The sequence below is a fragment of the Miscanthus floridulus genome, chromosome 11, assembly GCF_019320115.1.
Source record: "Miscanthus floridulus cultivar M001 chromosome 11, ASM1932011v1, whole genome shotgun sequence".
NCBI classification, from domain to species: domain Eukaryota; kingdom Viridiplantae; phylum Streptophyta; class Magnoliopsida; order Poales; family Poaceae; genus Miscanthus; species Miscanthus floridulus.
In genome coordinates this window covers 99,177,983-99,246,989 of record NC_089590.1, presented here as the reverse complement: position 1 = coordinate 99,246,989, position 69,007 = coordinate 99,177,983, and the positions used below count along the sequence as shown (strand labels likewise).

The 69,007-nt window shown below is 45.7% G+C and overlaps 8 protein-coding genes across 25 annotated transcripts; 3 read left to right on the top strand and 5 right to left on the bottom strand.

Moving 5' to 3' along the window:
• Window positions 1-8,046: 8,046 nt before the first annotated feature.
• LOC136494181 (NDR1/HIN1-like protein 1) lies at window positions 8,047-9,097 on the bottom strand. Its single transcript, XM_066490340.1, has one exon. The coding sequence runs from the start codon at window positions 8,906-8,908 to the stop codon at window positions 8,243-8,245; it is 666 nt and encodes a 221-aa protein (XP_066346437.1). The 5' UTR covers window positions 8,909-9,097; the 3' UTR covers window positions 8,047-8,242.
• A 7,500-nt stretch (window positions 9,098-16,597) lies between these two features.
• Window positions 16,598-18,219, bottom strand: LOC136492811 (arabinogalactan O-methyltransferase 2-like). Its single transcript, XM_066488843.1, has one exon. It carries the CDS (start codon window positions 18,035-18,037, stop codon window positions 17,123-17,125), a length of 915 nt encoding a protein of 304 aa, XP_066344940.1. The 5' UTR covers window positions 18,038-18,219; the 3' UTR covers window positions 16,598-17,122.
• On the top strand, window positions 18,189-23,780 carry LOC136492809 (uncharacterized). Of its 3 annotated transcripts, XM_066488841.1 has the most exons (6): window positions 18,454-19,226; window positions 19,951-20,016; window positions 20,739-20,827; window positions 20,939-22,506; window positions 23,108-23,323; window positions 23,391-23,780. In XM_066488841.1, the coding sequence occupies exons 4-6, from the start codon at window positions 21,155-21,157 to the stop codon at window positions 23,596-23,598; spliced, it is 1,776 nt and encodes a 591-aa protein (XP_066344938.1). In that variant the 5' UTR covers window positions 18,454-19,226; window positions 19,951-20,016; window positions 20,739-20,827; window positions 20,939-21,154; the 3' UTR covers window positions 23,599-23,780. The 3 variants fall into 3 exon arrangements, with proteins under 3 accessions (XP_066344939.1, XP_066344938.1, XP_066344937.1); XM_066488842.1 differs by lacking the exons at window positions 18,454-19,226; window positions 19,951-20,016 and adding an exon at window positions 18,189-18,256; XM_066488840.1 differs by lacking the exon at window positions 19,951-20,016.
• A 3,608-nt stretch (window positions 23,781-27,388) lies between these two features.
• On the bottom strand, window positions 27,389-33,210 carry LOC136492813 (exocyst complex component EXO70A1-like). Its single transcript, XM_066488845.1, has 12 exons — window positions 32,681-33,210; window positions 32,481-32,576; window positions 31,524-31,729; window positions 31,203-31,433; window positions 30,892-31,030; window positions 30,602-30,814; window positions 29,691-29,896; window positions 29,113-29,313; window positions 28,931-29,030; window positions 28,372-28,481; window positions 28,131-28,277; window positions 27,389-27,983 (listed from the first exon to the last, which is right to left on the bottom strand). The coding sequence occupies exons 1-12, from the start codon at window positions 32,819-32,821 to the stop codon at window positions 27,875-27,877; spliced, it is 1,899 nt and encodes a 632-aa protein (XP_066344942.1). The 5' UTR covers window positions 32,822-33,210; the 3' UTR covers window positions 27,389-27,874.
• A 3,313-nt stretch (window positions 33,211-36,523) lies between these two features.
• Window positions 36,524-37,844, bottom strand: LOC136492814 (uncharacterized). The gene has a single exon (XM_066488847.1). It carries the CDS (start codon window positions 37,719-37,721, stop codon window positions 36,831-36,833), a length of 891 nt encoding a protein of 296 aa, XP_066344944.1. The 5' UTR covers window positions 37,722-37,844; the 3' UTR covers window positions 36,524-36,830.
• Window positions 37,845-41,177: 3,333 nt separating this feature from the next.
• On the top strand, window positions 41,178-44,690 carry LOC136492815 (nudix hydrolase 26, chloroplastic-like). The gene is made up of 6 exons (XM_066488848.1): window positions 41,178-41,450; window positions 41,582-41,632; window positions 41,738-41,830; window positions 42,035-42,129; window positions 44,305-44,419; window positions 44,493-44,690. Exons 1-6 carry the CDS (start codon window positions 41,202-41,204, stop codon window positions 44,577-44,579), a joined length of 690 nt encoding a protein of 229 aa, XP_066344945.1. The 5' UTR covers window positions 41,178-41,201; the 3' UTR covers window positions 44,580-44,690.
• A 1,977-nt stretch (window positions 44,691-46,667) lies between these two features.
• Window positions 46,668-50,788, bottom strand: LOC136492812 (receptor protein kinase TMK1-like). The gene is made up of 2 exons (XM_066488844.1): window positions 48,135-50,788; window positions 46,668-47,629 (listed from the first exon to the last, which is right to left on the bottom strand). The coding sequence occupies exons 1-2, from the start codon at window positions 50,497-50,499 to the stop codon at window positions 47,100-47,102; spliced, it is 2,895 nt and encodes a 964-aa protein (XP_066344941.1). The 5' UTR covers window positions 50,500-50,788; the 3' UTR covers window positions 46,668-47,099.
• A 5,680-nt stretch (window positions 50,789-56,468) lies between these two features.
• LOC136492807 (uncharacterized) lies at window positions 56,469-65,676 on the top strand. 16 transcript variants are annotated; one of them, XR_010768184.1, is made up of 16 exons: window positions 56,469-56,720; window positions 56,811-56,942; window positions 57,110-57,172; window positions 57,454-57,506; window positions 57,624-57,700; window positions 58,519-59,616; window positions 61,993-62,076; window positions 62,149-62,768; window positions 62,869-63,036; window positions 63,114-63,227; window positions 63,310-63,923; window positions 64,014-64,334; window positions 64,414-64,676; window positions 64,783-64,969; window positions 65,049-65,175; window positions 65,251-65,603. XR_010768184.1 is itself a non-coding variant. In XM_066488825.1 (16 exons), the coding sequence occupies exons 8-11, from the start codon at window positions 62,717-62,719 to the stop codon at window positions 64,319-64,321; spliced, it is 642 nt and encodes a 213-aa protein (XP_066344922.1). In that variant the 5' UTR covers window positions 56,469-56,720; window positions 56,811-56,942; window positions 57,110-57,172; window positions 57,454-57,506; window positions 57,624-57,700; window positions 58,519-59,616; window positions 61,993-62,076; window positions 62,149-62,716; the 3' UTR covers window positions 64,322-64,334; window positions 64,414-64,676; window positions 64,783-64,969; window positions 65,049-65,175; window positions 65,251-65,519; window positions 65,619-65,676. The 16 variants fall into 16 exon arrangements, 15 of the variants coding, with proteins under 15 accessions (XP_066344922.1, XP_066344923.1, XP_066344924.1 ...); XM_066488825.1 differs by lacking the exon at window positions 63,310-63,923 and adding an exon at window positions 65,619-65,676 and having other exon boundaries at window positions 65,251-65,519; XM_066488826.1 differs by lacking the exon at window positions 63,310-63,923 and having other exon boundaries at window positions 58,519-59,348; window positions 59,470-59,616.
• The last annotated feature ends 3,331 nt before the right edge of the window (window positions 65,677-69,007 follow it).

Here is a 69,007-nt window from a genome sequence, read left to right as displayed (position 1 = left end):
AACTCCAGACCTCATCATCTGACAGGTCCTCCGGTGACACACGGTCCAGGTCCGACCGGCCACCGTACATCCACATCGGCCACGACCGCTCCGCCAAAGGCACAACCCGACGGTGGAAGAGGGTGTGGAACACCCACACCCCATCAAGGTTGAGCCTTATGAGCTTCCACAGCTCCTCCTCGATGGCCTCCACCTTGTGCTTCTCCGAGCGAGCGCAACCCCACGACCAACTTTTCTGCTTCATCGGCCTCCCACCGGTTAATGCCGAAAATGGCACCTCTGTCGGATTCCGGATGTAAAACCACTCCCCATGCCAACCCCGGTTGGAGTCACATGGGGAGTACACGAGGTACACACCTCCCGCGCTCGGCTTCTTCTGTAGAGCGAACCCTCCCACTGATGCGGTCTCGGCCGAATTCCCCACCGTCATAGCTCTCCTGGAGAAGAAGAGCCAGAAGAGATCCACGTGCAGCTCCATCCTAAGGAAAGCCTCACAGATAGTCACGAAACTAGCAATGTGCAGCACCTCCGTCGGATTGAGGTGTTGTAGTTCCAGACCCCACTCGTTGAGGAGCCCGCGTAGGAACCAGTGCGCGGGGTATCCTAATCAATGCTCGTGGAAGGTAAGGAAAGAAACCACCTCGTTGGGATGAGGTTGCGGGAACTCCTCCTTCCTAGGGACCCTCCAGTGTGCCACCTCCTATGGCGGCAGAAACCCTTTCGTGATGAACGCCTCCAGCACCGACGCCCTCACGGTGGACGACCTCTAGTCCGACATTTCGGTGAGTTCCTCTCTATCGATGAAATATGGTCGATAGTTCACCGAGGGGGGGTGCCTGTGGTGGTAGATTATCGGTAGATGGTGCGTGTAATCAGGAACTAGATGGTTACAGAGGCACAAGATACAAGATTTATATAGGTTCGGCCACCGTGTTGGCGTAATACCTATACCCTGTGTCTCATTATTCTGTATTGATTGAGGTGATCTATTGTAGATGTTTTTTGAGGGGGACCCCTGCCTCTCCTTATATAGTCTGGAGAAGGAGGGTTACAAGTAAAGTATTCTATTTGGTACTATTACAATATCTAGTACAACTTGTAATCTTGCCGTTCACGCCTCAATCTTATGGGCCGGGTCACCTCTAATGGTGCAGCCCATGTCTTGTCTTGAGGATACCGGGGGCCATACCCCCACAGCTAGTCCTTGAGTGCCTTGTATCCTTCGAGTAGCGTCATCTTGAGCTTGCCAGAAGGATGTAAGGGGCTCAAGATAAAATTTGAAAAATATTTCCCTCGAAGTGTGCCCACTTTGACTCTGAGTCAAAAAGAGACACCATCGTCCTTGTAGAATCAGAGGTGTTTGAACCATCAGAGTGAGCACATTCACCGCAAGGTGAAGTGTGCCCACTTAGTCCCCGAGCCTGGTAGTAGGTGACATCGGCACGTGGTGCCAGGGTCTAAAAAGAACTCCCAGTTAAGTTGAGAATCCAATCGTCGTACAGGCGATACAAGATTCATCGACAGGTGCATCGTACCGATATAGTCCTCGAGCTTGCTGGAAGGCGAGGTATGAGCCTTGTAGCAAGGTATAAATGAGAAAAAATATCCTAACTGTATGTGAGTCGCCAGTCGCATGTAGTTGAGACGCAAAGTCCCCAAGCTGTGGTCAAAGAGTGGTCGAGGCAGTCCCCGAGCACAGGTCGAGGGGCGAGCGGCAGAGTCCACGAGTTGTGGTCGGAGAGTTGTCTAGGCAGTCCCCAAGCACAGGTTGAGGGGCGAGTGGCGAAGTCCCCGAGCTATGGTTGAAGAGTGGTCGAGGCAGTCCCCGATCATAGGTCAAGGGGCGAGCGGCGAAGTCCCTGAGCGTAGCTCGAGATCCCTGCAATATAAATACATAGAATGGTAGTACATGATGTATAAAATAATAAATTATGGAGAAAAATCAGTGGTGAACAAATAGCGTATGACGCTCAATAGTCATTTGCAAATAAGCATGATGTGATAAAGCAGTTGGTGCTTTGTAAACATCAGTGTTAATGTGAAGTTTCTATTTATACTTAATATAAACTATCTGACCAGTTAGTATGTAGCTGAGCCTCCAGCCCTAGCTAGCCCGTTAACCATAACACGGGGCGCGGAGCCCGTGCACGTATAGGATGAACAAAGCGTCGCTAAGGAGCCGCTGCCGACCACCCATAACGCAGAGGGCAGACGCTCATGCGCGTGTAGGGAGGAGCTAGAGATAGGGCCTTTTCTAGAAACATCAAGCATCAACATGACTGGTCGAGGATTTGCATTAAGTATAGTTGTATGTTATATTTAAGATTGTATACATGGACAAATGTTATTTGAAGAATAATCATGACGAGGACGTTTGTGGAGAAACGTCGTAATAAAAATTATATTAAATATAAATATTAGAAGTGTACTTATCTTTGGATAGAAATCTGATCAGTGGCGATGAAGTTGTCCGGTCCTTGAGCTTTTCGACCTGCTGTCATGACTGTGGTCGCGATTGTTGTAGCGCCGTTCTTCACAGCGATCATCATTGCGACGTGGTCTGGTGGTCGATGTGGTCGGAGCTTGGCGGAGCCACTCGGGACGTGGTTGGCATGGTCTATGGTCGACGTGGTCGGAGCTCGGTGGAGCTGCTTGGGACGTGGTCGACGCGGTCATGGTCAACGTGGTCGGAGCTCGGCGGAGCTGCTCTGGACGTGGTCGACGTGGTCGGAGCTCGGCGTGGCTCGCTCCGCGGCTCGGTGTGGCTTGCTTGATGGCTCGTTGTGGCTCGCCAACAACTCGGACAGCTTGTTCGATGGCTTGGAATCTCATCTCGACGATGATGTCACCATCGGAGATCTTGTGGTCATGATATGAGATGCTCCCGGCTTGGCCGTGGCGGTTGGTGCATGATGTTGAAGGTTTCAACTGGAGTCGGTGCAGCTGTGTAGGTTACGTGTTCGTTAGACTCGGAACTCTTGCTTGCTTGTTGCTACTTGATCAGGGCCGAGTAGCCGCTTGTGTGGTCATGTACGTAGATGCAAGTACGTGAAGCTTGCATGTGATGCATATATACATGCAAGTTGATCATAGACATCCTGGTTTGGCCTTCTTTGATTGGTTGCATGTCCGCCATGAGTCAGATTGGATCATGTCTACAAGCTAGCTAGGCATCACGGTGGGATCTGATCTTTGGCCTTCTTTGATTGGTTGCATGTCCGCCATGAGTCAGATTGGATCATGTCTACAAGTTTATTGGTACGCCGCCGTCGAGGCTGATCAAGATCATCATGCCGTGACACGTTGCTGAAGGATGCCAGCCACGAGAAGCCGAGTCACCGCGGTTGATGTTGACGAAGAAAATTCCCATCTGGTTCGCCTGGGATCAGCACGCACAACCCCTAAAAGGGGACCCCTACCTGACGCGCCACTGTCGACGAAATATGGTCGGCAGTCCACCGAGGGGGTGCCCGTGGTGGTAGATTATCGGTAGATGGTGCGTATAATCAGGAACCAGATGGTTACAGAGGCACAAGACATAAGATTTATACAGGTTCGGTCGCCGTGTTGGCGTAATACCTATGCCCTGTGTCTCATTATTCTGTATTGATTGAGGTGATCCATTGTAGATGTTTTTTGAGGGGGACCCCTGTCTCTCCTTATATAGTCTGGAGGAGGAGGGTTACAAGTAAAGTATCCTATTTGGTACTATTACAATATCTAGTACAACTTGTAATCTTGTCGTGCACGCCTCGATCTTATGGGCTGGGCCACCTCTGATGGTGCGGCCCATGTCTTGTCTTGAGGATACCGGGGGCCATACCCCCCACACTCTCTTCTCCCTTGCTCTCTCCCCTTCCTAGAAACCTCCACGGTCTCAGGAATGCTCACAGCAAAAAGGAAGAGAGAAGGCGGCGGTAGATGAAGAACAAGCAAAAGAACAGAACAAAAACCCTCTCCCCTCTCCTACTTAAGGAAAAGGGAGCAGCGGTTATGGAAGGACACGCCGATCGGGGAAGCCAAAACGACGGGGTGAGAATTTCTTTCTTTCATTTAATGCAGATAGGACGTGCCCTGACCGATGAGACATGCTTTGCCTGACGGAACGGCTCCTGATCAGAAGGGATGTGGCCTAGCCATGGCCCACCACTACCACATGATCAACCACTACCACATGACAGGCATAGGAACCAAAGCGCCACCGCACACGGGTGGCTCCCCGCTTCCCCAGGCCAGACCTAAAGGAACCTGAATGACAGGTAAGTATAGACACCGGATGACAGGTAAGGAAGCGAAGGGGTGCCCCATGTAGGCCACATCGACTCCGTCACGGACAACAAGCACAGGTCCCGGTCGGATATTTCTGACTGAAGCTCTCCGAACCCCATAAATCAGGTCGTCAAGGTCCTAGTCGGACTTTTCCGACTGAGGCTCTCCGAGCCCCATCACTCCAATCATCAAGGTAAACACTATCAAACCCCCTCTATTTCATTGCAATCATTTCATACATCCATACGCATATTTCATTCCATACGCTCGTGCCTCCCAGACGATTTGGGCCTAGAATCGCCCGAGGCTTGGGAACTAAGCATCCCACGTGTAGCGAAATGCACCAGAACGCTCCATGTTGCGTCATGAAGCGGTGGTTGCCTCATTCAACATGAGCAAACAACACAGCCAGGGGAGAAAACCGTAGATGAGCACCGTGCGGCCTTTGCTCGGTCTAGCAAACCGGGTCATCTCAACCTTCTCGTTTGATTCTGAACCTCTCATCAAGCCCATAGAATCTCCATCGAGGGGAGGCCATTAGGCCACCCGGGTTGGTCTTTGGAATGACCTAGGCATCTGCCGGGCTATAGGTAAAGGAGTAGTGGAATGCCACAAGAGGGCTATGCCGACCCCATCATGAACGACGGACCCGGATTCCGCTCGATCACACCCGTTAGCGAGCTCACCGAGCTAGTCTTCGAGCCCGAGCGATCGGGACAAGCGATGAAACTCAGCCCCTCCGGTTGTGAGGAACCGGATGGGGTAATGCAAAACAACTCACATCGACCCCCACAAAGGCCCAATAAGGCTCGGGGGCTCAAATGCCAAAAACCTTGGGACCGCGACTCCGAACTCGCGTCGACAGGATCTATGACATCCGGCTACGGCCTGGGACTGCGACTCCGAACTCACGTAACAACTTCACTTCCGACCGCGCTACAAAAAATCCGAGGACCGCGACTCCGAACTCGCGTAATAGCTTCACTTCTGAAAAAAAACCCTAGGACCACGACCCTGAACTCGTGTCGACAGGATCTATGACATCTTGCTACAGCTTGGGATCGGGACACCGAACTCGCGTAACAACTTCACTTTCGACCGCGCTACAAAAAAAATCCAGGGACCGTGACTCCGAAGTCGCATAACAGCTTCACTTCCGACAAAAACCCTAGGACCGTGACCCCGAACTCGCGTCGACAGGATCTACGACATCCGGCTATGGCCTAGGACCGTGACTCCAAACTCGCATAACGGCTTCACTTCTGCTGCACTCCAAGAAACCAAGGCCAGGGATGACAACTCCAAACTCGTGAAAAAACTAACTGAACTAACTACCTCGGCTGCCCAGGCCGCACCAACATCAGGACCCACGGGCTCCGTCTCATCCGTCTCCGGAACTAACCATTTCAAAACCACGACGCGCACCAACACCAGGGTATGCCCAAACTAACTTCCTCGCCCGATCCATGGCACACATCAACACTGGGATCAGTAAGTTCTGTTTTAATCCGATCTTCGCGCCTAAAAATGCCTCGACTACACAACATCACCTTGGTTGATAAAATTCCATCTCAGACTAAAAACATGCACACACGCCCGCTAAAAATAAAACCCCCCAGACGGTTCCGCCCGAATCGCCCGGGGGCTACACCCGCGGGTGCGCTCGCGCGCACCTGTCCACAAGACAAAAATCCTCTGGACGATTCTACCCGAATCGTCTGGGGGCTTGGGGGCTCCTTTTGGGTCTATAAACCCGGGGTCCCTCGGGGACCGACTTCTGCGCCAAGGCTCGGCCCAAAAGTCTAAAAACAACAGGGCAAGGGGGTGATCCAGCAACCGACTAGAAGGCCTGGCCCAAGAAGAGCAACGCCCGCTCATCGGCTACTTTGGCCCACCTATTCGACCGGATCGCTTGATTCGGGCTCGAGCCGGCCTCCGATCGGAAGGCCTACCCCTAGCCCTACTTCAGACTCCGACCCCGCGACCGAGGCTCGTGAGGACCCTGCTCACCGCTCTTCTCCGATCGGCGCACTCAGAGCCTACTGGAGCCATCCGACCGAGGGCGCCCCATTCGCTAGGAACCAGAAGATGTGCAGAGAAAGGCAAGGCAAGGCTCACAAGTCAAAACCACTGTACCAGGGAACATACCCTGCACAAAACAGTACTCTGCAGCCACCAGGACACAAACAATATTGTAGGTGCCGATATCTCCCCCTACAGTATTGTAGGGGCCGCTAAAACTCCCATACAGTAAGCCCCCCGCGTGTCTCTGGACATCGATCGCGGTATGGGCACTAGGATTGCCGTACCGGGTGAACATAGCGCGACTCCTCATATGCCACTAGGCATCAAATAATATTTGCAGGTACCGGCGTCCATCCTTCCTGAAGAAGACAACATGACCTCCCTGCGCATCTGACATTCTACAGCAACATCAACAGTGTTGGGGGCGCCTACCATTATCCAATCTTCATCAGCGTGGGTAGCAAGGCTTAAAGACAGCCATCACCTTCATCTATAAAAGGGGATGCGCTCCCTCCAACAAGGGGACCGATTCAAGGAGGCCAGAGTTCCTTAGATCGACATCGACACCTCACAACCGCAGAACCACCAAGTTTCGACCGCAAGCACACGCTCAAACACCTAGCTCGTAGCGAAGTTCCTGTCACTCTCGGCCCTTCCGGTCGGAGCCGACCGGACCTCTTGTACACCCCATCTTTCTTCCTCTCGTTTGTAACCCCACTGCAAACTTCGAGCACCTGGGCTCAGGAATAAAGTCACCGACCGACCCTGACTGGACGTAGGGCACGTTGCCCGAACCAGTATAAATCATGTGTCATTGTGTGCTAGGCCACTTCCGATCACAACGTACAACAAAACTATAAATATTCACTAGTTGGTCACTTTCTGCACCGACAGATGTATTATTAGGTATAGATATAGCTAGGTTAAAAAAAATATAGATATTGCTTTGTCATTTGGTAATGTACATGCGGTTGGGTGGGAATGAAGGACGATTGTGAAAACGAGAATATGGTTGGAAATAAATTTGTATTTAAATATTAAATATACATAGATATAGGTAGATATTAGTTATCGATATAGTTTGTGTCATCTAGAGATGGAGGATTTTTTTTTTTTTTGAAGAAAAGTGTGCTAGTGGCTACTGCTAAGTGCAACTCGTCACAATCACCAACGGATTGATGACGCCCTGCCTGGTTTGGAGCGTTGTCATCTTCTCTTATCTTAGGGCTTAATGAGCGAGGGGCGCGACACGCCAACAGTTGAGTTGATGATGTGCAGGAATTCTTGGCAAGAGGGCCAAGGGATACAACGTACACGGCGCGCGCGCGGCGGCGTCAGCATCGCCATCGCCATGTGCGAGTGACGTGCCCGGGTTCCCCGGCCAGGCTATGCCAGTTTATTGGCCAATCCAACCAAACAGCTCATCCTCGATCACTCGCCACAAGAGAAAGCTCTTCGTTATCAGTCTGCAGGCATCGATCCTTGGTTTTCAACCAAACAAGCTGGGTTCCAAGACAAAGGTCCAACATTTCCGCCACAAGCGACGACGACGACGACGACGACGACGACGACGACGACTAGTTTGCTTCTGCTGCTGCTTCAATCCACGAATTGATCGAAAGGCTAACATCAACTAACCAACTAACCATGGATCGATGAAAAGTCACAAAGGCTAATGCGTGAATGATGAACACCGATGAAAAGAGATCAAACTAGGCCGAGACAAGACAATTTTATATATGTGTGTGTAGATATACGAACAATTCACATTATTGATGGAGCATCACGTTTGCCCCATAGATATGATAGTACAGTATGATATGATGCATCTTTTCCTCCATCTCTCTGCTCCCTTCTTCAATCCAAAGACTCCAACCAACCCACCAATCAGAATCCGATCCATCACTACCTAATCAGCCTGATGCCTAGTTAAAACACCATCTATAGACTAGACGTCGACGGCGCAGGCGGCGACCTGCTGGAATCGGAAGTAGCCGGTGCCGCCGCCGGTGTTGGCGCCGTAGCTGCCCTTGCCCTCGTTGACGGTGAGCAGCGCGGGGCAGTTGACGCGGAGGTGGTAGTGCCCGGAGATCCACGTGCCGACCTTCCACCGGACCCACCCGTCGACGCGGACGTCGATGAGCACGTAGCCCGCCGTCTCGTCCTGCGCGAGCGCGACGGCGAGCTGCGGCGGGAGCTGGACGCTGTCGAGGGAGCGGAGGAACGGGGACCACACGGACGCGTCGTTGGGCCCCTGGTACTGCACGGGGAGGCCCGTGGGCACCGTGATGGCCACGCCCTTGTACTCGGCGTACGCGTCCGCCTGGTCGTAGTACACGCCGACGCGGTCGTTGGGGTTCCGCGCCGCCACGGTCGCCTGCATGGTGGTGAAGAGGTACGTGGACGCCGGCGGCGTCACGTTGAGGCACAGCACCGACAGGTCCTGCAGGTAGAACTTGGGTTTGTGGGGACGCAGCACCAGCCAGACGACGAGGATGATGAAGAGGACGAGGAGGATGAGCGCGACGAGCGCCGCGCAGCACTTGCGGTACAGACGCTTACGCTCGCACTCGCACTCGCAACCCTTGTGCCCGCCGCAGCCCTTCACCGCCATGGATCGGATGGCGCCTTTCTTGCTTCTGCTTCTGTGGATGTGGACCGATCGCTCGACCTCGACTAGCTGGCGTTTAATTGCAGCTGGCCGGTGGCTGTGATCGATGAGGAGGAAGAAAAGGAGAGAGCGAGGAGGGAGGTGAAAGGAAAGAGGAGGTGGAGGTCGGGGCAGTGGGTGGAGTCCTGGAGTATATATGCTGCAACTGCAACAAACTCACGCAGGAGCAGGAGGGGATTGGTAGAAGGGGGATCGGGGGGCAGTGACTACCGACTACTGACTGGAGAGATTGGCCGGACTGATGGAGTGACAGACAGACAGACAGACGGGTAGGGAGGCACAAGAACTGCTGCCACTACCGGCACTCGATCAGCTCAACAACTGATTCCCTGCTAGCTAGCTGCAACGTGCCTCAACTGAAATGAACTGCTGCCAAATGCTGTGTCTGCGCGTGTTCACTGCAGTTCTCTGTTGGTGTTGGGTTTTGTTGATGCCAGTTTGGCACTGTATCCTCCGTCCCTAAACATTAGTCGCCATGATTTACGTGTCGATAACTTTGACTCGATTTATAGAAAATACGTACAATATTTCTATATCTAAATAAATTTATTAAAAAACTAGATTCAAATATCTATCAATGATACTAATTATGTATCATAAATATTAATATTTTTAATACATATTTAGTCAGAGTTGTTTCTCAGAAAACGAAAACGATAGACATTTAGGGACGGAGGGAGTAGGCAGTAGAAGTAGTACTGTATAACTATTGCTTGATGGTTTGGTATAGAAATGCAGAGCAGAGGTCAGAGGAGGTGGTTAAGTAACGATCATGCCATCATGGAGCTAGTGAAATGAAGTGATCGAGGATCCAAAAGCAGCAATGATGGGGGGCAAGTTTAAGGCTCAAGATTTGGTTCTTCCCTTATAAAAAAAAGATATATAAAGGTAAAGATGAGAGAAAGAAAGAGGAGCAACGAACGTTAAGTAGTTGCCTTGCCGCAACTACGCGCCTAACATTATTATTTTGGTGGTGGTGGTGGTCGTCGTTGGTCGTCGTCGTCGTCGTCGTCGTCGTCGTCGTCGTCAACCTTAGCAGCTAGCACTCCCCTGTCCTACGCCCAAGTAAACGGTGGTGATTGGACACGTCTTGTGCAGGTATGTGTGGACGCCGTGCACGACGGAATGGAAGCTTCGCCTCTGCCCCTCCAGCGTGCACGTTGCTGCTGCTGCCTGCTGCTTCGAGTTAGGGGCCAAAAACAAGGGCAGGGCAGGGCAGGGCCAGCTAACTTTGACTGGGGCACTAGCACTAGCACTAGCTAGGACGAGCATGGTTGTTGGCAGATGGCGGCGTGTCCAGACGCACGACTCACACAAGCAAGGCGAGCTGCCATGTTTGGGACGTCTCCTGAGTCCTGGGCCCGCCCCTAAGCAAGGGTGCTCCCTCCCAGCTCAAACGTATCATCAATCGCCTAGCTAGCTACTACTGAAACTTATTGGTTGCAGCACAACCATACAAATCCACGCGCCAAATTCATATGCATAGGCCAATGTTCCGGAAGCATAATTCGACCGACCATGGGATGCAATGTATGTACAGCTCTGAAATGGCGGTCGAGAGCACATGCCATTGGAACTTGCAGGGTTTCAGACTCACCTAGTCACCTGGATGTGCTCAAGCCTGTGCCTGTGAGCAACTTGCGATTCAGCAGATCGTGCCTTGTGGTTTGCGTGCTCTTTAGCGACCAACAAGCAGCTGCTAGCCTTCTCCTACATACACGAGTCAAACCTGCCGCCCGGCCTTTCCATATTCATAAATAATACGCGTAGTAGGGAGGGAACTGACAGAGAGTCCGTCATCTGGATTCTGAAAGAATTAACAACAGAACGGGATGAACAAATGCTCAGCACCACCTCCTTTCTTCATCATAATAACCATAGTTAAATAGTATGGTTTCGAATGACATTCCAAGTACGTACGTCACAAAAGCTCCATGGACAAACTCATCCTGACACCACGCTGTGCTTGATGCCTTGGTGTAATACTAAAGTTATGCTCTCTGCGAGTAATCTAGTTCCATGCCTATCAGCTGTCATTAGTGAAGGATCCATGCCCAACTAAACAATGGTCTAATGGGATAAGCACGATGTAAAGCAACATTCCGATTTATCCGTTCCCAGTTCGCCACCCATTTGTTTAATATCCAAGCAATTGCAACGGCATCACACAAACACACCTCTAATTAATTTCACAGTCCGGCAGATATCCTCCTGCCCGAGGGAAATAAAAACCAACACCACAAGAAGATCAAAAAGGTATGTATTCAGGTTTTATTTAACATCATGTGAATGAAAAATTATTAAATATGAAACGACCAGCCGTATTCTATCTGCTGGGGCAATCCTGCATATAAAACACCCTAGTCTTCACATCTCTTTGGCGCACTCCATCAACGGTCATATTGCAATGCAGTGACTATCAACTAACGAAAAGCCATCATTCTTCATCTAAAAAGAAAATGACCCTTGTCTACCGGTCACCGTCAGATATCAATTTATCAATGACCCCAGTACTGCTTGCTCTGCTGTCATCTGTCAATTCCAGATCCAGAAATGAGAAATGAACAGGTGAATGCAAACTATACGATACTCCTTACAGGCCAACACACAGGGAGGATTGAGCTTGGAATGGATCAGAGAAGTGGTTGCCCAACTCAATAATACTGAGGATGAGCCACTGCTGAACATAGTAAGCAATAATTTCCCTAATTCCTAGGATCCAACTGATGCGACAAGAGAAATCAACTTCAGCTGACGGGACATGAGAGATTAGCTCATGCAGCACGTCAAGAGGGAATTAAGGATCAGAATCCAAGGATTTAGAAGAATACACTACAAAATAGTAAAGCTCGTCCTTTGGTAGTAAAGCAGGAAAAAAAAAACAAAGCACTGAAAAGATATCTGACATGCCACCAAAGAATATTTTCTTAGCAGAAAAGGAAGTATATCAGAAAGACCCTGTAACCAAAGTTGTTATCATCTTTTTGAGTCCACATATGGGCATATGGCCTATCATCCACAATGTTATCACTGAAGGTAACAAGTCAAATTTTATGACTGAGTTTTTGTAAATTAAGCTCTATGATCTTCACAAATATTTTATGATGATAGGACAAGGAGCATGAGTTTGTAAGAATTTTTTAAAAAAAAAAAATATTGTTTTTTTAAATAGCATGAGGAGTAAAGAAAAACTAATGGCATAATCTTGCAAGGACAAGAATCAAAGAACAAGAATATGGTACATACTAGAATCGCGATTGGAATATTTTCCTTCATAACTGGTCCTTGACAACAAAGTCCAACTTGTCTACACCAAAGTAAAGAAAGACTAAAATTATTTGCAAAACCAAAAAGGAAAATGAAAGCATGTATACTGGTAACCAGTGCAGACAGGTTTAAGTAACATAAGTGGACGAGAAAGTTTGGAAGCTAGTGCTTCAATTCCTGAAATTACTCGCACATGTAAGAAAAAACATCTGACTTTGTGTCATTTCAAAAAAAAACATCTGGCTTTGTGAGCTCAATGTAAATTTGAGAAAAAAGAATTCAGTTAGCAGGTATGTTAGAACAAATAAAATATCAATCTCAATAATAGTTGCAGACTTTTACAGGTCATGTAGCAAAGTGAAATAGAATTACAGTCAGAGGATCTCCCGTCTCCGTAACACTAGAAACATAACTAACATCCAACTATATATAACATATAATTAACAAAAAAAAACAATTAACTTACAGTTAGTCACGATGCTTGGTAGAATCCCGATTCAATCAGTGATTTCTTTGCAAATAGATTACCAAGTGCCTCCTCAAGTGCATCTGGAGTGTACTTTATGTATTTCGATGAGTTATGGCTGCTGCCAGCAAGAGGCCTAGATGATGAAAGGTAGAGTCAACAATACCAACAATATTATTAGAAATAGAAAGAGTTTCACAATGAACTCAACAACATGTACAAGGAATCAGAAAACTTCTGTTGATGTAATATTTTTCTTCAAAATGTATACGTACTTTTAGTTTTTAGATAAATAGGTTTTCCATAGATTTTTTTGGGTAAATTGTTTAATCTGGCATCATCTAAGCTTAGTTGACACACCACTAATATGGCCTTTGGTACACGGTGAATAAAAATAGCAGCAAGTGATTACACTGAGCTTGATCATGTGACAAGCATGTTCAAATTTAAAATGTTGTTTGCTTCTTGTTATTTTTAAACCCATTAGTACAGATTTGAAGCTCTGCTGATAGCACAAATTAAGGTACTCATATCATTCTTCCACTCGTTTTTAGGAGAGAACCAGGGAACAACCAAGAAAATTCAGATACACATGTAAAGTCAACAAGTTTCAAGCTATTTGTTAATGTTCCTTTTTGCAGGTTTTGCATGGACTCCATCATCTCTGGAAGACTTCAGTTGTTTTTGGCTGGAAGGCAAGGGGCCGCTGCCTAGCCATTTGTTAATGTTCCTTTTTGCAGGTTTTGCATGGGCTCTATGGACTACAAGAAACAAGATGGCTATTGAGAAAATTTTCCCTAAGGCTCCTTCTGATGTTTTATACGTTGCTATATCCTTAATGCAGAAATGGAGTCATCTGCTCAAGGAGAAGGACAAGGAGTGCGTTGATCACATTCTGAAGAGTGTCCTGAAGAGCGTCCTGTCTTGGATGAAGGACTTTCGCCCGAGTGCTATTCTGTTATCTGATGTTTCAGAAATTTAAATCTGTATCTCAGGATTAGTTGATGTTTGATACTTGTTGCTGGTAACCCCAGCGTATTTTGTATGGCTACCATTTGCTTCATAAAAGCAGAGTTAATTCTCTCTCTTTTTTTAAAAAAAAGTATCAAGCTATGTAAGTGCTTGAGGCAGGGAGCAGCAGCAATCGAAAATAAAAAATGTGTAGCAAGAAAGCATAAATGTCTAACCTACAACCAACTTGAGTTTGCAGTCAGATCTTGGAATGAATATAATTTGTCTGAAATTACCTGTTCTCAGGAAAATGAACGTATCAAGTTTAAAGCACTCTATTTTCATGTATGCCATTTTAGTTTGGTTCAGCTTCTCGTGGCTTCAAATTTACAGTTCGCTTCAAATTTAGTTTGGTTCAGCTTTTGGTGTGGAGCTCTCTTCCCCTCTGTTTATACAACTAAAAAAAGGGACTTATTTACTGAACCTGAACTGTGTTGCTGAAATTTTTGTTACCCTCTTGTAATTTTGGCATGCACATTTGTATTGTCAGTTATGGAATGAAAGTGTGTACATAGGGTGTGGGCAACTAACTCTTAGTTTTATAGATTCAAAAAAATACTCTTAGTGTGCAGTTATTACTGGATTTGTCTGAATGACATCTCTAAGGAAGCATACTCCATGTATGGTTAGAGATATTTGGAGATGGAAACAAACCCTACAGATAATCTAGAGATAGAACAATTTCATTTAGGTTGTTACCGAGACTGAGTTTCAGCTAATTCGTGTGGGTCTTAAATATGCCAAATCAGACACACACGAGCTTGAACTGTTGTAGGAAACTTCTTTTTACTTCTATTAATTGCTGTTGGTTAGTGTTTAATCGGTGTCTGCATGAAAACATAATCATAAACCGAAGCAAGGAGGTACCTAGGCTCTGCAGTAGAAACAGCACTGTCCGCAAACCCATCACCATTAGCATCCGTGGTATCTTTGTCAGTGAAAAGTCTCTTCGTTGTTCTTTTGACAGGTGATGCACAAGTCCTAGAGGTAAACAGCCATATGCATACACATAAGGATATCATGTAACTTATCTTTGTTTTTTAATGAGTACAGATTACCATTGCCATCCATTCATCTTTTAGATATACTTGATCTCTATATTTATTTGATGTTTCGAAATCTTAAAGCTAGCCTCCATAGTAAACAACCTAGAGGCACACACATTTGTTAGGTAGCATCAGCTGACTGTAAACTCAGTACAAAGAACCCTATACATAATTTTGGTAAAAAAATTGTGGATCCTACAACTTATCACCAATATACTGAATCTTACAGCTAGCTTATAGGTGTCTACAGGCAGGCAAGGGACGACATGTACAATCAACACCAGGTCGCTATGCAGCAATCTCGATTTATCTTGTGGATCATAGAAGTCCCAAAACCTAAAGGCACGCACACGAAAAACGGGCTAAACCTCCGATCGAGAAAAAAAAAAAGGGGCACGCACACATGGTCTCACTACACTTTCCAGGCATAAGACCAGGAATCAGCCTGTCTCCCATCTGCAGGCACAGATTGAGAGGTAGAATTAGTACAAAATTAAGATCATGGTAAGGTTCAGGTACGAGATTAAGATCAAATGAAAAGAGTGAAACCTTAGTTCAAAGTTCAAACACATCATACACATCATGTGTATTAATACGCTCAATGCAAAATAAGAAACGCAGGTGGCCAGCCAACATTCTCAAAAGCATGTATATACAGGAAGGCCCAAAATCTAACGCATTGCAAGAGTCTTAAGCTTATGCCACATAAGCGGCATCAAGGACCTCTCGGTACACAACATTTCGAGTCTGCGAACCACATGAACCATCAGTATTCTCAATTAGAATTCTTATGCCACCTCTGGAAGTCGACCGTGAGACAGCCACATAGAGCTGGCCATGTGTAAAAACTGGAATTCTTAGGACCTCAGAATGAAATAGAGGGGTCCAAAAAATAGAGCGTCAATCAACAAAAGCAACAGAAAGTAAGTCACACAAGCATCAAAGCCTTACAACATTCTGAACCTCCTGAGGACATGGCTACCAAGTAGAGACACTGGACTTACAGCCAAAATGTGCTACGGATGCATACTGGAGAAGTGGCTACAGTTAAAAGTTCAGAGTTCCACAGAATGACACCAGAGCCTGCAGCCTCATGAATAGAATGATCCAGTAAGCCTAAGCCAAGAACAATTCACTTTTTATGCAAATTAAAGAAAAGAGAGACAATGGACGAAAGAGAAATTGCTATAGACTATATTTCAGACCCACATAAAGCATCGCACAAGAAAGGGATCTCACTAAGATCAAGAATTATTAGTAGACCAGCACAAGATGCTTGCAAAGGACATAAACAGAGTAACAGTAGTACTATTTTCAAAATCACTGACAACACCTTGAATTCATGAAGACTACAAAACAAACAAACAACTGTGGACTGCAACACAAACTTTTTAGAATCTAAACGCCAGCAACATATCTCGTGTCCAGACCCTTAAACAGAAAAAAAAATCAAGAAAGAACAAATGCCCCTATGGATAAGAACATCTGCAAACACAAGTACACTGCAACATCCCTAAACATGGCCTCTGAAGCATAGCAGGACAAGACAACGATGTGATAGCAATGATACAATTAGAGCACTATCATGTGGTCAATGGGAATAGTTTTTGTGAGATTTTAACAGAAAAAATGTGGTCACTTTCATTTTTCACCAGCTCAATTCTGGCCATGCGTCCACATTATAGGTTTTAGAAAATCAAGTTCTCATGAACAAAGCATTAAAAACTACAGTTAGAGTTTGATTTAGTCTTCCTCCCTCGTGTACCTCCAAATGATTCGATTCTTTTGCTTTTTTTTTCCTTTTTTAAAATCAAGATATATCAAATGAGTGCATGAAAAAACCATAATGCTTCACAACCTCCAGTTCAGCTATATCAAGAACAAAACTAAAATAATCTGGTAGTAGCACAGTAATACAGTATCCTACTTTTGCTGGAGGAAAAAAAACCAGCCAATCTCAAGATAATGTAGTTTGGACGCACTAAAGCAAGATAAATTGATAAATTTGGTTGCTATAGACAAAGAAAGCGACAATTCAGCGTAGCTGTTTAGAAAAAGACTCTTCTTGGAAATGCTCCTCAACACTGCCTAGTTCAGCAAAAGATTTGAACAGACTTTTCTGTAATTCTATGAACAGCTCGATCCTTTTTTCTAAAAGCAAAAATTGCTGGATCTTCTTCGCATGAGCATCGCTGCCACAAGATCCTAGCATTGGCTTTGCACAGGGTCTGCTCAGCGTCATTGGTGATGCCACGGCAAAAGATGTCGATCAAGAGGTGGCCCAATTTCATCCGCGTTCCCCGATTGGGAAAGAAATGGCAATGTCTCCGGTGATCTTGGAATCTTGCCCTTGTTCGTCCAGCGGTCCTACAAGATCTGGACGGGGCCGATGGAGCAAAACGCGTCCGTCGGCCCCGCACCGGCGGCGATGCGGAAGTGCCAGAGGCGGCCCTTTGCGGCGACGAGGTTGTCCTGGCAGAGGTACTCCCACGCATACCACCGCTCCACCGTCCGGTCCACGTCGTGCACCGCCACGTCCACCGCCTCGCCGCCAGCCACGGCGCGCGCCAGCGCCGCGGAGGTGTAGATGGTCCCCATCCGCCCGGGCTCCTCCGGCGCCGCCCCGCTGGGCCCGTCGACGACGACCACGTCCCACCGCGCGTCGAGCACCTCCCGCGGCAGCGAGGTGAGCGCCAGCGGGCACCCGGACTTGCGCACCGTCCCCGTGGGCCGCCGGCACGCCGGGCTCCCCCGCGCGCGCCGCAGCAGCGGCCACGCCTCCGCCGCCGCGTCGCGGTACCTGGCCCGGTGGATGGCCACCGCGTCGGCGGACCCAGACCCAGCCCCAGCCCCGCGCCCGGAGAGGAGCGCGCGGCGCGCTGCGTCCGCGTCGTCGGTGCTGTCTGTGACGAAGGCGGTGGCGGCCCCCGCGCCGGCTCCGGAGTTGAGCTTGGCGAGGGCGAGGAGCTGCGGGGAGAGGCCGAATACCAGCAGCCTGCACGGCGCCCGCGCGGCGACGACGGAGCGGAGCAGCGCGAGCTCCTTGACGGCGAGCGCGCTCCTAGCCGTCACGTTACCCCCGCCGACGGCGTCCCACGCCGGGCTGCTGCGGGAGGTCGAGCCCGCTGACGAGGACGACGAGCTGGTGAGGAGGAGGAGCTTGATGAAGGAGAGGGTGCAGAAGATGATGATGACGATGGTCAGCAGCTGCTTCGGCGGCATCATCCTGCTCCCCGCGCCGCCCCCGCCGGCGCCGCTCAGGTGCATCTGGAAGCTACTCATCCCCCTTTTTCTTGGTCTGCACTACCTGTCCTACTCCTCGGGTGTTCTACTGATCTCCTGATCTTGTCTTCCTCCGCATTTGCCCACTGATTCCCGCTCTCAGATGCCAGATCTCCAAACCTCCGCTGCGTAGCCGGGATGGATCTTGTCCTCGGTTTGCTTTGCTCTCTGCCTCCGTGCCGTGCTCCGTTTGTCTGCTGCCTTGTCCTCTGCTGGCCGGTAGGTGTTGACTTCTCCCAAGTGCTGCTGTTTGCTGATGTTTCAGTGTCACCTTTCTTTGCTCGTCGATGGTAAATTTTGCATAAACCATCGAACGGTACTTTTTTTTATAAACCAGCAACGAAACGAACCAACCAATCCAACAGGCAAAATGCATCATCGAGTGTAGTTAATGGTCGTGTTTAAATTCAAGTTTTTTACCTGTGTGCTATTATAAAATATTGAAATGACCTGTGTACCATTGGAATTCGAAAAAGTTCTCCATTACCCTCTTTGAAATTTCTTTTGCTCTGTATACCACTTCCGTCACCTTGCCGTTCAATTCTAACAGAGGTGGCTACGAACCAGAGTAAAAATTACCTTTTTGGCCATCAGTGTTTCGTCCAATTCGCTCGTGAACTTCTCGTCTCCTCCTTGTTCACTCGTTCGTTCCCCACTCGAAGGCAAAGAGCGCTCGAAGGCAAACCCTAGACCCTAGAGGGAGGCGTCGCCGGCCGTGCACCCGGAGGAGGCGTCGTCGGCCGTGCACCCCGGAGGGAGGCGCGCGCTCGCGAGGGGGCCAGGGAAGAGGCGCAGCTCGTCGGGGCGGGCAGCGCTCAAGCCACGTGCGGAGGCGCGGCCTCTTCTCGGCATGCGCGCGGTCGCGAGGGGAGGAGGCGCGGCCTCGTTGTCTGGGCGTCCGCGCGCTCGCGAGGGGAGGAGGCGCGGGCTCTCTCTCGCGTGGGGAGGCGTGTTGCGGGGCCTTCTCGCTGGGAGCCCGAGGGAAGGTGCTCTCATCTGGAGGCGCTGGGAGGCCGCTCACGTGCGGAGGACGCTCATGTGCGGAGGCGCTGCTCGCGTGCGGAGCCTGAGGGAAGCTCGCGGGGAAGGCCCAGGTCACGTGCTTGGCAGGCAGGAGATCGATGTGGTGCTGACTTGGTGCGGATTTGGGAAGGATGGCAGACCGACGACCAGCATGGCTTCCCGATGGGTGAGCGTTCCTTTTCTTCTCCAAATGCATGATATTAGTAGCATCTTTTGATCTTGTTAGGACTGGAATGAACTGCATATGGGCAGGGGCGGAGCTCTCTTATGGCAAGGTATGGCAGTCGCCATACCTTGAAGTCTCAGCAATTATCTTCCTTGAATCACTCTATACCATGAACAGATTAAGAAACATAAAGTTTGGTTGTTAGGAAGTCTGGGTTGCCGGCCAAGGGTAGGAAAAAAGCAGCGAATCATCCCTGGACCTTGTTTCTGGGCTACTACTGTGTTCGACGATATGGGGGATTGAGGGCCCTTTTGGTTTGGCCTGTGGCTAGCTTGCCACCCACGTGACCACGTCCAGTCGTCCACGCAATGCAGCAAGGACAGTAGGAGACACAAACCATTATCTAACTCCTCGCTGCAGGCCGCACTGCCGTAGCATGATATCGCATAGACACAATTGAAGTGTATTGTCTCCCCTCAAAAAAAGAAGAAGTGTATTGTCAGTTTGTCACTTGGTTTGTCTAATAACTTTATTACTTGTTTGTTTCTATTTATCCTAAATGTTTTTACATACATATTAGATGCCAATAATACCATTTTATATGTGTATAAACCATCTTAACAAGAAATTTTTGTTATCTATGTTATCAACCTCGCCATACCTTAAATTTTTTTCGTTCTCCGCCACTGCATATGGGAGTAAAATATATGTCGTTCATTTGTAGGAATGACATCAAGACCAGTTTCAATCTAGAAATCAGGATAATTAGTCCAAATATGCGAGGACCATGGTATGGCATTAATAAAGTTGTTGATTCAGACATCACAAATTTTAAAGACCTTGTTGATGAAATTCTAGATCAGTTTCCTTGCGGATATGGTGATGTAGTGAAGTTGTTCTATTTCTGTGCTGATAGCAAGTCCAACATACAAATTCATTCAGACCAAGAATTAATGCATATGTTCGCGAAACATATGAGCTCCAAGTGTTGTTGCATGTCAATTGCATATCATAAACCTGATGTTGATCCACTAGAAATCCCACTATGGGACAATGTTGACATCCCATGCACCCCATCAGCCCCTAGCTATGTAGAACCTAGCAAAACAACCTAAACTGGGACTGCTACAGAATCAGATGATGACATGGTAGATGCTGAGGATAATTATCTTATGAATCCTGAACCAGAGAATGAACATGTGGGGGTTGATGAGGAGGGTTTATACCTTGATATAGCACCTGCTTCTCATGCAAATGTTGACATAAATGAGGAAAATGATGAAGATTATGATTCAGGTTCAAACTCGGAATCTGATTCTATGTCTGACTCTGATTTGGATGATGAGGTAGATGATAGATTGCCATCTGACATCCCTCAAGTTGCATATAACAAAGATGACCCTCCTATGGAAGTAGGGAGCATCTATCCAAACATGTCTGAATTTAAGTTGGCTCTTGCAACACATGCTATCAAGAAAGAATTTGAGTATAACATTGAAAAGAGTGAACCAGGGAGGTATCGGGCATACTGCGCGGGAGTGGAAGATGGTTGTAAGTGGAGGCTTCATGCATCGACAATGAGGGATAAAGTTACTGTACAGGTAATTTCTTTTTCATTTATTTTTGTAGTTTGTTCATATTTCTGAATTTATTTCAGTACTTCATTCATACTTCTGAAATTATTCTAGTCTAATTGAAACTAAACTTTGTAGGTCAAGGTGAACCCGTACCCTTATGATCATAAATGTCAAAGTAGTAGGAGGGTTGGGAAAGTCAAGCATGCTACCAAGTTTTGGATTCGGGAGAAGATAAATGATTGGTTAGCTAAGGACCCAACTGTTCGGCCCAAAGAACTTAGGAGAAGATTGAAGGATGATTGAAAGGTCAGTATCAGCTACAAGAAAGTGTATGATGGAAAGGCACTTGCTATGGAAGAGTTGTATGGAAACTGGCATGAAAGTTTTGACAACTTGTACAGGTTTAAGGCACAGATAGAACAATCTTGTCCTGGCAGCTTTGTTGTCATTGATCATCATACAATAGAGGATAAGATCAGATTCAATATGCTTTTTTTTGCAATGAAACCTTGTGTTGAAGGTTTCCTTAGAGGTTGTAGGCCTTATCTGGCTGTTGATAGTACATTCTTGACTAGAAAATTCAGAGGTCAATTATGCATTGCTTGTGCAGTTGATAGGCACAAATGGATGTACCCAGTTGCTATAGGAGTCATTGATTCTAAAACCAATGAAAACTGGATTTGGTTCATGGAGAGGCTTAAGGAAGCTATAGGTACCCCACCTGGTCTGAACTTTTGCACAGATTGTGGTCAGGCAGTCATGATAGGAGTTAGTAAGGTATTCCCAAATGTGGAGCATAGAGAGTGCATGTGGCACTTGGTGCAGAATTTTAAGAAAAGGTTCAATGGAAAAGTTTTTGATGAACATTTGTGGGCTGCTGCTTATTCTTGGAATTCATATATGTTTGAAAAGCATATCAACGCCATGGCTGAAGCAAATCCAACAGCAATGACATACTTGCAGCAAACTCATACAAAACAATGGACAAGAAGTCAGTACTCTACATTGTCAAAAGTTGACTATGTTACCAATAATTTAGTAGAAAGCTTCAACAATTGGATAAAAGCTGATAAGGGGCTGCATCTAGATGACTTGATGGATACTATAAGACAGAAGCTTCTAATCAAGTGGAACTTGAGGAAAAAAATTGCACACAGAATGGAAGGAAAAATTTTGCCACACATCATAAGTAAACTAAAGGAGCAAAGTAGGAACCTTGACATTGATGTTGTGACCAGCTCACTTGATGGCATTGCAGAAGTTATGGCAAGGGGAGGTTCTACTTACAGGTTTGTTGTCAACTTAAAGGAAAGAACATGCTCTTGTAGAGCATGGGACGTTTCTGGAATACCATGTAAGCATGCAATTGCCTACATCACCTCTATACCTGGAGAGAAGATAGAAGATCATGTGGACAACTACTACTCTGTACAGAGCTTCAGGGCTGCATATGTTGGTACAATCCCTTCTATACCAGACAAATCCATGTGGCCCCAAAAAGAACATAGTTTCTTCCTGCATCGTCCATTGTTGAAGTCAACGGCTGGTAGGAGAAGGCAAAATAGATACAAGGGAGCAGCAGAGGGTGGCAGCAAAGGACCCAAGGGTAGGCATCAGTGTCCAATCTGTCAACAATATAGACATCATTGGTACACATGTAAAGATGGTGACCCAGCAGACATAGCAGCAATGCTTGCTGAAAGGTAACATAGAAGTGCCAATTTATTCTGCAATTATTTCCTTTTATAGTGCCAATTTATCCTTTGCACTAGGAGAAAGAAGACTTTTATACGCTCTTCTGTCGCTACCAAACATTAGTTAGCTAATGGGGACTATGTGACTAAAACAGCCACATGCATGTAAAATATGTCGTATTGTCCAAACAACCACATGTGGATGTCGACTGGAGTTTGTTTTTTTGGGTATCCTAGTGGTCCAACGTTTCTCTTTATCTTACAACAACTTATACATGTGGATGCTTGTTTCCTATATTGAGAAATTTTTTAATTGTGAACTTTAAAGAACAGAAACATGAGTACAAATTGAGGTTACTGTACCCTTGGTGTTGGCATCAAGAAATAGCACTATACCAGTACTGTATTTTATTATTGGCACTAAAAAAGTGCTGCTGATCATGACTGGACAATAGTGGTTGAATAGAGTGAAACAAAAGATTAGGTAAAAGACATCAATATTTGTCTCTGTGAAGAGCAAATATGAATGTTGATGCGATCATGCCAATGTTTACATTGTTGCTAACCTATCTAGATGTTTACATTGTTGCTAACCTATCTGTCAATGCAGAGGTCCACCTAAAAAGAAGAAAAAGAAGATAGAACTAGCTACTACTGAGACCAGTATTGTACCTGCAGCACCACAAAGGATGGTCTTTCCAGTTCTACCTACTGTTGTGGATCTATCAAAGAAAAGGAAGAACAAATCATCCTCATCAACTCGTGCAAAGAAACAAAAGAGTACTTCCAATACTTCAACTGCTGAGGCTAGTGACCCCTCCGTGAGGTATAATTGTCTTTTCACCACTTTAATTGGTAAGCCAACTGTTTTGTACTCATGTCTCTTTTTTCAGAGGATCTGGAACAGGATCAAATCAGCTAGGCCCTTCAGGATCAAGTGAGCAGCACACAAAAGTAGTCCAGCACAAGAAGAAGAGGGCCATTGCAAAAAAATTGACTCTAAATAAGGGTAGTCCAGCCATGTCAACCCGCAGCAAGGTCCCTAGTTCCCCTTCTAGTCCGGCCATAGGAACTAGAAGCAAGAAAAAACTTGATCTGTAATGAGTTTGCATCTCTGTGGCATGCTTTTGTAGTGACCAGACAATGTTTAAACTAGCAATGAGGTCAATGTGACCATATTTTGTGTGCAAACTTGATTCAGTAATCAAGCTGACTATACACGTCATGATAAATTTGGACCTCTATTATGCTTGAATGTACTTAGTTTAAATGTTTATTGTGGTTGTCGCAATTATCGAGTATTTTGGATGCATTTCAAATTTATCTTATTGTATTCTGACGTACGTTGAATTTTTATTTATTGGAATTGTTGCAATTGTTAAATTTATATTTATTGATTCTCATATTGGTTGTCGCAATTGTCGGATTAATATTTATTTGAATTTTTATGTGCACACACAAGTTGTCATAGTGCTACCGAGGAAAAGCTAAGTTTTTTAAAACCAAAAAAACACGCTAATGGCATCAGAGGAAAGTGGGAAAATTTTGTTACATACCACAACTGGGTATAAAACTGTCATTTCCGCTGGCCGTTACCTACTGTTACAGGTAAAATGGACGGAAGTGGTACGTAGGGAACGAAAATTTCTAGCAAAGGTACTGGAGAACTTTTTGTTTTTTCAATGGTACACAGGTCATTTTAAACTTTTATAATGGCACACAGGTAAAAAACTCTTTAAATTCAGGGGGTAAAGTTTTCGAGGTGTCATGTCGGGTATCACATGGGGTGTCGCATGAGGTGTTTGATACTAATAAAAAAACAAATTACAGAATTCATCGGTAATCCGCGAGGCGAATTTATTAAGCGTAATTAATCCGTCATTAGCGCATGTGTTATGGTGGCACCACCTTGTCAAATCATGGGCTAATTAGGCTTAAAAAATTCGTCTCGCAAATTAGTCGCAAACTGTGTAATTAGTTATTTTTTAATCTATATTTAATACTCCATGTATTTGTCAAACATTCGATGGGATAGGGAGTAAACTCTAGGAGGAGAAACTAAACAAAGTCTCCCGAAGGATACTTTGAGGCTGCAAATCTATGCTGGAAACCTAACCTCTGATTGAAGTTCCAATATTGCCTCATACATATCAAGCAGCACGAATAACTTCCCTGGTGATGCTTGGGATTTAGCAACAGCATCGCCAAAACTGAGTAGAGATGACAGGCCTTTTGCCTTTAGTTGAGCAAAACAACGATCCTTCCATGCATGCTTTCATCCAAAGATTTAATCACACAGTTTGCGTTCAGAAGCAAAAAGCAACTATACCTGTTTAACATATAGTCAAATATGAAATATTATCAATTGACAGGATTTTACAGTACAAACCTTATCCTTGTGTGATCAGGATTCAAGAGCATCACCCCAATTCTGTAAATTGTATCCATTGAGCAATTTTGGCATCCAAGTTCTCAGCCTGCTCGCTCTTCATTTCTTCCATTTTAACATACTCAACACCCAAGTATTTGAAGCTCAGTTCCAAAGTAGAGTTGCGAACATCTCTAGAAGAATGGGGGGAAATGCTGTGAACATACCAAACTGGAAAGAGAAAAAATAGTAGTATATCCCAAGTCGTTTCAAACTTATAGATGCACATGTATATGGTTAGAAGCTGCTAACGGTGACCAAGCTGAACTGATTTGTTAATCAAATTCGGAAGTAGAGGAATGCAACGGGGATCAATGAGCATGGGAAGAGTGCATGCACCATGCACACCACCAGACGAGTCTTCAGATAATGCATTTGTGCTACCCACTGAAAACGTTCTCACTTGACATCCTCTGGCTTAGACTTGGAATATAGTTAAAAGACACTCGACCTCAACTGGTTTGCTACAGCCAGCCAATCACAGGAAAATGAGGGAGTAAAAGAGCAAGAAAATGTGTCCATGATATAAAAGAGACATGTAAGGGAACGCAGAATAGAACCTGCATTTGGATAAGAGCTTGTGGAAGTCATTTTCCAACCCTGCAGCTGCTTTATTGAGCAATTCATCGACATTTTTTAGCACGCTGTCACTAATTCTGTAGCTTCTTCTGGAATTGAAGAAGTACTCAACGCTTCTCAACTACATCAAGATAGGCACTGAGATCCTTGCTTGGTCTGTCCAATATCACACTCCCTGCCTGTAAACTTCAAGTTCAATGAAACGTCGGCGTTAAAAATATGAAAAGTGGTAATACATACATGGCAATAAGAATAAGAAGCCTAGTTCAACTCAGATAATACCAGTAGTACGTAGTATCAGCTTTCCACCCCCCCCCCCCCCCCCCCCCCCCCCCCCCCCCCTCCCCCAAGAAAATAGTTATCCCATCGTGACCTTCCTTAAATGAGCCCATCCTTTTGGAAAAACGATCGGCCACCGCCGGCTGCGAGGTGCGGACGGAACGGAACGCATCGGCAGGAGACTGGCAAGTGGGCCCAGCGTGGCGGCGGCGGGCAGCAGAATAGCATAACGGGGCTGTTCGTAATAGTATTGGGCTCAATACCTGGGCCTCCAGTGACCACAGTGTGATGGGCTATGGGCAAAAGTTTTTGTTAATTAAAAAAAGAAACATCTGCTAAAAAAAACAAAGAAAAAGGAATTTGGTGTTGCTAAAAAAAAGAGAGGAAATTTGGTTGAACAACTGGCAGTCTGGCAGGATCCTTTTCACCTATAGTACACTTTTGCATGAATTCTTCTCTATCATCCTACAGCGTGTTTTTTCAATGGCAATCCTGCGAAATTTGCGTGTTCCAGACAATGGCCGAAAAGTATTACACAGGAAGATGTGATGTGAATGCGATGCAATTGCTGCCCAAGTGCCAAACAAACACGGTGGCGAGTGGTGACTGACTGAAACTGAAGTGAACGCCTTATTAAAAAACAAAAAAAAATGAATTGAACGAGGTCAGCCAAAACACGCCTCTCGCACGAGGTCGAGCTGGGGAGCGATGGGCTCGACGGCTCTGAGGCTCCGCCGGACGTTGTCGTGGACCATGCACGCCTCGTACGTCCTCGCCTGCACCGGCCGCACGCACGCACCCCATCAGCAATGCACATGAAGCGAAGCCAGTGGAGAGGGGAGGGAACGACTGTCGGTCCCGTTCGGCTTACCCTATTTTTTTTATTTATCTTTTTAGTTAGAACAGTATTTTTCTCTTATAGCAATTCAGCCAGAAGTGTTTTCAACAAAGATTTAGCGAGCCGAACAGAGCCGACGAAGCAGGCTGCTGACTGCTGCAGGCCGGGAGCTCACCTCGGCCGGCTGCACGGCGTCGTAAATGGCGGCCATGGACGCGAGCGCCTACTCTCGCAGGAGGTTTATCTTGTCGCGTATCAGCATCGCCTCCTCCGTTGCTGCTGCTAGTGCCATAGGTCTGCACTTTGCTTTGCTTGCCTGCTGGTGAACATACATATACAGAGAAGAGAAGAAAAGGAGGACCTTATAGTCTTAGGCCACGTTTAGTTCGGCGGATTCAGCGCCGCCCGAATCACTGTAGTTACACTGTAGCTACAGTGTTATTTTGTTTTTATTTGGTGATGATTGTCCAATCGTTGACTAATTAGGCTCAAAACGTTCGTCTCGCAAAGTACAACTAAACTGTGCAATTAGTTTTTGATTTCGTCAACATTTAGTACTCCATGCATGTACCGCAAGTTTGATGTGACGGGGGATCTTTTTTTTTTTTTGCATAGTGCCAAATTCTGGAATTTTGGGGAACTAAACACCCCCTTACAGACGAGAGACAGATTTGCTGCGATGACAAAGGGGAGATATTTCAAATGCAGAATGTAAGTAAGGGCATGTTTGGTAGGGCTCTGACTTCTCTGAAAATAGCTCCAGACCCTGTTCGCTTAAACTCATCTGTCCGTTTATCAGTCATATATTTTTCTCTCATAATAAAACAGCATTAGCCAGTTTATCAGCCACAAAACAAAACACACAAATCTTCAAAACAATCCACATGCCTAAGCAAACCCAATGCATCTATATATCCCCTAAAGGCCTTAACTCTAACTGCACACTAAATATTCTTTCGTTACGGCTCCCATCGTAACAGAAAAGACACGAATCTTCAAAACGATCCACATGCCTAGCAAACACGCTGAACTAAAACGCAATTGTTCAATTAACGTGCAAGCACTGCCAGCCTACTCGCACACTGCTAAGAACTAAAACAAGGATAGCTGACATATATATTCTGTACAAATAATAATGCACCGAAACAAGGAATGGTGCCACAGCAGCTGTATATCAAGCAATGCTAACGCTAACAGGGTGTCCTTTTTTTTTACATAGAACAGCATCACATCCTTGTTGCGGTACCAAACTATCAAGCGCGTTCTTGTTTCCCCTCAAATAAATTGCCTAGCAGCAGCTCAAGTTGCTCGGGAGTGTGCTTCACGTATTTTCCAGGTGCTTTGCTATTCTCGATGAGAGGCCTACAGATGATCAGAAAATAATATGTTTAAGCACCACGAACATGAAGTAGAAGGAATACTGCAGGTATCATTCAGAAAAAAAAATAGCTGATTCCTGGGCTCATAGGTTAACTTTCGACAAGTAACAAGGAGTCAGAGCAGCATTACCCAAAACGTTTTATGAAAGATCGGTAGGCAGGCAACAGGATTTCAGCAACCGCGAGTCTTAGTGACTCGCGCAGCTCAGTGTCTGGAACAGACCAGCCACATTGCTTCTGGTAGATCTCTTCAAATAACACATTGAAAGACCTGAATCTGATAGCACCACAGGAAGAAACCAAAAACATAGACAATACTTCAGAACTTGTACAAGAAAGCAAACCTCAAATAATTATAGTATCAGACTGACCTCTCCTTCACAGCCGCTCTTGAAGCTCCACTGCTATTGCCACCATCACTTCCTACCTGACCACTACCACCTGATGAAGTCAAACTTTGACCAGAGAGGCATTGCAACACCTGTAACATCAGACCAAATAAATATAAGGTTATCCACATGGATAGTATCTACATATACTAGTTTCATTTTCCAGGTGATATTATCACATTGCATGTACAAACAGACCAAGTGGTGCTGCAAGCAATGTTGACTTGTTGAGAATAATCCTATTCCTAAACATTGCCTACTCAGTCAGGAACAAGTATTAGATACTACATGGCAGTTGTTGCAATGATTAGGTCAATTCCATGTTACACATCAGGAGTGGTGAGTTTATGACCAATAATGTCTCTGGAAGCCTACTTATATCTACTTTGCGGTTGGCGGCTACATGAATACTGGTATTTGGACAGGTAGGTAGTGGCTAATGAGAATATCTATTTAGTGAGGTCAAATAAGCCTTTAAAGAAAGGATATCGATATGCATGAAAAGTAATTGGTTTTAATCAAAGATCCAGAGCACAGATACCTTCGACCAAGCAATCCTTTTATACTGATTGGCATTTTGCTGTACAATCCTTCGGTGCCTTTGAATCCAGTCATCACCCAACAAATCCTTGGCTTCTGATCTGAGTGACAGAAAAGAGAGGATAAGATAGTACACACACTATGGTTACTTTCTTCCTAGCGTTACTTGATATAAGAACATACCTGCGGACAGATTTGACGATATAGTGAATGTTGTTCATCAAAAATATGTGCATCAAGGCAGGATCCTTGTATTGTTTTGCTTTTGCTTCTAAATTATTTTGTAAGGCTTGCATGATTTTCATTGTTACAGCTGCCAGCTCAGAACCTGTTCCATCTTCCTTTTTGAACTCCTGGAAAAGCTGCTTTAGAGTTGACTGGTAGCTGCACAGACATTAACAGGTGGTTGTCAGTTTTTACGACCTTTGTGCTTTGCATGTGTGCCTGGGTTACATGAAAATCATTTCTAATTTCTGCTAAAAGGATCTTCACAAGAATGGTGCATAAGAACTACAGGGCTACCAATGAGTGCTGTTCTGGTTATCAAAACAGTGCAACTGGAAAAAAAAAATGTGGCTCTTAGCGAAACAGCAGGCTACACATAAGAAATGACACATGTCGGAAATAATTGCATAAGATGCATAACTAGAAAAGCCAGTGGATAATTAGAAAAGGAAAGGCACATGAATAAGGTCAAATCTTGTACACCTATTCATTTGCAACAATATATAAATTGCATATGAATTTGATTAGATACTTACTCAAATAAAAACTTAACATAGTTGATCACATAGCTCGTTAAAGGATGAACTGTTCCATCAGTATGAATATTCTTTGTTGCATCCTTTTCAACAGCTTCTTCAAAATCACTGAAAGTCTTTTGCGCTGTTTGTGCTAAGCATTTTGTTAAACTCAGTGCAGAGTCGCGCATTTGCGAACATGATTCTCCAACAAAAATGGTGTCAATCTACAAAATAAACAACAAAATGAAACTTTAATCCTTCTATTAAAAAAATATTCACCAATCTAAAGTATATTAACATTCTTTCTTACATATCTTAAGCAGAAAGAAATTAACTTGATAGTCTACAAGTCTCCACATTCCCTACAATTTTTTTCAAGTGAAAGTGCACTTTTTTAAGCAAATTCAGAGCCAAGAATTTTCGCCATGTGTGAGACCGTGAGTTAAAACTTAACAACTTAAGATCATTTTTTGGAAGAAAAACAATTCCCATGGTCCAACACATGGCTAACAGATGGTAGTGAACTGTATGTTGGAAAACCAGTACTTAATAATTAAACCAAACAGGGTTGGTGGAGACCCTTAGGAGCAGCAATTCACACCCCTAACTATGGCATACGGCCACTCCTGTTATTTGAATATATACGACAAGAAAGTTGTAGATTAGGGTAAGTATATGCAGCAGTGTTTTACATTAAGTCAGCTGAAATGTCATCAATACAAGTGCACTAAAAACTCAAAACAGATCAGGATTTCTGACAACCAAAAGTTTTACAGACGGCTAAAGGATTTTAACATTCAGTTTAGCCCAAATGGACATTTGACTATAAGGGCAGCATGCAAAGTGTGCTGACAGCAATGTGCACAAAAGAGCAATACTTTAGCAACTGAAATATGCCACTGTAGCTATGGTCAGAATTAGATATTTACCTCTGTTTGAAGTTCGCACATTATCTCATACATGTCTAGCAGAACAAACAGTTTCTCTGGTGACCGTTTACTCATAGCAATTGCCTCTCCAAAACTGAGTAGTGTAGCCAGACTGTTCTTTGTTATTGCAGCAAAGCACTTATCCCTCAAAGATTGACTGCACTCAAAAACTTGGTCGCAAAGCTGCCGCTCCCCAGCAAAAAGAAGTTTGACCTGTCCCAAGCAGAGGCAAATGTCACCAGAGCAATGCTATACCATAACAGCAGATCTGAGAGAGGGAAATTACTTACAGCAATTCGCATGAAATGAATCCAATTCCCTATTTTGGACTCCAAAATTTCCCACGGCATTTTCTGCACTTCATCTTTGCTCAGTTTTTCAACACCCAAGTTCTTCAAACTTGATTCTAAAGCTGAAGAACGAGCTTCGCTGCACATAAATGAGAATATGCTTCACTAAGCCACTCTGTCAAGTACAACTGTATGCATCTCTTAGCAGTTAGCACACACCACATGGGCACACAGAAACAAGAAAAGTTTTTTTTTTTTTTGCATACCAATAACGATAAAAACTGCAAAATTTTCAGTGTAAATCCTTGTACCTGTATATTTCTGAGCATTGCTGTTGGCATCCGGCTTGAACCAACTGTTGCGCTAATTTAGATAGTAGTGGAACAAACTTTGGCTCAATAAGAGCAGGAGGACTATAAACAGCAGCCTCTGAGTTTTGCTGATTCTCGGATGGGTTTTTCCCACCTTCGGGCTGAGATTCCGACGATGGTCGAAGTGTACTCGGAAGACAATCAAAAAGACGATCAGGCTCCATCGGTTTGCTGAAATCAGTTAGGAGGGTGTACAGTGCAATGGTTAGATGAGGTATAGGTAGCAAAACGATCGATTAAAATTAATAATGACATACAAACCTGCGTTGGGACAATTGATTCTGGAATTCACCCTCCATCTTCACAAGGGCCTTAGAAAGGAGGGCGTTTACGTGGTTGAGCACCCCATCGCTGCTACGGTAACTCCGATTTGAACTAAAGAAACGCTCGATACTTCTCAACCGATCAACTGCATCTAGAAAGCCTTGAAGGTTCTCATGCGGACCCTTCTGTATTTCACGCTCTGCCTGTACATAAAACAGGTGAAGTAAGGCCATGCTCCCCAAAAAAACAAAACATCGCAAAATAAATAAATTGATAAAATACCACATCCATTATTTTTAAATTGTCATTTAGGTGATCGACAGGGTCTCAAACAAGCATGCTTAGCCATTACTTTTCACCACTACTTCGTAAAAGTTGATTAACATTTGATGGCTATTAGCATTTTTCATGACAAATCCAACAATGTTTTTGTGTATTACTCACTCCACCCATAAATTTGAGGCATACTTAACGAGAAAGTCTTCAGAAGTATATTCTGAGCATTGATTTCTCCAACAGTGCAGTGTCAATTATTACAAAATGAACATTGTCTTAAACATAATTCGAATATGAATCTATTGATACAACTTTCATACAGTAAGCATGTATATAATGTAGTAACTATATCGATCAAAATTTGCAAAGGTTGATTTTTTCCGATACAACGATGCTTCACAGCGATAGATAGATAGACGGAGAGACTAGTGGTCTAGTTCAAAAACTTTGACTGCTCACATAATACACCCAATATCCAAATACAGGATCACATCTAACTGCACGCTCCCTACTCTTATTATAGGCTAAATTAAGCAGCAGTTTCAAGTACACCGCTCCCTACTCTTATTATAGGCTAAATTAAGCAGCAGTTTCAAGTACACGAGGATGCAAATACTGTGAAAATGGGGCGACGACCATGGGACGACCATAATATGGGACTGAAGTTAGGACAAGCACCTCTCGAGTTCGGTCGAACTGGGTGAGGATCACATCCGCGGAGCGCAGCGTGCGGTCGATGTTCTCGTGCGCGGTCCGCACGGCGTGCGTCCTCACCTGTGCCCAAACCAAGCAGCGGCAGCGGCATCAGAGCACCACTCCAGCAGCAGAGGCAAGCTGGAGCCCTAAGAATAAGATTAAGAGAGACGAGAGCAGCGCACCTGGATGGGGCGCATGGCGGAGTCGAGCGCGGTGAGGCGGCTGTCGAAGGAGCCGAGGATGGAGACGACGGCGTTCGTGACCTGCTGGCTCTTCTGCAGCGACTCCCGCAGCAGCGCGGCGCGCTGCGCGAGGCTCTCCATCTCCCCCGCCGCCACCTCTCCGCCCGCTGCTCGGGACTCCGGACGGTTTCGAGGAGAGGCGGATGGATCTGGAGGAGGAGCGGGGGAGGGGGACGGGGAGCGGTTTCGCTTCGCCGGTTTGGTTGAGCAGAGCGGACGACAGCGACAGGGTGGATGTGGGTGGAGAGCAGGAGGGGAAGGAGGACCCCACGGTGGCGCCCGGAGCAAGCGAAGCGAGGGCGGGCGCGGGGGAGAAGGGAGCGAGCAGTACCAATTGCGTGCGTTGCAGTTGCAGCGTTGGCAGATGAAAAGAGCGAAGGGAAAGCGAGGAGAACGGGACGAGGGTGAGGAGGAACAGGAACAGGAACAGAGCAGCACGCGGCTGCCTCTGCCTCGGTCCAGCTTGGACCGGCTGCAGAATATTCCTCCCCGCGTGGCGTGGTGGTTCCTGCGCTCCGGTTTTTGTATGGGCACAAAGTTTGCTTTCTTTTATTACCATTCACCGTACATCGTGCCATACGTATTATACTATAATATTGGGTGTTCGGTTCTCTCGTCGCTCTTTAAATTTATGTCACATCGAATATTTAAATATTAATAAAGAGCATTAAATATAAATTAATTATAAAATCAATTACACAGATGGAGGCTAATTTGCGAGATGATTTTTTAAGCCTAATTAACCTGTCATTAGCACATGTTTACTGTAGCACCACGTTGTCAAATCATGGACGGATTATGCTTAAAAGATTCATCTCGCAAATTAGTTGCAAGTTATGTAATTAGTTTTGTAATTAGTCTATATTTAATACTCCATGCATATGTCTAAACATTCGATGTGACAGGAATTTTAGAAGTGCTTATAGAAACCAAACACCCCCTACGGTAGAAGAATACTAATTTTACAATGACTTTATGTGAAATGATTTTACTGATACAAATGAACCAACTTTTATACAGAGAAATAATAGTTTAGAAACTTTTGGCAGTAATCGAGAAAATAAATGGGAGACATGCGAGAGTCAAAGAGGCACGGTTGTTATCCTTGGCTATTTCTCCCGTCCTGAATCTAAATCGAGGGTTTAAGCTTAAATCCAAAGCCTCTAGATTTCGAGAGCATATATGTTGTTGGAACGAATCGAATCAAATAGAAAAGAAGAATGAACGGGGGAGATTCATCCTGGGGCTATGGTCCATGGCTAGGGTTACCTAGTGTTACAGAACTAAAGAAAGTCCTAAGAGAGGTAGAGCCGACATGTGGGTCGTATCGGGTAAGCGGGAATGCATGGGCAACGAGGGCCTCAATCTCTGATCAATTCGTGTTGGTATAGATGGTGCTATTGGAGTCAAGCACTCTTTGCTAGGGTCAAAGACAACGTTGTTGATTCGAATGAGAGAGAGATGTTGGATGAGAGGGATAAGGTGGAAGTAGGAGAACTGCATTTAATTACCTCTCTCACTCGTTGTCCCTTACCTGTTAAACTCGCCCTCGCCCTCCCCCTCCCCCTCTAGGCAGGCTTGTATGTTGTTATTATAGTCAATTGTTGACGTTAGGTTCATAGAGAGTTTCGTTTATGTTCTCCTTTTTCGCCCTCAAATTCCTGATACTAAGTAAACTAATTCCAAAGCTAGGAGTGGCCCCTGCTTAGGGTGCAAGATTCGAAAAGTTCTTTGTGACTTTTTTTAGTCAATGCTTATAATCATATAAGGTTGCCCTTTGTTAACTTCGACGACATGATATGAAATCACTTAGGGTCTCAGGGTCTTATGAAGATGTCATTTTCACCCAAATAAAAGGAATTAATGCAAGCTACTTCTCAATGAATTAAGAAATTATCTAGACATCAATGACATCTAAGAAAGTTGTGTCATATAAAGGGAACCAATTTCATTTTGCTTCTTTTTCGCGTGTTCTTGAAAGGAATTTGTGGATGGCATGGTTAAATCTTATCCATCTATCGAAAATATAATAAATAATTGACAAAGGCCAACCCTTTTCATGCTAAATGATCTCCCTTTTATTTTAGACCGTACTTAAAAAAAGGCATCATTATAATTGCAATAACATATATAGCAAGAAGAAAGTATTATTCTACATTTAGAAACACAGCAAAAGTGTCAATGTTTACCTGAAATGACTACACTATAACACACGGATGCACACATGCACCCATTCATATGAATACAACGTCCTATAACAATTTGGAGAGGCTTAGGCGATCTTGAGACTATTGATAAAGTCTCTAGATATGCATCTGTTGTCGGCACATCCACACCCCTCCCCCCTCCCCCACCCCACACACACACACACAAAAATTGTAACAAATATATAGCTCTGGCCTCTGGGCTCTGGCTACCCCGTGGTTTATTTGTTTTCGGACGCTGCTATGTTATGTTTTACCGAAAGGAACTCAACGTCCGTGCAACCCGAGATATTTAGGATGGTTTGGAAACCAAAAGAAAAGAAGAAAGAAGCCAGGTAGCAATTGGCAGGTCAAGAAATACGAGAACAAGGGAGATTTAACTTTTTACCATTATAAAGATTGGCACCTCCTCATATAGCATCTCAACGGTTGCCGCTATATTTTCATCAGCAAAGACGGAAAACAGATACAAAAATGACATTTTTGTTCACGTGGCACGCCAGCCCTCGCGCCAGCAGGGATCCAAGTCAGCATACGGGTGTCAAATGTCTCTCCTACCCCTGCTCTTTCCTTCTCCACCTCTTCCTCTTTGCCCACACGACATGCATTTCGTCGAACACCCTCAGGGCGAGCATTGCCACACCAGCCCGAGCAGTCGGTGCACGCCCTTGAGGTCGCCGACGCTAGCCAGGTACTCCATCAGGCCAGAGAAGGTCTGCACGTCCGGAAGCACATGTGTGCATCATCTCCTCGAGCTGACGTTGAGCATGGGCAGCTGGTGGCCGGTGTCAACGAGGAACGTGAGCTGCTCCTGCAGCTGGAGCTCATCGAGGAGCGGATCCCCGGCGAAGAAGGGCGACGACGGCGCTCACGACGAGGACGACGACACCGAGAACGGCGAGGGCCCCGAAGCCCGCGTCCAGGAGGAGGCCCTGGAGGCGGTCTCGGTGATCGCCGGGTCCGACGCGCATAGGGGGGACTTGGTCGTCGGCAACGCCATCGCGCCCGTGGTCCGTGTCCTCGACGCGGGTGCCGGCAGCGAGGCGGCCAAGGAGACGGCGGCGTGGGTGCTCTGCAAGCTCACTAAGAACTCGGACAACGCGTGGGCCGTCACGGCGCTGCTCAACCTATGCACGGACCTGTGCTCGACCTGTGCACGAACCGCCCAACCCTAGATTTGCGCCGCCACGCCCTTGATCTGCGCCGCGCCGCCCGGATCCACGCCACTGGAGAAGCTTGAGGGAAAGGGAGGAGCTCCTCGCCACGTCGTCGGAGGTGCGCTTGAGGGAGAGGGAGGGAGGATCGCCGCCGAGAGGGGAGGACCGCGGAGCTGCCTGCTGCTCGAGCGCGAGCGTTGACAAGGGAGGGTAGAGGGCGCACCACAGGGAGGGTAGCACCGCCGAGCTACGAGAGAGAGGGAGATTGGAAGGAGAGAGGCGCGTCGTGCGACGAGGGAGAGAGGGAGCCACGCCGTGCGACGAGAAGGAGAGAGCAGGAGCAGAAGAGACATTTGACGCCTACATGCTAACTTAGATCCCTACTGGCGCGAACAAGAACTCAAATGCATGGACCTTACGTCCCTGAGCCTATTCATTTCGGTGTAAACGATAGTGGAATTTTACTGCTGGTTGGGCTCAGCGTGGATGAAAAATACTGAAAAATATCGTTTGAGCTTATAATCGGCGATCGTGTACGACCATGCAGAACATGTGCTTGTCGCGTCGCGTCGCGCAGCGCAAACAACTCCCACACGCAACCTCCACCATCCGTCCCCGATCCCATCTCCGCTTGTTTTGTTCTAGGTAGTACATACAATTTGCTAGAGTGCTAGGGGAGGAGGGGGACGGGGCGCGCATGGAGGAAGCAATCAGCTGCTGGACGATCCATCAGTAGACGGGCATGCCGAGGAGGCCCGGGAGGCGGCCGGGGCTCGGCAGCGGCAGAGTCGGCGGAGGAGACGGGGTCTTCTTCGGCGGGCGCTCGATGGGGCCCACGTGGGAGCGGAACCCCGCGGAGACCACCGCGTCGCGCACGCACCAGTGGAACGCCGGCTGCCGCATGGCCGCCGCCGCCGCCTCGCACTCGGGGCAAGGGGACGGGTGAAGCCGCGGGGACCACAGCGCCGCCGGGTCCTCGTGCTCCGGGTGCCCCGCCGCTGCCGCCGCCAAATGGAAGTAGGACGGGTCCGGACCCGCCCCGGCGGTGCTCACCAGGTACCAGTCGCGCTGCCGCTGCAGCTCCCGCAGCCGCGCCTCGTAGTCGTCGTAGCCCCACCCGTCGAGCACGAGCGGCGGGGCCGCGGCACCGGCGTGGGGAAGGGCAAGGGAAAGCGGAGGGGGAGGGCCGACCAGGGACGCCAGATCCGTGGGCGGGAGGCGCTTCAGGATGGTCTTCTCCACCGCACCCGCGCCCGCGGCGCCGTTGGCTCCTCCCTTCCTGTCGCGGCGGGACCGGCCGCCCCGGCGGGAGCGGCGGAGCCCCGCGACGACGTAGCAGCCGTTGCCCTCCCGCGCGACGGCGGCGGCGAGGTCGGTGGCGTCGTCGAGCGGCACGCGGCGCGCGCGGCGGGGCCGCGCCAGGGACGCCGAGATCTGGTGCGGCGCCACGCCCACGCGGTCCGCCACCACGGCCTGCAGCCGCTTCACGCCGCCCAGCGAGGGCTGCACGGTGACCGTGCCCAGGTCCACGCTCTGCTCGCCGTCGACGAAGACCACCGGCACCACGGCGGCGGCGGACGCGGGCGGCGGGGGCGAGGTCGTCGCCGCGAGCTCCCCCATGTCGGACGCGCCCTCGGGTGCGTCAGCTGACAAGCATCGAATCAAAACGGACACCACTCGGACCAGCCCTCTCTCTGTTTGGGTTGTTGCGAATTGGGAATCGATCGATAGAGAGGCGTGGAGAAAGGGCGGAGGGCTTTATAGAGGCGAGGGGGAGTTAGGGCGGTTGGGTTGGGCGACCGGCGTGTGTAGAGTGGAGGAGGAGTAAAATTTCGATGAGGCGGTGGGGCCCGCGGAGAGAGAGAGATCAGTGAAACCGGCTCTGAGGCGAGTCTCGACCTGCAGCGCGGGACCCACACGCACCCCGCCCAGTTGTCCGTCGGTCCACACTGGCCTTGGCGTGGGATTTGGGGTGGCGGCCTCCACGTCAGCGCTTACTTCCCCGCGGGTGCAACGTTACTGTAGTACCTCCTAAAATTACTGTAGTCCGCGGCGGACCTGGCTCGCCACACGTGGGCGCCAACGAGGGCTGGGCTCTTGTCCTCTCGGTGTGGCCCGCCCGCTCCTCTCACTTGTGTATCGTGCGTGCTTGTTGTTCTCGGGCAGGTGGAGGTGGCAGCCGCCGGGGCCGGGCCGGGTCGCGCTCGCCGAGTGTTCCACGTGACGCGGCCATGGGTTTGGCGTGACCAGCGCGTCCACCCCTCCGCCACCAGTTGTTTTGTCGTGCCCTGACCCGGCTCAACCCACAGCCAGCTCCGCCAAATTCGTACCGTCTCCACGCGAGGTCTACAGCCAGTGCCGCTCCTAAGATTTCCAGGGCCATCTGCCGAAGTCGTCGCGAAGTCTCTCTACACTATATATATATAAATCTTATAATATATATAAGCGTTATTTTTTTTTCAAAAAGAAAATAAATCCAATAATATATTTTTAATTTAACATGTTTGATAATTATCGAGAAACAATGTAGACTAAAACTAAGATAATTACCTTAAGACAAAATAGAACTCTATAATATCCATTGCTTCTCATAAAAAGATGGTTCTTCAAGCGTTTCTGGATGCAAAATCATCAAGGACGGTATTGAGATTAATAGTGTCCAAGATATCTCTCTCGATGGTGCACATAGCCAATCCATTTAACCTTTCTCGTGACATAGTTGATATCACATAGTTCTTCAACAACTTCAATTTTGAGAAACTTCTTTCGCTGAAGCTACAGTCACAGGTACAGTTATGAGGATTCGATAGGTAAATGAAACATTTGGATAGCAATCTGCAGCTATAACAAACTCCAGAATCTCAAGCGCTGACATCAAAGAATCCGACAAAGTCACTCGTAGCACCTTTAATTCTAAAAAAAAAATCATTGATCTCAACATCGGATGAGTTATCCTGAGAAAACGTTTCCACAAAATCCTTGCAGCGCAGCAAAAAAATTAGCTTCGTCCAAAGATTTCAAATTTTTTGAGTTGAATAAGAATCCAAAAACGTTATCAAAATTTTTCATCTGCTCAAATCTACTAGTCAATGAAGCAATTGCAGCATCAATCATAACATTGAAGTACTCTACTCTAAATGAGTCCACAGCAGACTGTTGTATTTCCTCATCGTGGTCATCTTATTCATCAAAATATTTCTTTCTCTTTCCTTGACGTTTCGTACGGATTTTTGGCTCTATATCCATTTCAGATGCAATGCTTTTTTTGTTGTATCCATACTAGAAGTGAAACCTTCATCTCTATGCTTCTTAAAATATGATATGACACCTTTAATATATTTGAGAGTATCATCTATACTCACAATTTTAGATTACAACTTCTTGCTCACCTTATTTATAGAGAATAAAATATCGTGCCAAATAACCAAACCAACTAAAAATTCAAAATTCTCTAGTGCACTCACCAAAGATTGGCATTTACTAACTGCCATTGGGTCATCAGTTGAAGCCTTCTCTAGCGCTAATAAAGCTGATCTTATTTGAAGAGTTTGGAGTCTGATAGCTTGAACACTTTTTATTGGTCTTTCTCAACGTGTATTAGACCATGACTTAACCGTCAATCCTGGGACACCATGAATATAAGCTTCACCGGCCACTTTTTAATTAATATATCTCTACCATTGTTATCAAGATTTCTCCAAGTTCTAGGATCAAAGACATAATGAATAGAAGCTTCTTGCACATCATCAATTAAATTTTCAGGTTGAGAGGAAGGCTGTAAATTTTCATTCTCTGTAGCATCATCAATGTCATCAACTTGTTCACTTAAATAATCATTAACTTGTTGCTGTTGCTGCCCTTGTTCTTCAATATCAAGTGCATCTACAGGATTATCATCAGGCACAACACTACTTGAAGCTGAAAAAACTTACGTATAGCACCTTTTTGAGATTCAATAAACTGATCTTCTACTCTTTTCTGTTTTCTTTTCTGAGACCCCGACAAATATTTCTTAAGTAACATTCTAAGTTTCTAGCATCTAAAGTAGAAAAAAATCACGACTATATGAGTACCGAGTACTAGAAGTCTGAAGTAATTAATTTAGATTAAAAAACAATCAAGGAAAAAATACCTAGATCATCGCCTTGTCGTCATCTGCGTCCCGTACCCGCCTACGGCCTACCCGGCGGCGTTGTACCAGACAACCACGGGACAAGCAGACGGGAGCTGCAGCGCCTGTGCCGCACGAGCGGTGTCGGCGAGACGGATCACGGATGGCGATTCGCATTCACCCTTCAGCGACGTGGGCATTCAGCCGTTCACGTAGGGTCCTGGACGTCGGACGAGCGTTCGCGTAGACGCGTTACACATAGTATACCTAAAGGCTAAAGGGTCTGCAGTACTGAGGACCTGTATACGTGGGGTCCTGGGCTGCCCCCCCCCCCCCCCTCCCGTGGGCCCTAGGCCATCGCACCCCATGCACCCTTGCAGGCCCGGCACTGTCTACAACATGGATGTTAGATGCACATTTCAATGTTTGGAGTGAGGTACAGAAAAGATATCAATGTTTATGACACTGGATAGGTATCAGCCATGGACTACATTTTTTATGGCCATGTTTGGATCCTACGGTAAAATTTTAGCCCTAGTCCTGCACTTTTAGACTTTTTTTTTGGGCAATTGTTTGTTGGACATCCAAAGTGACGGTCCTTTGTTGGCTGCCACCCACTTTGGAGCATTTTGCCATAAGACACTCTGGTTCGGTGAAATTAGGCTACGGGACACCGCGGACCGGTTGCAGCTGGTTGAGGAGAGAGAACTACAGTGAAATGACATTCTTGCCCCTGCCGCTTTCTTCTTCCTCTCTCCCTTTCTCTCTCTCTCTTTTTTTCCTGTCCGCCGTAGGGACGTTTGCTAGTAAAAAAAAGCAGAACAGACAGTTTTGTAGGGACGGGCCGATTCGAATGGGCCGGATAATTTGTCTGATCCAATAGGCCGAAATGGAAGCCTGCCATATGTCAATAACGGGCCCGCCTGTCATCCATTATCCATGGAATCGTCCAGGAAAGGAAAGGACCGGAGCGAGAGTGCGAGAGCGAGATGGTGGTGGTGGCCGCACGCTGCCTCGCTGTAAAGCTTTTGCCCCTCGTCCTCGTCCACCACAGCCGCCCCGCGCCCTCCTCCGCGCTCCGCCTCCCCCGAACCGCCCGCTGGCCGCCGCGCTCCGCCTCCTGCTCGACCTACGCGCCGCCGCCGCTCCCGTTCGTCGCCGTCGCATCCATGGACGCGCCGCCCCAGGGCTACCGCACCAACGTCGGCATCTGCCTCGCCGACCCATCCCTCACCAAGGCAAGCGCGCCCCCTCCCTCCCTCCCTCGAGCCCGATCCTGCTCCTCTCCGCCGCGCCTGCGCTGGGTATTGTATTGTATCGTCGGGGTTCGTTTCTGTTAATGGAGCGATTCTCCTTTTTCTCTCTCCAGATTTTCTCGGCTTCTAGGCTCGACATTCCTAGCGCGTGGCAGATGCCTCAGGTGATTTCGGAGATCCACTGTAGCTATTAACCCGCTAATTTAAACATAGCCTAAGTCATAGAATCCCTAAACGGGAATCCTAAACTACTCATAATCTGCCCACAGGGTGGTATAGATGCAGGGGAAGAACCAAGGGCGGCTGCCTTCAGGGAATTGAGAGAAGAAACCGGTGTCACATCCGCGGAGATCGTGGCTGAGGTCAGTTTGCCTTTCCACCTGATTCCCTCACGTGATTAATTGCAAAATTGGCTAGTGCCGACTATATCATACAGTGATGGATTAGCGCCGGATTAGCGCCTTATGTACAAACCTCCTATACCTTTGTCTTCATAGCCTGATGGTGGTTAAGATAATTTTACCTCTTTGTCAGTGATAGCTGAGTGCATTCATGCATCTGTGTAGGCTCCTAACTGGTTAACATATGATTTTCCGCCGGATGTGAGAGACAAACTGAATGCTAGGTGGGGAACCGATTGGAAAGGCCAAGCTCAAAAATGGTAAGCTTGCTAAATTTCTTCAGCTGAGAATTCTATGAAATAACCTTGTTTCATTTTATTCCTTTGTCTGGCTGGAACTTCAACATGCAAGAATAATCCTAGATGACAGACATGTATATCTACTTGCTACCAAATAGTAGATGAACGCAACATCCTAATAGTAATTTTTAATATTCTGAACAAGTCCAAGGGAAAGTCTTCCAGGTTTCACATAGCATAGCAGTTAGCAGGCAGAATACTTCACCGTACCGCTCATTATTAGTCTGTCTTGCCATAGAAATACACATTTATATAAGATGCCAATCTCAAGTTACCTCAGATGCCAGTTCATGCTACTGTTCTTAATGGTGGATGCCTGGACTTATGACACTTGGGCATGTTTGGATGCAGCCCTGGCCTGGGAGTGCCGGCTAGGCATGCACATCCGACCCCAGGCGCTCAAAATCGAACGCCTGGGACTCTGGGAGTGATGCCTGGCTCAGGCAGCTTTCCTACGCTGCCATCCAAACAGCCCCTGATTGGACCCTAGGCCGCACCCCGCTGCCCTTCTGGCGTATAAGTGCTTTTCTAGAACACCGGTTAAGGTGTTAGCTAGCCCACATGAAATATACCATGGTGTACTATGATTATATAGGAGTACTATGATTACTATGAAATATTGTGTGTACCGTGGATGTTTGTAACATACTTGTGACATCTAATTTTCTTAGAACTCATCTCATATTTGAAACAATTCTTCTACACTAAACTTGATGCTTAGATACATTGCAACTTGCACCTATTAATTAACCATGTGCCTGAATGCACTTGTTTTTGTCTCTGCCCATTTTTTACACAAGTGTGCAGTCAAATATATGTGTGCACAAGCGCAACTGCAATAGCATCGAAGTGTTATCCCATGAGCTTCAGACGCAGAAGGCCGGTGGAAAGATTTTTTGTAGATGAATTGGGTAGCAGTGGCAGTACTTGGGCCAAAATTTTAGTTGGTTCAGAGCTTTGGGTGCCAAATAACTAGGGATTTTATGTACAAAATTGGTGATTATTCTTATTTTCCGTAAAACTGAGTGATAAATAGCTAGGCTTGGTTAGTTGGTTCCACTTACCCACCCCATTCTATGGGCCATATTTCTGCTGATCCAAGATTTCATTGCTCCATCCCTTTGTAGGATTTTTTGTAATGATTTTTTAATGCAATGTAGTTATTCCGATCTCTTCACAGCAATTGTTGTTCATACTTTTCGATGCTTACTGAATCCATAGTGTTCTACTGTTGTGCTATTGAAAGTCAAAATCACATTTCTTTTATGACTTAAGATCATTATTATGTCCTTGTGTTGGATTGACACTTTTTTTTTCTGTTTCTTGGATAAAGTGGTTGTAATTCTGAAATGCTATTGTGTTATGCTTGTGTGCTCTGAACCTCAGAGACCATATCAGGGTTTTGATAGCTCTGTATGCTTGCCTACATCGCTTCATCTACATGTATGGTAGTTTTTGAAGAACTTTTCATATGTTCTAAGTAGCACTTTTAAAGCGCTTTCCATGTTTCCACCTAATAGGTAGTTAATTTCCATCAAATGCTTCTCGCAGTAGATACTAGCCAATTATGTTCACCATTAGTTATAGTCAGTAACTCAGTAACTTGGTATGTTGTGGTTTTCCAAACTCTTGTTTGGGTCTTGTTTGATCTTATATGGGATGGGCATAAAAATATGCTTCAGTTGGATTTCAGTAGAGACATCACAGGCTCTGCTTTCCATGTATCTAGTGCGGCCCACCTTTTCCTGGAGATGATGTAGTGCAGCCCAGTTACCAGTAGAGAGACATCATTCACAAGCTGTGCTTGTCCATGGATCTAGTACGGCCCGCTTACACTGACAACTATTCAGCTCACAACTGTTGTAATATATTGGGCTCAGGACTAGCAGACAGTGTGACCGAAAGATCACTTTGGGCTCAGGACTAGGAGATAGTGTGACTGAATGATAACTTTGGGCTTAATACTTGGAGACAGCGTAGGTGGGCTGTACTATATCCTCATTCGGCTCACACTGTACTTGGTTCATATTTTATACCTGTCTTATGATGCTAAACAGAACTCAATTTCAAAGTAATTTAACAAGCTTGCCACCATAGGAGATATTCCGGTATTTAACTCGTGGAAATGTGGTGCAGGTTTTTATTTAGACTTACTGGAAATGATGATGAGATTAACCTTAATGGTGATGGGTCTGAGAAGCCAGAGTTCGGTGAATGGACATGGATGACTCCTCAGGAAGTTATTGAAAAGGTGGGCCATTTTCCTTCCTGCCCTTTTTGCCCCTGATCCCTTTGAAATATCTAATATATTTCCATTTGAACAGGCAGTTGAATTTAAGAGACCTGTATATGAGGAAGCATTGAAACACTTTGCCCCCTACCTACAGTCAGATCCAACCGCTTCATCATAGATTTGACAGATTTGCGTATATTTCTTTTTTATTTGGAGCTACCCTGTTGTATGTGAACCCCAATAATCTGACACGACGCAATGGAGCCATTGAGATGGAGTTGTGCTAGAATTGGATAGTGTGTGGCCTCTATTTCAGTCAATTATTATGCCAGCATTGGATCCTCATCCTCTTAGCCCCATACAATAAGTCGCGTAAACAGTGACTGCAATTACCACTACATTTTCTCCCCGTCGCATAATTGGGTCGCAATCTAGTTTCTGCCAATTTGGAACATGCTGCGCAGTGTATCTGCCCTGCCAGTAACTGAATGCTTAAGGAGGACAGTGTTGGACTACTGGATTAGTACCATAGCTAGAGATACTGTTGTACAGCAATCTCAAGTTATGTGGGGATTGTCAGAAAAACGACGCACGTTTGGCATTGGTTACGGCAGATATCAGTGTCTGGCATTTGTTGTGGGAGGACAAGGAAGAGAAATTGTCGGCTTTGGCTTAATGGCTTTGGAGGAATAGGAGATGTGGTTACTGGTTAGGGACTAGGGAGGCACATACTGCAGCAGGTAGAAGTGGCAAGGAACTGATTCCTGTAACGCACCTGTACAAAAGCACAGCATCAAAAAAAGAAAGAAAGGTTTGATGTTTCCCGGGTCGCTAGAAGAAAACAAGCGCTACAAGTGGCGGTCTCGTTGAAAGACAAGGTGCAGATGGAGGTGGTTTTGGGTGGGGCAAGACACGCGAGAGGCGCCAATGCATTGGCAGTATCGCCATGGGGAAGCACATGGGGAGGATGAGAAGCCAATGCGAGGACGGAGCAGGACATTCCATTCGTCAATGAGGTTCGGTTCAGAGGGGGTGATGCAGCTGAGCTGGCGTAGTAGGGCACTGCCAACGTGGATCCACTCGCTCAACAAGGAGGACTCGTCATTCGCCATGGCCTGTGTCACTGTGTGCACTGCCGATCGGAACCTGCAGGGAGCTGTGCTGATCTCTTCTCTCGTCTCCTCACATGGCATATTGGCATGGACGCGCTCTCGTGTCGTGTCGTGCATGTTTCCCTCACCGGTCCTCACATGTTTCTTCTTCTCCCTGTCCCTCCATTGCATTATTCCGCCTGTCTGTCTCCCCTCACTTGTACTACGCGTGTACACTAATCGCCTCCCCTGGTGGGACAGGCGATTAGTGTATATGCGCCGCCAGCCCTAGCCCCAGCCCCGGAGTCCCGCGGACCAGTCGTGATGTCCCACCAGTCCCGGCATACCAGGTCGATCACGACCATACCGTGGGGGTGGACAGCAGGTTCGCTCGGTCGTATTTGGCGTATAAGCCATGGCTTATCAGCTAACGAACATTATTTTTCTCTCACATCAAACTAGTCAACCGTACTTTTAGCTATGGCTTATAAACCAAATAAGCCCAAAACAAACCGGCCGCAAGTCCTGTACCCCAATACAGTACGTGCCATCTTCGTGGTATGTAAACAGATAGTACTAGTGTACTACTACACCATACCTCCAGGCTCCAGAGCCTGATCCCTTGTCAGTATTGCTGCAAGCCGAGTGCAGCTGCAGCTGCTCTGCTTCACTCCATCCCATCCCTCTTCCCCTCACAACAACCAGGTTCCACTGGCTTATATAATGCTAACAAGACACTGCCGCTACTGGTAGCTGCTAGCAACTTGTCCAGTGACACCACTTGGGCACACAACTCATCTCATCTTCAAGGTCACTGTTGTTATTACCTTACCTCTAGGGCCCCGCAGTGTTCAAGAAAAGCAACACTAACACTGAACTGTACATGTGTGTGACTTTGTATGCCATTGCCATGCATGATTCGTTTTCATGCATGCACTTTGGGACATGGATGACTATGTTGGCATGATGCGTCCAGTGGAGGCCTTTTGGAAGGTGCCAAATGCAAGCCTGGACCAACGGCACTGGATTCATTGCTCCCTCGCTCCACCTGCACTTGCACCTGCACTGACGGACACTCCATGTCCAAGTGAGTGAGGCCATGATGTCATGATATAATACTGCTGTCCCCTTGCAGGAGCATGAGCATGAGCACGGGACAGGAAAAGAGATGCCCATCCATCCATTTGCAAAAAAATTCTCCGGGTACAGTACATACAGTACAGTTCAGGAGGAAACTGAAACTGAGGGAGCATTACAGTCCACTACACCGGAAAAGCTAGAGACTTGTTGAGTCTCAAGACTGACTGGAGTAACACAAAGAACTGAAGAAGCAAGAGATGCCTACCACCAATGCAAAACATATCATCATCTATCTACAAAGCAGAGCAGGAGAAGAACTGAAGAAGCACGAGCACATCACATGGACGACGATGCGCTCTTTCTTTTCTACCTACAGCAACAACGAATTCCAGCACTGTGCGAAAACAGGCAAGAGGAGACAAGAGAGAGTGAGAGACATGTGCTGCTTATTATCCCATGGATGCATGAATGCATCCCTCCCGGTAGATGCGATGCGATACCAAGAAGACGACGCTCTGTCTTCTTCTTCACCGGCCGTCGGCCGAGGTGAAGGACTCAGCGAACCCGGCAGGGCGAGCGGGGATGCTGCCCTTGCTGTCCTCGAGGCTCAGGATGCTGCCACCGTCCGTCATGCTCGCCTCCGCGTCCTGCCAGCTCTTCACCATCTGCAGCAGCGGCAGGTGCAGGTCGATGCCCAGGTAGTCCTCGACCTCGTCCTTCACGGGCTTCCACTTCTCCACCATGGGCACCAGCACGTTCACCGCGTGCCCCATGTCCGGCCGCTGCGACGGCTCCCGGGCCGTGCAGTGCCCCGCGAGCTCCGCGATCACGCCCACACTCTCGAACGTCTCGTCGTCGCTCACGTCCAGGGTCGGGTCGATGGCCGCACGGAGCTGTTCCTCGTCCTTCCGGATCTGGCTGAACCAGTACGCCAGGTGACGGGTCTCCTCGCCCTCGCCCACGCGACTGTCGTCGATGGCCGTCGTCCCTGTTATCAGCTCCAGCAGCACTACCCCGAAGCTGAAGACATCTGCCTTCGTTGAGATTTTCCCTGTCACTGCAGCAGCAGGATCACAATATCATCAGCCATACATCTTGATTACTTATTACTACGGATTCATAAGAAAACAGTAACCACCTTTTGCATCAAACAGTTGCAATCTTTGGCCATATTAAACAGATGATGACAATATTGGACGGATTTTAAACTAGTCTTGATCACTACACATTCATAAAAAATTAAAAACTAGTCTCGTCTCAGGGAGTAGATCGCAACCCAACTGTGAGCCGTCACAGCTCACATGACATTTTGAAAGGCTAGTTCATCAAAAGTTCCAAGATAACTATGAAATCAATTTCTATTCCCTGTCGTTAATCTAGTCCATCTAAGGCGGCTACTCAAATAGGGCAAAACATATTGGTCACAAACTCATACTAACTACGTAATATAGCAGGATGACTATTCAAACCTACTATAATTTCCTGATATCTGAGTCACGATAGTAATATGAATTTAATGGTCAAAACAAAAGTGATGAGCAAATTATAGAAATTAATTTTACCTGCATACTCAGGAGCCAAGTACCCAAATGTTCCAGCAAGTCTAGTCGCTACAGAGTAGTTCCCATCCGGCGCATCTTTCATGAGCCCAAAGTCCGCCACCTTTGCCCGGAAGTCATCGCCAAGGAGAATGTTTGCTGACTTGAGATCCCTATGTATGAAGCGGTGATGGCCCAGGTTGTGCAGATATTCCATCCCACGAGCAACATCCAAGGCGATGTTGAGCCGCTTCTTCCACGAGAGAGGCTCCAGCTCAAACTGCTTCCAGTGGAACAGGTGCTTGCTCAGAGCCCCATTGGGCATGTACTCATAAACCAGCAGCCTCTCGTTCCCTTCGATCGCGTATCCCAGTATCGACACCAGATTGCGGTGCCGGACCTTGGTCAGGACGGCAATCTCGGCCTGGAACTCGTCCAAAGCCTTGTTGCTGACCGCCACAGCCTCCATCCTCTTCACTGCAATCATGGTGCCGTCATGCAGCTCCCCTTTGTAAACGACCCCAAATCCCCCACGCCCAAGCACATTGTCCTGGGCAAAGTTCCTGGTGGCACCACGGAGGACCTGCACTGCAATCACGAAATTCCCGGCTTCGATCATGTGGACATCGCCAGTCAGGCTGCTGCTCCCGCTATGCGTGTTGCCTTGAGACGTGCCGCTGCTGCCGTCGTTGGTGGCCACGACGATCTTGGCCAGGTTATCTGGATCAGAGCTATTACGGGGATGCACGACGACAGAGGCTGCCTGTGGCGGCACTGATGCTCTTCTCTTGCAGAAGAACACGGCGCCCACCGAAATCAGGGCGACCACGCTCACCGCGACTGGAATGGTTGTGCCCAGCAACACAGCTGATGAGGTCTTCTTCCCACTCCCAGGGATTGCTGCATCATTACCCCCAGCCCCAGCAGTTGCGCCAGGCGTAGAATGAGACCCCCGAGGGGAGTTGTTTGGCTGTGCATCTGGTGGCGGCGCTGTCGTGTTGAAGTTGAGATTACCCGTGACATTCACATCCACGGTGGGACTGAATGCGGGCAGCGGCCCGTTCAAGTCATTCATGGACAGGTCCAGCTTCTGAAGCGAGGCGAGCTTGGTGAGGCTATCCGGCACTCGGCCGGTGAGATGGTTCCCAGCGAGCTTGACGTCGGAGAGCGTGGTGACGTTGCCGAGGCTCTGGCTAATGGTGCCGTTGAGTCCGTACCCCGGCAGGTTGAGCATGGTGACTTTGCCCTTGACGCAGGTGACGCCGAGCCAGCCGGCGCAGGGGTCGTTCCCGGACCAGGTCCCGACCAGCCTGGTATTGTACTGCACGTCGGCGAGGAAGTGGAGCAATGCCATGACCTCCGGGGCGCAGGCGTCCCCGGGGTCGGCGGCGCAGAACTCGTTCCCGGAGAAGGTGAAATTGGGTGCCTTGAGCGCCGGGACGGGGCCCAGGAGGTTGTTGTTGTCGAGCTTGAGCTCCCGGAGCGCGGGGAGCGCGGCGAGGCCAGGAGGCAGGAGGCCGAGGAGCTGGTTGTTGTTGAGCCTGACGGTGTAGAGCTCCTTGCAGTCGGCGATGGCGTCGGGGATGGGCCCGGAGAAGTCGTTGCCGTGGAGCCAGAGCTCCTGGAGTCCCGTCATGGTGACCACGACGTCGAGGGTGCCGGACAGCTTGGCCTCTCCGAGCTGGTTGTTGAGCCAGAGCCTCTCGATGCCGGAGCCGTTGAGCGCGGCGGGTACGGGGCCGGAGAGGTTGTTGTAGGAGAGCGTGAGGTTCTGGAGCCCCGTGAGTCGGCCGAGGAAGCCCGGGATCCCGCCGCTCAGGCTGCAGTTGTCGAGGGACAGCACCTGCAGCTGCGGCGCGGAGTCGGCGAGCGCCGGCGGGAGCGCCCACCCGCCGCTGGATTTGTTGAGGCGCTGGTTGTTGCTGAGCGAGATGTCGAGCAGATCGGCCAGCCCGCCGTCGAAGAAGTCGCCCGGGATGCCGTCGAAGTCGTTGTCGTTGAGGAAGGCGCGCTGGAGCGCGGACATGCCCCGGAACGACGGGAGCGCGCCCGTGAGGCGGTTCCCCTGAAGGCTGAGCCCGCGCAGCGCGGCGAGCGAGGACAGCGACGGCGGGAGGGTGCCGGCCAGGCCGGCGTTCTTGAGGTCGAGGTTGTCGACGCGGCCGGAGCGGTCGCAGGAGACGTGCGGCCACGCCGGGGGGCCGCACGCGTCCCCGTTGTCCGGCCATCCCAGCGCGTCCGGGTTCGTTAGGGATTTTCGGAGGTCATCCAGCGCCGCCTGGTCCGCCGGGTGCGTGGTTCCGTGTACGAGCCCCGCGCCGGCGACGAGAAGGAAGGTGAGGATGGTGACGATGAGGTGGTCGTGGTGGGTGGCGGCGGCGGCGTCCATGGCGGAGGGGACGGGGAGAGCATTGAAGAGGGGGGCGCCGGGAGGAGGCGTGGGGTTGCCGAGGAGAGGAGGGGAGAGGGGAGAGGGGAGAGGAGAGAGGATTCCCTTTCGCTCCACTCCTACCTGTGCCTATTGGAGTCCTGGGGCAAATGGCAGGGAAGGAGAGGTGGCGGCGGCGGATTTGTCAGGGCGAGCCGGGAGGGACGCGCTGCTGCTGTGGCGCCTGCCGCCTGGGTAAAAGAGACGGGCAAGGAATGTCGCCGCTGCTCGCTGACTGCTGTGATTTTGATTGTGGTGGGTTTGGATTGGGCGCAAATTTTGGAGTGTTTGTTTGGTCTCCAGAACTCCTCTTGTTACTGTCAATACAAAAAAAAAAGCCCAACCTTTGCTACCACAAACCGCCACTTCACAGTCAATTCACAGATCTCGCTATTGACAATGCAATTCTCTACTGCCAACCAAAATGACTTGCTCCATTTGGCACCGATCATCAAAACTTTTTCATTGACGACCAAATGCAATGCATATGTAATGCATCCATCTGTTATCTGCGTTTCTAAGGGTATGTGATTAACTACTCGTTAGTACTGCCGTTTGCAACCTACTACTGCTGCTACACGTGGCTTGTTCGTCGGGACTTATTGCTGCTGCAGCTGATTTATATGGTTGAATTATTGTGACAGAAAAACATTGTTCCATAGCTGAAAAAGTAGAGCTGATTCTGGCTTATAAGCTCAGGCGAACATAGCCTTTCGTCGAGGCATTTATATTTATTTATTTATTATTTTATTAGTTCGCGCCACAAATCCTTGCCTCCGTCACCTCCGTTGCTATCTATAGACGCGTCGCCGCCCTCGTGCGTTCTTTTGGTACGCGTTTTAATTTAACAGCTGCAGGGAAGCCGAAAGAAGCCGCATGCGGAAACCCCGATCCCCGTTCCCATTCGTCTCCTTGATTACAGGGGTTTGCTTCCAGGTCACTACTGCTGCTAGGGTTAACCTTTGCAATAAAATTGAGAAATTTCCGAGCAGGACTATCGATCCTGATGATACCCGACGCTAGGGTATTTTTACCTTGTGCATCATCCTGTCCTTGGAGGCCGGACTAGGACCATTATAGTGTTTACTTTGGCGGTGATTATAATAAAATGATAGAGTGAGCAATACGCTAATCAAGGAATAAACCCATGAACTAAAGAATTGATTGGAGCCATGTGTGCCGTAATCCCATGCTGATATGGACGCAGTCTAGTGTCCAAGGGCGGATCCAGGGCCCGGGCTGCAGCCCGGGGCGAGTCTATGTAGCCCCTTTAATATATGTGGTGTTTAGCCTAAAAACTATGATCTTAATTAGATAAAAGAAGACCTAGGAAGCAAGATCAGACTATTTTGAACGTGAATCAGCAGCTCAGTCCGGGGCGCAGCCCCGTTCTGGATCCGCCCCTGTCCAAGAGCCAAAATATTATTTTAAATATTTTTTAATAATTATCTAAAGACACTATAAAGTAATATTTTTTATTCTATAAAATAGCAAGTCTTTTAGGATGGAGGGAGTAGATATATACACTATTTAGTTATCTTTATGGACGAAGATAAGGCGCGATGGGTCGCGCGATTGCAAAACGCGCGTCCCCGCCATTCTCATCATCCTACTCGCCTCACCCTCGCCCTCGTCTTCCTCCTCGGCACGTCTCCGTCCCCATCCCCATCTCCGCCCCATTCCCCACCGACAGCGACCAGTGGCTCTCGCCGCCTCACCGCGCTGCCCACCTCTCGACCCAGTCCACCCCTAAAGCTCCGCCGCGACGCCCTCGCCGGCGTTGTCCTCGCCCCTGCCTTCCACCACCGGCGGCCGCACCACCCACCTTCTGCCCCCACCCCTCGACCTCACCCTCCCCTAACCACAAGGCACCCACGAGCTCCGCCGCGATGCCTCCGCGCGCCATCTCGCCCGGCTCCACCGCTATGTCACGCTCGACGCCCCCAAAACTTCTTTCTAAGCCCGCCGATGAATAGATCACTAACCTCGCCGAAACCCTAGCCGCCGCGGTCTTCTTCTTCATCTCCAGTGGCGCGTGGGTGGGGACGTGGTGGGTCACACGGTCACAACAGAGCACGACCGTCGTGCATTAGATTTTGCGTGTATTTATATGGCGTGTTAATTTATTATTATAGCAAATATCCCTTGTGTCTCATAATCTGCAACCGATGTATTAATAACTAATTAATAATTATAATTGCTACAGGAGTACTACAAATCTAGCTTGGCGAGAATAATTTTTTAGTGGCGAATCGTTCTTTGTGTTTGAGATATTATATTTATATATAAAATTACTACTCAGCGATTTATATTACAGCCATCATCAATGTTCTAGTAGATTTAGGATCCTTTAAAATGTAGTAAAAATAAAGCGATTCCTATATAATTTCCGTAAAACTATGGGGGTTTATATTTAGGATTAGAGCGAGGGGTACGTTCTCTTGACAAGGAGCTAGTATTGGTGGAGTACTACGTGTTTTCCATTCCAGACCCCGGTTGTGGTGTTTTTCGTGGGTTCATTCATTTGATTGTCCTCCTCCTCCATACAATGTGCGTGATGACAACTGACAAGCATGGGTTGCTCCACCTCTCGCGGCATCAATTGCTCGCTGCCTTCACTCATGCCATTCTTGGTGAGCTTTGCTGACCGTACCACCACCTAATATAATGGCCTAATTAGCCGGTTAGTGGTTACTCCTAATTAGGTGGTATTGTGAACGTAAGATGCTGTGAATGATGATTTATCATTTGGATCATCGGTTTGACATCGTGAAATGTGGGGTTTTGTATATTGTGGTGGAAAGCAGGTTTTTTTTTTGTATACGGTGGATTTTACTTTAAAAAACATGTCAAGGGTTGTAAAATCTGGGGAGAAAAACTTATGCATATATAAATTATGGGATTTGCTAAATTTCAGGGGCCTAAATTTTAGTTTTTCTTTCAGGCGACGGTTATTGCATATATTTTAGTTTTTTTTTCAGACGATGGTTATTGCATATATTTTATACTGAAATTGCAGTTTCAGTTCGTTGCAATTTATGTACACACAATTTGCAATTTTTTGTTCTGAGAATAAAAAATCCGTTAGACAAGATCATAAACTTAACAAAATCTGATATGTGTTGGCACAAAGACAATTTAACAATTTACAATTATTTCTATAGTCAGACAAAGACAAAAATTTGATATGTTATGACACAAAGACAAATAACAAATCACAAAAGTGACAATTTATTTGTACTAATTGGTAGTATAAGGGGATTGTCTGAAATCATCTAAAAATTCAGGCACCTGAAATATAGAAAATGTGATAAATTATAGGATTGCCACAATTAGGACTATAAATTGTTAAAAGACCCTTCATAGCTACGGCTAAAATTAGGAATAGAGGATCCAAAGAATAGCTAAGATAACTATTCAGGGAATAACAAGCTATTACTCCCTCCATTTTAAATTATAAGTCGTTTTTACTCTTTTTGTACATCAAATTTACTATATATCTAGACATACTTTATTTCTAAATACATAGCAAATCCGATGAACATGTACAAAAAAAAGTCAAAGTGTAATTTGGAACAGAGAGAGTAATTAATTCGTTTTCCTAAGCCAAGTGCTACTAAGATCAGTCCCAGTGGAGTTTTTATGTCACTGTTTCCAAGACTCCTATGTGCTAGAAACAGTGTAGAAAAGTTTCAATCTTATGAAACTCATTTCATCATATACAACTTTCATCATCCCATGAAATCCTCACTGAGAGTGGCCTAACTACCATGACTCAACTAATAGCTCCGCTAATGAAAAGCTATTACTTGGCTCCACCTTGCTAGCAGCTAATAACCAACATATATACCGACTCCAAATGCACTCTAAATCTTTTGAGAGCATTATTTTAGTTATTACAAAAAGAAAAAGAACGTGGGTCTTAACTTTGCCTTTTTCATTTCAGTTGGGTGTTGAGGCTTTAGTAGTGGTACTATTCTATGGTCGGCTCTGGTAATTATGACCATGCGTGTCTCCTTTTTCACAGGAATGCCTCCTCATTGTTTACTTGACCGCCCACTTTATACTCCCATCCGTGGCAGCACAGTCCCTCGCTTCCTCCCTCAAAAAAAAAAAAAAAACGTACCACACTTAACATCTTTTATGGTCTTGATTGATGTTATTGCCGTATCATCTAGTATTAAACAAGAGTAATAACACTTAACACCTTTCTTTCTTTTTTTGCGAAATTGATTGATCCATATCTTTATCACTGTTATTTCAAAGTATTTTTTTGTTATAGCTCTATACACATAACTTACATGTTCTAAAAGTAAATAACTAAACGTAATTGACATCTGTAATTTTAAAGTTTAATTACATGCTGTCTTAAACAATTTGTGTTTTTTTTTCTAAAAAACAGGAGTAAATGTTTTCACCAAAATGTTTCTATCTTGTGACCAGAGTGAGTTGAGGTTTCTATAGCTTTTGTAAGACCCTGATCCAAACAGTTGGTAGAAAAACTCTAGCTGATCCAAACAGTTCAGTTTATATTCTAGCTTATAGTTTATTCTGAACTATTTAACCACTAAATAAACTTATAAAAAGCTACTAGCTGACTTCTTCCCACAGTTACAGTTTATATAAAAGAAAGTAGCTGATCTAAACAGTGTCAAGTGGCCCCGTGGCAGCATGGATGATGGGCCACAGCCCAGAGGACAAGGGCCAGGACCATGTGGCTGCATGATTCTGTTCTCCAGTCCTAGAAAACAGCAGGGCTTGAAGCTAGACAGACAAAAAGAAAGCCACTTTGATTGATTTGTCTCTCATCACATGCTGTGGCGACTTTTGTTTTCTTGGACGAGAAAAAATAATGTTGCGTGAGTAAAGTAGCGACAGTTTCTTTCTCTTCTGTAAGGCAAGCCAAGAAATGTGCGTGTCCATGTGATCTACTACACCGGAGACCACGCATGCGATTTCTTCTTTTTTGTCGGGAAAACATCAAATGTCAAAGTAAGGATGGAGCATTTAGCCAACCGCTTGCTACCTGGTCCATTAAACAACACAATCACTCACTCACCCTCTAGCAGTTCCGGTTAGATCCTGCTGCCTTCGTTCCAAATTACAAAACATTTTGATTACGTAGCTTTTGTTATTTATTTATATATACATTGTTTTTAGATACATAATAAAAATAATATATCTAAAAAATAAAAACATCTTACAATTTAAGAGTAGCTTTTAGATTTTATCTTCATATGCTTTCCACATGTAAGATGTGTTCTTTATTATTTATATATTATCTCTACTACCAAGAGATAGATACATGAGTTACGTGTCTTATGCATTGGGACCCACAAAGAGCTTTAGCTCTTCTCCTCACACCAACTCAAAACTTTTTTTTGTCTCTCTCTTCCACGTGACACCTAATATTAGTCTAAAGCTAGTCATTGGAGGTGCTCTCATATAATAGTTGACTATATATATGTTGGATATATTATGGGCTTGATCCGTATAATATTTAATAAATTAAATAAAATTCTATGGTACGTAACATTAAATAATGTATGGTTTAATACTGTATGAGATTTTGACTGAACGTTTACTCAGCTTATATGGTTCGAAATTATCTACCCCACCGTATAATACACCAGTTAGAATAAATCTACAACCACACAAACAAATGTCTGCTCCACAGTCATGACATATGCTACATCCACACCCATAAATGCACCCAAAAAATATAACACCATCAAAACAGATGCACCGGATTATCTCTTAGCCATTCTCTCACATTATTCATTCAAATCCGATAGCTTATATTTAGTGTGTCTCTCCTCCATCGCCCTCCCGCGGACCTCTCACGCGTATGCGCATGTAGGTTAGGCTCGCGTTGATTTCGGTAAAAAAGACTATAGTCTCTCGTACCGTGCAACCAAACATGCGTCTTTAGCCAGGATCTCGCTGTTGCCGCACGCGCTGCCATCTCCGCGCACGCCTGCTGGGGCCGCACGCGCCGCCGCCTCCGCTTCTTCATCTTCCTCCGCCAGTCCCAGCATGTGAGCCTGCAAGGAGCCAGGGGCCGCGCTGCTGCGCTCGTGCGACCTCCTCTCCTCCATGGCCGCGTGACCTGGTGCCCCGTCGAGGTCTTCTCCTAGGAGCGCGTGACACCAAGGTCTCCATCCCCTGCCCACAGCCCCACGGTAAGTCCCAATCCGACCTCTGATTTTGGATTGTGGAACCCTAGAGTTGTTCAATTTGTAGTATGTGATTCTCCGTACTTCTGCTCCAAGGGATTTCCCTGCATCAGCTTTTCCGTCCTGCATCTGCGCAAGGAACAGATGGATGCTGCGCAAGGAACAAATGGATTTGGTTACGGTCCGATGTGAGAGTTAGGGATTGATATTGGAGAATTATGTCATCAGGTTCTGCTTATTCTTATGCAAATACAGTATTATCAAATATTTGATTTATCAATGAGAATAGGCTGTAGTTTTTTGTTGTTACATTTTGAAAGGATACGCATTAATTTTTCTGTTGTTACATTTTGAAAGGATACACATTGATTTTGTCTTGCTCGTCTTCCTTTCAGTACAAGTCTGTGTCATGTACCCTGCAAGCACACAAAGAAGACAAAATTAAGGTTCATTATCATGTAAGTATATGATATGTTACCTGTTTAGCCTTGCTGTATTTTCCACATTAAATTTTCAGTGATGTAGCCCTGTAAGGGATTGCTCTCATATACAGATATGGCTTAACTCACACAGTTAATATAGCTACGTAGAAGAACTGAGCTAATTGCTTGGCCGTATGATCTTTGTAGATGCAATATCTTGTCTCATATATGGTTTGCCTTTTCATGTTTGATTAAAGCACTCCTTGGTATTTTTCATGTGCTAATTGTCTCACTGATGGATCAGTTTTTTATTGTAGCTATGACAGAGTTGACCGTTCGAATACTCTTGGAAATGTCCAAGTGATAAAAGGTTATTGTCCTTCACTATAACAATAAACTTTCTATGTTTATCTGTGGTCCAATGTCCATACTAAACTGCATAGGGCTACCAACATGTTCCTGTTTGTTCGCTCGGGAAATAATACAGAGTCTCGTTCGATGGGAGCTATGGATGAAGGAGATGCAGTATTTGGTGCCAGTGCTGAAGTGGACCTTGATTCACAGGTTTGGATCATTTTCCTTTGACCCCATTTGTGTTTTAGCATGGTAACATGACAATAGTTGAATATCTATATTTTTCAATATTTTGCCTTGATACTGGATTAGCGAGAGAGTTCTCAGAATTCAACTAGGATATGGCGTAAGTGTGACAAACACCGAAAAGCAGGTTTTTTATAAATTTTATCTTGTTTTGTATTTTACCGTAGCATTAGCACGGGCAAACTAATATATATATATAAGAGAAAAGAGACGGTGGCAGCCTACGCACCATGCAACTCCACACATTCTACTTTCATATGTCGGTGTGAGCCCTTCTGCCAACTCAATCGATTTGATCCGCGGACGCCTGATGATTGGATTTAAGTTTTTCGAATTTTAAGGTTTGATCCATGGCATCAAAGAGGATCCTGAAGGAGTTGAAGCACCGTCCACCTCCTGCAGTGTAGGTGATTTTGACTGAAATAACTCAAAACTGAATTCAGGCCAACCAATAAAAAGGATGCCGACTCCACTTTTAAACTTCTAAGGTAGCATAAACTTTTTGTGACTTTAGTCATAAGATAGAAAGTTTCTGGGAACAGCCTTGATGAAAGTAGAAGTAAACAATTGTTAGATTTAGGGTTGAGGAATGTTGTGCACTGAAAGAAATATATAGGTCTTACAAAATGTTTGTTTATTATTTTTCATACGGAAAATGCCAATTCAAAGGAAGCCATTTTTTAACATTGGTTTCAATTTTCAAACAATCTGTGTACTATTTGACTTATTATGCATGATTTCTATTTGAATATTAGTTCCTATACTTGATCTTTGATGTGTAGAAGAATCATCAGAATTGCTCATGTCAAGGATCTCGAATAAATTAAGGATGGAGCAAGAGATCACGGTATGATCAGGAATTGGTTCACTTAATGGAAACTAGGGATAATTAGGAATTGGTTCCAGTCCGTTACATGATCAAACTGTATGAATGATAAGTTCAGTATGTCATGTCTTTCATATAATTATTTTGGCGTTTTGGCAATGGTTCAGTAAATGCAATGCCTTGTCTATGGAAAGACAGTGTAGTTTCATTTTATTCTTAACTATGGAAACATAGAGTAAATGCAATGCCTTGTTTTTATCTCTCGGTTCATGTCAAGTGATTTTGAAGTTTATTTTTTCTAACTTTCTCTGGGGGTACCATTAGTTTATTATGCTTGCCTTGTCATATTAGCAAAACACTGAACTTTCAGTGCTTAGTTCAGCGCTATGAAACAACTTTCACAAAGCATAATTAGCTAAATACTTCAAATTTGATAGAATTAACTTTGTTATGCATAAGTGTTTTTTGGATTATATACATGGTCATATACAATTGTGTGAAAGGTGAACTATGAAAAGATATATCATCGTTTAGTCGTTTTCATGTGCATCCCTGAATGAAGCCGTGACGTTAGCATGGGCACTATACTAGTCCATCTTAATTGAGAAGCTAAGAAAAGGACAAAGGGGTGCCACACGCGCACACGCCGCCGGCCAGGGCGGGCCGTGGGAGCGGGCGTGGGCCGAGGCCGTGGCCGTGGCCGTGGCATGGGTACCTCTGCGCGCACGGAGTAGCGGGAGAGCAGGTGCCTCCGGATCCCTTGTCCGCCTAAGAACCTTGCACGGGGTGAGCGTCGATTATTAGGTTTTTGGGGAGCGGTCCTCGACTACTCGTCCACGTACATCTTCTTCCTGGCGGTGATCGCTCTCAGAACCCGTCTTCTTCCCGGTGATTGCTTGCGGAACAGCAAGGCGTCTTCTTCCTGGTGACCATTCGTAGGACTACACTGCGAACATCTCCCTGCATCGACTGCGGTCCACGACTTCGAGTAACGCACTATGTTGACTAGTGCGAATGGAGCCTCCAATGCCCTCGGCATGGGACCCTCCGCTAGGTGCATTCTAATCTCTGTGATTATTGTACTTTGTGCTTTTACTATTTCCATCTGTATGTCATGTATGCATGTTGTAGCGTTCATTAGAGATGTACACATGCACATATATGCCGTCACGAATCTGCTGATGTTATATTTCTAGATTAAATTGACTATGAAAATGCTGAAATTTCTAACTATATATATATATAGAGAGAGAGAGAGAGAGTATATTCAGTAGCCAGTTTCAAAATAAGTTATTCTATAGCCACCTCCATTTACGATAATTTTATATACTAATTTATGATAATGTCAATACATATTTACGATAGTTGAGTTACTATAACATATGGGGATATTTACCGTAACGTTATAGTAAACCACTTAGTAAGGAGTTACTATAATCTCGTAAATTAACATAGTAATTATTGTAACTTAAAGTGACTACAGAATAAGTTATTTTATAGCCCGCTACAGAGTATATATATATATATATATATATATATATATATATATATATATGGAAAAAAAATTCCTACTCCCTGGGAGGAGTTGCTCCCTCCTCCCAGGAAGGCAGGAGGCCGCCAGGCCAGTTAGCTTATAGTAATACAGATAGGTGAATCACGGCCAGCGAGAATCACGACGACTGTACAACCGCATATATTATTTTATTTATTCATTAATTAAATTTGTTTTTGCCGAGAAAAGTATATACACATACTCCATTCTCAAAAAGGTATGCACGGTATATTTTATTCTCAAAATAGTATGAATACATACTCGTTGTTTTGTATACCTCTATACGTGAATGTATGCACATATACTCCGATCGTGTGGTCTAAGTATGCACTTATACTATGGCGTATTTCTGCATACTCCATTCCAAAAAGTATGTATAAATACTCTTTTCTAATAAGTATGTACAAATACTTCATTTCAAAAAGTATGTATAAATACTATTCTAAAAGTATTCAAAAAGTACGTATAAATACTATTCTAAAGAGTATGTACGATACTCCATTCTAAAAAGTATATATAGGTACTCCTTATCTACCCTACTAATGCACCAAGTTTTCTTCACTTGGTCCGCCCAGAAAAGCGTCCCCCGCTGAGATGGTCATCCTAAATGCACCTCAAAAATTATACACACAAAACCAACCACGTCCGAATCAACCGTCCAGATCTGTCCTCAATATTCTCTCTCATTACTCACGCACGATCCAATGATCAGCATATTTTGTATGGTATTCCTCCTCCCCCTCCATGCGTTGCGGAAAAAGGAATATTGACGCGAGAAAAATTGACGCACGAGAAATCCACGGCTCTTTCCACGCGGAGTCCGCCTCCGCTCGATCTCCTGCCTCCGCACCTACGAAGCCTCGCCACAGCACGTATGTTGCCTCCGCATACGTTGCTCATCCCTCCTCCATTTCGGTGCTCATCCTTCCTACGTGATTCCCCGCCGCCTCCGTCGTGGACGTGCAGGCCGGCTCCATCATCGACGTGCAGGCTGGGCGATCTCGATCGTGGACAGCACAAGTCCGGGCGGGTCTTTACGACGGTGGCCGCGGCACCAGTAATGCAAAATCCACGGGAGCAGGCCGAGCAGGACGCGACCTGGAAGATTGATCTCTCAAGATCAGCGATCCCTGCGGGCTCTCTGAGGGACTCGCAAACGACGGCGGCCGCGGCGACCAGGACGCGCCACCAGTGACGTGAAGACCACCGCGATCAACCGAGGAGGACGCGGGGAACCTGTACCACACTACCATGGCACATTCAAAACAGACGACCATCACGGCGACCAAGGTTATGTTTCAAATCAATCTGTGAAGTTCCTGTCATATGGAGGTGTTGCCGCTTCTCTGATGATCCAAATGTTGGCTGCCTGGACCAAACAAACTAGCAGTATAGATCGAGTGGTGTGGGTGTGGCCTTTCGCTCTGCCATATAGCAGGGTAGATGCGCAGCTAGGCGATGCCCCGACTTCTGAAAGGAAATAGAAAGTTTATAGCCCTCACAAATATAGTTATATATACGAAGGTAGTATGTTTTGCGTACAAAAAGAAGAGATACATAAAGCAACCAATTTTCAGGAACAACTTAATTTTAGAATTGCATATTTCAAGGTTTTCAAGGTCTTACTGATAAAAAATAGAGAAGAGGTCTGCAGGCGATCTTTCCACTACTGTGTGTTTACCATTGTTTTTTAGGCCCATGTCCTAGTTTCTCATTCAGTTTTCATATCAAGTATGACAGAAAATAAAATTTTGTATAGGAATACTTACCCAATAGATAAGCTACCTACAGATAACACTCTTTCACCCTAACTTTTGTAGTGCTACCCTCAACTTTCTATCTGAGTTCTAACATTCCATTTTTCATTGACCTGAACAGGGAAGCTATTCATCGACTTGACAATGGGGACGCCAATATATGGACGCACTGCCTTCAACGATATAACAAACATCCAAACCCCATGTACGTGATTAACCAAATTAACATACATACAAACAACACCATGTATATATATGACACCACCATTCCGAACAGCTTGCACTGATGAAGATCGCAAGAGGGAGGAAAGAAATAGGAAACAATGGGAGTACCGCGCAAGGAGAAGGGCTGAACAAACTGACGAGGAAAGGGAGGAAATAAATAGGAAGGCATGTGAGTATCGTGCGCGGCGGAAGACTGAATCAAGTGCACTTTCAAACCCACCGGATCAAACATGATCTTCAGGAGGTAACAATACGCTATTTAGAACGTGGCTACATCTCCTAGTTGTGCATCTTGTTTTTAGTTATGCCCCTTGACAGCAATAGAAGGACAATATCCACATACTAACACTGTTGGAGGAGGAAAGTTGACAACAAACGGGACAAATCCATCAACAGTTGTCCCGCCCTCGGTGGAAAGATTTCATCCTGCCGCAGCGGTGAATTTCTGTGACAGGGAAGCTACAGGGACCTACTCTGGAATAAGGCTACACACACCCATTCCGACTGCGGCCTCAACAATTTTGAGTGGTGCATCTTCGCTTCAACACAAAGAAAATGAAAACCGTCGTCGGTCTCCGGAATGGTTGCATCGAAATGATAATTACATCAGGAGTCATCAAATGTATGGAAATAATGCATGTCAGCAGTCTACTGAATTCCACCATGGTCCAGGTGAGTCAGCATTTCGATGACGGTTAGACATTTACATGGTACTTATTTTTTATGAATCTATTTTAATGAGTTAATAAATGCACTAAACAAACCTGAGCAGGGTCCAGTTCAAGTGGAGACAGGCTTTTGAGAAGAAGAGAGTGGTACAATAATATGGATGACTCCAAAAAACATGAAGTATTGACCAAAATGGCATTGTATACAAGGGATAATAGAAATAGTACACCTCCATCCATGCAGGCTACTCCAACCAATGCCCAACAGACAGGTTTATACGGCACTGCTCTATTACACCCACCTTGGTCTAATAACCACAACTAACGTATGGTCCATGACCTACTGTAGGGCTACCGCCGCCGCTCCAACGGTACAATGGGAACACCGATGAGGTACATGAATATGACAGTACCTTGTTTGAGCCAGCACACAATGAACAGCCTGATTCAGATGAAGAGGAAGGTGGGTTCCTTTTTAATATTAATCTAATTTAGAACACGGGAAAAGTACACTATAATATGAATCATTTTGGCTGACTATGCAGTTCCTTACAAGCAGAATACATGGAAGATCAGAGTTAAGCCTGGGCAAAATACCCAATACCCATTACCCGTACCCGAATTACCCGAACCCAGACCCGAATTACCCGAACCCGAGGTACCCGATCCCAAATTCGGATAGCGATTTTGATTACCCGAAAATAGTTTGGGTAATTCGGGTAATATCCCCCGGTACCTAAACTACCCGAACTACCCAAAGATTTGTTGTCTTTGTATTCATCATGTGTTGTTAGCTGAACCATTTAACTTATCACTTTATTAGAATATAATTCTCTCTATTTGAATGAGTGACTGTAATATATTATTCTCTACAAATTGCTATTGAAATTCTATACAAATTGCTGCTGAAATTATGTATAGATCGCTACTGAAATTTAGTGTAGTTTGTTGTTTTCTGTAAATTTGGGTATATCGGGTAATACCCGAACCCGAATTATCGGGTACCCGAATTTGCGGGTAGTGTTTTTTCGGGGGTAATATCGGGTAGCAATTTTTATTACCCGAATTTTGAATTACCCGACCCGAAAAAATCGGGTAACCCGAATGCCCAGGCTTAATCAGAGTGACGACGATGAAGCGAGGTAATTTCGCGGGGAAGGTACTTACGGAAATGTACTGAAGTCCAGAATTAGTGTGTTTAAATAGTTTTACCATGTCCATTTGCATCTGATCCTTAATTTCCATGCAGGTGAAGGATTTGAATCTTACCGTATACCTGGTCATACTGACACCGACGATCCTTACGACTACGTCTATAAGGATTTACCATATCGGCACCACATTTTGAGAAAGGTACCTGATTGCAGGTATTGTGGGGCTATACGGTTCGAATATGAACCACCAGGATTTTGTTGCCGAAAGGGAAAGATTCATGTGCATATTCCTGAAGTGCTAGCTGAATTAAAGAGGTTATTTACCAGCCTGGTAGATGTCGATGCAAAATATTTTAGAAAACACTTACGTTACTTCGTATTGGACCGGAAGTACTTTATCTGACCATGTAACCTAGGTACTTACTTAAGAATCTACTTCTAATACATATCAGTTATTTTTTAATTGGTTAGCATATAAGCAATTACTGTTTGCAGGAAGATATAAGTAACTTCAGGTTCAAGCTACCTGCGATCTTATATAACTCGCTGTTAAATGAAATAAGGGGGTTACCGGATAAAGAGCAAAAGACTAAGACCGGCGATGACCTAGATGAACTTGTCGAAGAGCTCAATGACCTCGATATTTTGATGTCGGGTAACACGAAGTTGACAAGGACGCTAAAGTGGACAAACAGAGAAGACCTATTGACGACAATTTGCGGGTTGTTCCACTTGATCGCCGATGATGAGACTATAGAGTAAGTCATGCATTCTAAAGTAAAACGTACTGTTCTAATATAAATATTGCCTTTGTCCATTCTAGATTGCTACAGCAAGTAATTTGTTCCTTGTCCTTGTTTTCAGGAAAGAGTGGATACGAAGTACACGACCATATCCAATTTCTTTAAGTCTTAGACAAATTATAAATATTTTAGATGATGATAGACGGCTGGAACATGAAACCTTTAATATGGCTATTCGGATGGTCGCGTGCAACCAAGACATAGCGCAGAAGAAACAAATATTCCACTACATGGATCTCAAATTTGCTGTAAGTTGATATATATAAATCATTCTAAAAGATTGTTTATACATGTCATACTTAAATTATGTAATTGTATAATTATCAGGAAATAACTCATTTTGGATGAGATCCACGATGTTGTCCCAAGATTGACAAGGCATACCAAGATCAATTAAAAAAAAGTATTTGAGTGCTGGCCGAAAAAGCAGTACGACATTAAAGAATGTAACAATGTAAGTTGTGTTTTGTGTATTACTTTAAAACCTTTTAATTTATTTACCACTTATAGTCTGTGTGTTTGTTTATAGATTCTACTACCATATTATCAAGACGGTCTATACACTTTATTCATAATCGACATGCAAAAAATAATTGTGCATATTATGGATCCACTTCAAGATCATGTATGCTTGAAGGGTTATGATCACAGAGATTCATATATACCTACATTACACACTATTGCTAGAAGGTTCAATCTTGCCATGGGATTGTTAAATTATAAGATGAACGGCAATATTTATCACTGGAAGCGAGAATACCCTACGTGTGTAACAAAGATTACACATAATAAACATCGGTAATCACTTGTAATATATTTCAACTTTCATATCACATAAATAGTTATTTGATCTATGTACATCAAATAAACAATTGATCTTCTGCGGGAATTTGGGAGGCTTTCTTGTATACAGTTTCATGAAGTCATGGGATGGCATAAGATTGCCACCGATCAACAATGTAAGCATGTATAGTACATAACTAAGTTTAATAAACTACATTGAAAAATAATAACTTATTTATTGTTATCTGCCATGCACAACTACCAACTTCGCTGAGGAGGGAATTCTTGGCCGATATCTTGACGAGTAATGCAAAAGAATGTAGCGACAACATCCCTGATAATCTGCAATACATGATTAAGGAGTTAGGTAGAATCTAACTTTACAATGTGCACTTATATGAAAAGTGTTCCAAATTATATATAGACTCAAATACAATTGTTGTGTAATAGTAATATTATGAAGAATAAATTGGTTATAATTATGAGCATCCCAAGATTAAAACCGTAGCGTCAGCACGGCATTATACTAGTAGACTCAAATACAATTGTTGTGTAATAGTAATATTATGAAGAATAAATTGGTTATAATTATGAGCATCCCAAGATTAAAACGTACGGTGAATCACGGCCAGCGAGAATCACGGTGACTGTACAGCCGTATATATTATTTTATTTATTCATTAATTAAATTTGTTACATGCATGCGGCATGCCTAATTGGATCCTCCAGATATCCACTAACCTGTACTGTCCGCTGGACTGGCTGGAAGGACCCTCAGCGTGCGTATACTTACACATGGGAGTAACTACTCCTTCCTGAGAGTATAGAAAATGTTATATATATATACACACTGCTACTACTTCCGTACATTACTCCTACCTAGCTCTCTCACAAAGTCTTTTAGGGCTTGTGTATGAGCTTGAGCTGGCTGATTGTGTCCTATCTCTTTTCCTCTCTCCCCCTTCAACGTAACTCCATATACAAATTAAATATGGCTTAGAAGTTACAACCTTTTATAGTCTATTTATTAATTTACATCAATTTACTATATATACTTGCTCTTAATAAACTTAACGTATGCTACTCCAATACTAGCAGTATATATATAGCCGTAGCGGACCAATTAAGCGCTCAAATGGAGCCTGAACGAAGTCTATGAGATCCTGTATTTCTGACTTTCCAGCACAACACAAAACGCGACGAATTCCTTAGCACGCGTTGGCTCCGGAGCCTGGGCGTACGGGCGCCCAGAGTCATCGGGCACTAGTTGGTTTCATGTTACCCAATGTAACCCACCACGCAGGCACGCACCAGTGTCATTGTTAGCAATTTGCAGCAACGTGCATCAACCGTCAGCACTCAGCAGACAGCACGGCTGTCAGTGGAGCCAATGCAAGCCTGCTCCGTTCAGTTCAGATGAGCAGGCTGAAAAGCGCAGGCCAGGCAGCCAGTTAGTCAGGTGAGAGTGAGAAAAGATGTTCCGTCAGAGATTGTGTTTTGCTACTTGATCGTCCTTTCCTTTGGTTTACACTTCACAGACAGACTCTTGTCCTTTGGTTTACAGCACTTTGTCACGTTTTCTTTTGCTCCCTGCTGTAGATTAAATAAAAGTTTAATAAAGCAGTAAAACTGGGCAGGCAGGCAGACCCTGCAGGTCCTTGCACTGCCTTCGTACGCCTTGACGATGTACTTGTACTCGTAGATGTAGATCATGTGATGGACCGACCCATCCAGAATAGAATTGCTGAATAATTGCTGTGCCTGCAGACCGGAGACTGGAGCGGAGGGAGCCAAAGTGTCGAAGCTACTTCAGCTGAATAATTGCTGTACTTCAGCGAAAAGAAACAGTATTTTTCTCTCGTAATAAATCAGCCTATACAGCAGCATTAGCCAAATTTCAGCCAAACAAACAGGGCCATATCGCTCGAGCAGCTGCCTGAGCTGCCGACACTCTCCGGCTTTTGACTCCAATCCAGTGCCAGCCTGGCACTGGGCAGATTATTCATCCATCGTACCCAACCATCCAAGCCTCCTATTGCTACTAGTATAGTGCCCGTACTAACGCCACGATGGCATTTCAGAGATGTTTATGAAAACAACCAAACGAAGACATAAGGGAAGAAGGGGCACATGTTATTAAGGAAATAGTAATAATAACCGGCAAAGGAATCATGAGCATATTATGTCAATTTTTACTAAAAAACAAACGTAATTAGCCTATTGTTACTGAAGAAATAGAGTACCGATGCATTGTTTTAGTGGAACAGTGCATTTGAAGGGGATTAAAAGAAGTATCCATCTCATCTACGGCCGAGAGATAAAGCTCTAATAAAATAAATCCCACAGCCACACCAAAATAGAATCAAAGCAATTCAAACATCTATAAACAGATACTAATGAGGCTTCTAGGTACAGATAACAAGGCAAGCATAGCTCGAAACAAGTCTTTGCATTTTAAAATTAATTGCAAAAGAAATATGCAAACAAGCATAAGTCCAAATATATAGTCTTCAATATGAGAACGATGAAGCACATCTCAAGGGTTGTGTTGCTGTTCAGAGTGAGCTTAGTATGATCAGCTTTTAGCCACAGGACTGCAAAGTATGATCAGTAACTCAGATATGCATCCATCTTTCATTATGATAGCGTACACTATCTCAAAACACTTTCTAAAGAAATAACAGATCATGTGTTCCCCACCCAGGATGTCATTCTGGCTGAAAATGCTATAAATTTCCTTGCTAGGAGGCTTAAAATATAAGGACCAACGGGCAGCAGCAACCAAGGCGCTGCAAAAATGCTAAATCATAATTAACCTGGGGGATTTACAACTGAATACATTGCTAATTGTGTGATTGCAAGACCATGGAGAATCATCGAGTGTCGCAGAAAGATTGTTATGAATAGGGAGAGCCTAAGAGTGTCGAGCTGATTGGTGAAGCCATAGCAAACAACCCCGGCTTCCTTGCCCTGAAGCAGATTGAAGGTGCAAGGAGATCTCTCACACGATTTCAGCCACAGCCAACAAGGTGTTCCTGAAGTCCAATGACCTGCTGCTATGTGTCAAGCAAGAAGAAGAAATGATGTCAGCACTTTCTCGCCTTGTTCTGAGTTACAGGGCAAGAGGCACAAGCCTACCAGTGCAAGTTAATAACTGCAAGGGTATATAGAGCAAGCAGAAAACTGACACTTCCGGATCTTGAGCAATAATTCCAAAAACCAGTGTTATTTGCTAAAGATGAGCCTCTGGCCTATGTGCAAGATAACTTAAGTTAACATGAGCTGACAAGTTCCTCGTCCTGCTCAATCTACGATCGCACTCGATCGATAGAACTCAGGCAGTCTAAAGGCTACATATTTTTCAACTAAAGGAAAACAAATAGATGGTGGCATGAGGCTGAATCCCTACAGACATGACAGAAGAATGGAGCCAGTTTGTTCAGGGATAAAAGGACTGCAAGTCGATTTTTTTCCAGGGAAAAATATAAGAAGTTATGACAAGT

Bases quoted from the DNA above. Each gene is read 5' to 3' on its own strand.
- LOC136494181 (XM_066490340.1), bottom strand. From the start codon at position 8,908: ATGGCGGTGAAGGGCTGCGGCGGGCACAAGGGTTGCGAGTGCGAGTGC.
- LOC136492813 (XM_066488845.1), bottom strand. From the start codon at position 32,821: ATGGAGAGCCTCGCGCAGCGCGCCGCGCTGCTGCGGGAGTCGCTGCAG. The intron at 32,577-32,680 runs GTGCGCTGCTCT...GTTTGGGCACAG, and splicing joins CCGCCATGCGCCCCATCCAG to GTGAGGACGCACGCCGTGCG. The intron at 28,482-28,930 runs GTATCTGTGCTC...CTGATGTTACAG, and splicing joins AAAGGATTGCTTGGTCGAAG to GTGTTGCAATGCCTCTCTGG.
- LOC136492814 (XM_066488847.1), bottom strand. From the start codon at position 37,721: ATGGGGGAGCTCGCGGCGACGACCTCGCCCCCGCCGCCCGCGTCCGCC.
- LOC136492815 (XM_066488848.1), top strand. From the start codon at position 41,202: ATGGTGGTGGTGGCCGCACGCTGCCTCGCTGTAAAGCTTTTGCCCCTC. The intron at 41,451-41,581 runs GCAAGCGCGCCC...TTCTCTCTCCAG, and splicing joins CCGACCCATCCCTCACCAAG to ATTTTCTCGGCTTCTAGGCT. The intron at 41,633-41,737 runs GTGATTTCGGAG...ATCTGCCCACAG, and splicing joins GCGCGTGGCAGATGCCTCAG to GGTGGTATAGATGCAGGGGA.
- LOC136492807 (XM_066488825.1), top strand. From the start codon at position 62,717: ATGTATGGAAATAATGCATGTCAGCAGTCTACTGAATTCCACCATGGT. The intron at 62,769-62,868 runs GTGAGTCAGCAT...AAACCTGAGCAG, and splicing joins TGAATTCCACCATGGTCCAG to GGTCCAGTTCAAGTGGAGAC. The intron at 63,228-64,013 runs GTGGGTTCCTTT...ATTTCCATGCAG, and splicing joins TGATTCAGATGAAGAGGAAG to GTGAAGGATTTGAATCTTAC.
- LOC136492812 (XM_066488844.1), bottom strand. From the start codon at position 50,499: ATGGACGCCGCCGCCGCCACCCACCACGACCACCTCATCGTCACCATC. The intron at 47,630-48,134 runs GTAAAATTAATT...CTGCTGCTGCAG, and splicing joins CTTGGCTCCTGAGTATGCAG to TGACAGGGAAAATCTCAACG.
- LOC136492811 (XM_066488843.1), bottom strand. From the start codon at position 18,037: ATGAGTAGCTTCCAGATGCACCTGAGCGGCGCCGGCGGGGGCGGCGCG.
- LOC136492809 (XM_066488842.1), top strand. From the start codon at position 21,155: ATGGAAGAGTTGTATGGAAACTGGCATGAAAGTTTTGACAACTTGTAC. The intron at 22,507-23,107 runs GTAACATAGAAG...CTGTCAATGCAG, and splicing joins GCAGCAATGCTTGCTGAAAG to AGGTCCACCTAAAAAGAAGA. The intron at 23,324-23,390 runs GTATAATTGTCT...CTCTTTTTTCAG, and splicing joins GCTAGTGACCCCTCCGTGAG to AGGATCTGGAACAGGATCAA.